This window comes from Nestor notabilis, unplaced genomic scaffold (assembly GCF_000696875.1).
Source record: "Nestor notabilis isolate BGI_N333 unplaced genomic scaffold, ASM69687v1 scaffold8673, whole genome shotgun sequence".
NCBI lineage: Eukaryota > Metazoa > Chordata > Aves > Psittaciformes > Psittacidae > Nestor > Nestor notabilis.
Window position 1 is genome coordinate 2901 of NW_009920633.1, and position 56284 is coordinate 59184.

General features: G+C 44.0%; 1 protein-coding gene across 1 annotated transcript; it reads right to left on the reverse strand.

Moving 5' to 3' along the window:
* Nucleotides 1-24402: 24402 nt before the first annotated feature.
* Nucleotides 24403-55649, reverse strand: POLR1A (polymerase (RNA) I polypeptide A, 194kDa; the record flags this gene model as incomplete). The annotated part of the gene is made up of 33 exons (XM_010010767.1): nucleotides 24403-24503; nucleotides 26936-27100; nucleotides 28413-28530; nucleotides 29275-29475; nucleotides 30038-30319; nucleotides 31161-31277; nucleotides 31910-32024; nucleotides 33009-33166; nucleotides 33800-33935; nucleotides 34840-35007; nucleotides 35652-35866; nucleotides 36961-37182; nucleotides 37960-38125; nucleotides 38753-38835; nucleotides 39028-39180; nucleotides 39987-40085; nucleotides 40417-40575; nucleotides 40688-40770; nucleotides 42138-42321; nucleotides 42758-42901; nucleotides 43578-43769; nucleotides 44118-44372; nucleotides 45490-45717; nucleotides 46542-46664; nucleotides 46884-47057; nucleotides 48228-48390; nucleotides 49070-49172; nucleotides 50078-50164; nucleotides 52536-52645; nucleotides 52754-52839; nucleotides 53722-53829; nucleotides 53920-54069; nucleotides 55431-55649. Coding segments are annotated over 33 exons (5067 nt in total), but the record flags the coding sequence as incomplete, so codon positions are not given.
* Nucleotides 55650-56284: the final 635 nt, after the last annotated feature.

Sequence of the window (56284 nt, forward strand, 5' to 3'; positions counted from 1 at the left end):
AGTGCCGGGGTGGGGCCAGCCACAGCTTCTCTGGGCACCCTGTGCCAGCACCTCAGCACCCTCACAGGGAAGAACTGCTAAAATCTATTCTATATCTAATCTTCCAGGTTAAAGCCATTCCCCCATATCCTATCACTACCTGCCTTTGTCAAAAGCCCCTCTCCAGCTTTCTGTTTGGCCCCTTTAGGCACTGGAGCTGCTCTAAGGTCTCCCCTTAAGGAGCCTTCTCTTCTCCAGGCAGAACGAGCCCAGCTCTCTCAGCCTGGCTCCGTATGAGAGGTGCTGCAGCCCTCTGATCGTTTTTGTTGCTGTCTTCTGGACTCACTCATCTATCTTTTTCATATCCAGTTCCACTTTCCTACTTGAAAGATGGCTTCTTCTGTTATTGAAAGAGTCTGTATGAAAGAAGTTTCGTGCCAGCACTAAGAAATCAAAATGCATTTTAAAAACAGTTAACGACAAAGTAATGGCGATAGGACTAGCCTGTAGAAATCCACACATCCCAGCTAAGCTAATAGAGGATCAGTAACTGGAATAATTATGCAGTGTGCACATACCCCCTTGTCATGACAGCATGTGAAACCATGACCTGCCTGTCGTCTTTCACACTGAGGCCACAACAGTATTAATCTCAGTGGGAATTTCAGGTATTGAAAGCTAATTGGAAAAGTCAGCAATCATATTTGTTCTGTATTATATTGTTAGATGTAAAATAAAAGGCAGGATGAGGCATGCCAGCGGACGTTGTATTTTAAAGAAAGCTCAGAGGATCTTCCAATTACCCCTTAAATCTGTCAGTAAATCAGATAGAGTCTCAGTCGATTGAAGTCCCAGAAATAAATAGGGAAAATGCAGTGCCACAACTGCATCACCAGGCTAAAAGGGTGGGGAGATCAGAGAGCCTGCAGGGCAGAAACACAATCATAAGGACTTCAATAATTCAAATGTGGGCTGGGTAAATGCCATGGGAGGGGGTGGTGCTGTTTGGAAACTGTTCTTGACTGCTAGTTGGGAAGGCAGAAGAGGAGAAGCAATCCCTGTTTTGGTCCTTGTCCTGGGTGAGGAGTGAGCAAGCGGCTGCATGATTCTGAGTTACCAGCTGGACTTAAACCACAACAGTCCTAAACAGTGTCATAATATTATTGGCAAAGACCCGCTCTGTGGAAGTCCAGGATTCAACACCCTTGCAGCACCAGGAGAAAGAAAATCAGCAGTATTCTGCTTTCTATCAAAAAAAGAGGAGAAATATAAACCAAGACATTACAAGGGGCCTAAAAGGAAGATCTAGAAGAGGTAAGTCTTCGGAAGTGGCATGGACAGTGTTTAAAGTTGCTGTTCTGAGAGCAGAACCAATGCAGCAGAGAAAGAGAATTTATGAAAGGAAGACTGAATAAAAAGCATGGTAAGGGTATTGACTAGGTGAAGAAGGGTTCCTTCAACAAGCAGAAGCTGTATCCAAATTAGGAAAAGAAGGGACTGTAACCGCTGATGTTTAAATACAAAGTCGTGATAAACAGCCAGAAGGAGGTTTTAGGGTCAATTTGCAAATTACAGCAAGTCTTTCCTGGAAAGATCAGGGAGCCAGCCAGAGTGTGACTGCTCTGTACAGCAAATAGATTGTTTAAGAAGCAGCAGAAACATCTGGAGAAGACACAGCCATAAAAGAAAAGCCAAATGAATTTTTGTGTTTGTGAACAGGCTGCATGAGTTTGGGTAAACTCCAGTACTGGGAAGCTTCTTTCAGGGGTGTAATTGGTAAAACATGTCTCAGATTAAAGTGTAAGTATAAAAGATGAAGCAACACGTTAACAAAATGAGCAGTAGCCAACTGCTGAGGCCAGATGGTGTTTAACCAAGAGTTTTCAAGCAGCTCAGAGATGAGGTGCCCCAATCCTGCAAGTGTATGCCCCATCCCTGGCAGTGTTCAAGGCCAGGTTGGGGACAGGGGCTTGGAGCAACCTGCTCTAGTGGAAGGTGTCCCTGCCCGTGGCAGGGGCTTGAAACTGGATGAGCTTTAATGACTCTTCTAACCCAAACCGGTCTGTGATTCTATAGTGATTCTATAAAGTAATTCAAGTACTAAGTGCTGCCTGTAACTTCTCACTTAAAACTACCTCAGCATCAGGCGGGTCTGGAAGTTGCTCGTGTGGAACCAGATTTTTGAAAGGATTTCAGAGAAAACCTTCTGGAAGCTGTAGCCCCAGAAACCTGACATTCTTACTAGAAAAATAAGTAGTGTAATTATGCTAAAGACCAGAAAAGACTTAGTGGGCACTGGAGAAGATGACACATTAGGGAAGTCATTAACGGCTTTTTTAAAGCAAATTAGTGTCTCGGAAATCTATCAGCTTTCTATGAAGAAGTCAACAAGCTCATGGACCACAGAAGATTCAATTAACCATCTATGACGATTTCCAAAAGCACTCAGTAAGATTTCTCCCCAAAGGAAGTAAAAAAATAGGTTGCTAATGGATATGAAACATGGACAAATAACTGGTAGAAATGGAGGTGAATAGTGATTTACAAAATGTGCTGATGGTACTAAGATGGTACTGTTAACCAAGAAAAACAGTAAATGATTTAATGTTACTAATAGATTTAGTGACAAAATGGCAGGTGAAATAAAAATGAGATAAATAGAATAACATATGGGGAAAAAAATCCTAATTTTACATATATATTGAAGAACTTTGAGTTGACTTTTAACACTGAGGAGAAAGGCCTCGGGGTTATGAGAGGTGACTCTGTGAAGACACCAACTCAGGGCTCAGCAGTGGCCAAAATGGAAATTGAGAACTGTTAGGATTATCATTAACATTTATTAGGAGAGAAATAGAGACCAAAAAAGAAAGAATAAACGTGCCACTCTATGGTCTGTTTACACCTGCCTCTTCAATTCCCCATGCAGTTCTGGTATCCCCATCTCAGAAATAATACAGTAGAAGTGGAGCATGGCTAACTCAATTGGGTCTCTTCAGTCTGCAGTGGAGGGAAGATAATATCACAGTCTGTGTAAAATCTTCAGTGGTCCAGATAAAGAACAGGAATTAGGATTGTTCACTAACTTATCAGACACAAGAACTGAGGTACATCAAATGGAAATAGAGGTTGGAAGGCTCATAACAAAGACAGGAGATACTGCTTTGTACACAGTCTATAGTTAAGCTAGAAGAAGTCTTTGATTCACGATTTTGTGGATACCAAAACTTTGCATGGGCTTAAAAAGCACCTGAAGAATCATCAAAGACTCTTGATCTGGCTCAGCAAGTTCCTGACTTGTAAGTTGCTGGAGCTGGAAAGGTATTTGGGGGAAATACAGAACGTGTTTGCCCTGTTCTTGCTGTCTTCCTACTCACATCTTATCAACCACTGTCAGCAACTGCTGAGCTAGATGGAGCTTTCATCTGACCCAGTATCTGGTTTTACAGACTTATGATGATTTTAATGCAGTGGGCCTGATCGTGTTACCTTCCAACCCCAGATATCCAACTGTTACAGTCTCCCCAAACTATTTCCAATCATCAAGTAACTGTGTAGAGTTTCTGCACCTCCTTTTTGTCTTTGCCTTAATTCCTTCACCATTTCAAGTACTTCAGTACTATGTTCAAGCCCACGTGCATTTTTGGCACCGCTCACTAGTTTGGAAAACCCTCACTCATTAAAAGTCTTTCATGTGTTCTTCCCAGAAGCATTCAAAACAAATTATATCTTGTAGGTGTACTGCTTTTCTCACTTCCAGGGGAAAGCAGGTTGTCAGTGCAATCCTAAATACGACTTAGATGGAGGAAGTGAAGTTGTAGGTAGTGTGCTGCTCTACAGGAAAAGAATACATTTTATTGTGGAGAAGTCAGTGGTCAAAATGGGAGGCTGCAAAGCAATTTGTTATTCTTCAAACATCTAAATTGGCTTTGTGAATGAAGGGAAAACAGGATGGAAATATAGCTCCCATATTAAATAGTGCAGACAGGCTTAGGACTATTGGGATAAAGAAGCATCAATACACATATGTAATCTATCATGAGGATAGCCCAGATACAAGTTGTGTCCTTCTGAGTTTCTTTTTCCTGGAAGAAAATATTTTCATAGCGTTTTAAGTCTATTAATAATTGTACAAAGTCTTAACAGCAGAGATTGTAATGTATATATTAATAATGCATTTGCAGAGAAAAAATATATTAATGCTTTCCTAAATGCTCAATTAAGCAATTACCTAATGCCACAAAGCATTAGTAATAGAGAGCAAGTATAACCTTAAATCGTTTTATGAGATTGTGGATGTCTGAGGGTTTTTCTAAGAAATCTAAGAGATGAGAGCACATGCAGTGAAGCATCTGAAAGGAGACAAGCATCCAGCCCGCTGCGACAAACAGCCCTGGGGTGTCACAAGCTCTTTCTTTATGGCTCCTCTGGCCAGGAGACATAGCTCAGCCACAAGGCTGCCTGTGGACTGCCATTGCCAGGAATATTAAGTATTATCACAGCAGCCTGAGCCAGAAGGAAGACTTTTCTGGCTTCTTTCTTCCCCTTCTTTCTCTCTTGCCCCAGCCCTTCCTGGAAATGTCCATGTTAAAATGGAAACTGAGTCAATCTAAAACACCAGACAAAAGGGGCAAGTTTGGATTTGCTCAGCGAGCTTGATTTGCCTTTTTTATTCTAGACCATTACTAATTCCTGTGCAGCTCATGGAGCAGTTACCTTTAAAATCCAGTAAAAATCACGGATACACTTTGTCATTTTGTCCTGAGTTTTCTTTAGGAGGTTAATAGATTTCTTCAGAGTAAAGTATAAGCACTTATCACCTGTTGGTTTAAACTCTAACAGTGTGGTGTTGATCAGCCTGTTTACTTGGCATACGTGCTGTAACCTTTGGCATATCACTGAAGCATGGACCTAATAAAGGAGTTGTTTAATGGGAAGTATGTACACACCACAGACCGCTCTTTTTGTGCCATTCTTTATCAGGTAAGCAAACTTTCAAGTCACCTTGTCTACCAGTTTTTAGATAAGCTGCTCTAGAGAGAAACTTAGATTACATACATCAGGATCATATGGCAATTCAGGTTAAAATGGACCAGGGGAGGTCTCTTCTCCAATCTCCTCCTCGAAGCAGGGTCAGCTCTGAGGTCAGACCAGGTTGCTCAAGATGTTTTCTAGTCAGGGCTTGAAAATCCCCAAGGATGGAGTTTGCACAATCTCCTTGGGCTACCTGCTCCACTGCTTGGTGTTTCCACCATGAAAAAGTTTGCCGTTATATCTAGTCAGAACCTCTTGTGTTTCAGCTGATGCCTGTTGTGTCCAGCACCCTGGACTCCAGCGAGGAGCTCCATCTTCTTGGTGACCTCCTCTTAGATACCGAGACAAAATGAATTAGAATCCTTTGTAAATAAGAAAATTCAGTTTTAAGTAACTTTAAGCTTGGTGGCTTTGTACATAACAACAAAACTTTCCAAACCTTAAAAGCCCAACCAAAAGAACATAATAAGGATCCTTGTATAAGATAAATCATTGTAGCTGACGTAGTTTTAGAACGTTATGACCTTCGTACTAAATTTATTGTAAGCAAAACAGGAGTGTAGATAGAGAGTATCTGAAACTAGCAGATGGTCAGGAGGTGCTGGAGCAAAGTTAACTGATAAGTACAAGGACGAGGAGATACCACTCACCCATGGCAGTAGTGTTACTGAACTGATTAAGCTGGTGCAAGCATTTATCTACTGCACATGCTTCCGAGACTTCCAGAACAAGAGTTTAAGGAATGGCCGCATGATGAAGATGGTGGGAAGAAGTAAAACGACCATCAAAGACCAGCACCGCGTTGTTATGTGCATGCGAAAATGGGGGTGGAATTATGCAAAACGATCCTCGGACAACTAATGCATATGTATGATGTTTATTGGGAACGTAAGGAATAGGTATGTCGAGCAGCAATGTAATCACGGTCTGTTTGATGCCTAAACGGGACACACATTAGGAGGAGATATGCCCTGTGTCTCCCAGTGCTGCAATAAAGAATACCTTCTCGTCAACTTAAACGTCGTTGGCGAGTTCTTAACACGTTCTATAAATCAATACTGAAGGGCTGCAGTCAGATCTCCCAGGAATCTCTTCTCCAGGATGGAGAAGTTTCCAGTCTGATAGGCTAGTGATGCTGTGATTGAAAGACACCTCCTGGCCCTTCCTCTCTGCAGCCCCCAGGAGCACCTCTGGTACCTGGCCTGTGTTCAAGATGAGCCAGAGCGCCCTGGCAAATACTTAGTGTGAGCAGCAGAATGGCAACTTACTATAAGTAAGGCTAAACTGCTGCAGAGAGTAAAGAGATAAAAGAGAGGGCTGCACTAAGGCTGCAGCTGCCAGGCACAAACTCTGTCAGAGAAGATGTAAAGCTTGTTGTAGAAGGGGAAAGTAGTTTTAAGATCCAGGAAACTGAGCAGACATGCAAGCTAATGACTGCTTTAGTGTATGCTTTCCCCAGTGTTTCCTCCTAATAGAACATCCTAAATTAACTCTGCCTGGGTGTAACATACGTTACTCATAACTGGGCAGCAGTGCTATGACTGCTGAGCTGCAGCCACATCTGCAGGGTAGGTCCCGGGGAGCTGCCCTGGAATCAACATCTATGGCTTTGCTTTGGGGTGGAGGAGGATTTTTGCTTATGGGAGACACTGAAGGCGGACCATTGACCTCCAACCAACCAACCATACCCAAACATTTCTGTTTCTGTTGCCATGTGTTGTATTTTCTGTGCTTCCTGTGAGCCCAAAGGAGTAATGAGGAGGAGGAAAGATGTGATTTAGCATTGCCTGGCAGACACAAGAGCAATTACCAGAACCCATCAAGGCTTTTCTCAGCTGCGGAGAGTGTGAAGAGCGTATTTTGACAATGTGCCACAGGCAGACAGGGTCCTGCTTTGTGTTAGGCTGTGAATAAATGGTGCCTGGCTGTGTCAGGAGTTTATGCAGGGCTTTCAGGGTCTGCTGAGGATCTGTCATTGAAGAGTTTCTTTTGCTTCTCTGAACTGCGTACCACATGAAATAAAGTGTGCTCTCCGCAGCACAGTTTTGTAGTGCCCCAGCAGGAAAAAAATGGAACAATTACAAAGTCCGAAAAGCAACAAGCAAGATGGAGGTCGTGTGAGGGACAGATCAGAACAGACCTGTTGTAATACCAGGGAGATGTGAGGCTGCTGCCTGGAGCCCAAAGGAGAAGGATGCAAAGCTCATAGACCATAGGTTTATCAGTGCTGCACTGAGCAGCGATGACACATCTCACATAGCGAGTGTAGAAATCCCACAACCAATCCCTCCTCTCCAGAAACAAGGCTGTTTTCTCCAAGATTTACTCCAACAAATGCCTCCATTTCTTTGCCCATGCCAAGCCCAGCAGAGCAGAGTGGTCTGAGGCCCACCACGCTTCTGTCTGCCAACATGCGGTCAGATGTGTAGTCCACACATGACCAGAGCATCTTGTGATGCTCTGATGGACCTAACCATCTCCTTCTTTCTTTGTGTCTTTCTTTTCCCCATTCTCAGGATGAGGTTTTCTTTCAAGGAGCACTCATCAAAAGCAGATCACTTCAAGTCACTGTTAAATCTGACTAGTTTGGTTCAACAGCTCAGGGAAAAAGAGCTTCCTCCCACTTTGTCTCTGAATGTGGGTAGTTGTTACAACAAGGGCCAGTGGGACCCACATCTTGCCCTAATCATACAGAGTTGTGCATTTAGAGTTGGGGGTTCAGTAGGGCTTCTAGGACCCCCTTTTGGAGGATGGACTCACCTGCCAGCGTCTCCACTGCAGTAAGACCACCAATGGTTCCTGTGTGCAGAAGCTGGCTTAGTTTGACAGCAGAAATAATGCTGCTCTTCCTAGAAATGTACTAATGTTAAGTCACGCTCACTGACTAATATTGCTGAAGTTGTGCCAGAGAACAAAAGAGACGTCTGGGCCAAGATAAATCAATGCTGAAAACAGAGAAGAGCATTACTTGCCAGCCAGGCTGCTGAGCCAGTTCAAACCCAAGTGCCCCGAGCCAACACAGGCCACCTCCACCCTTCCCACTGCTGCCAAATGTCTTGCTTAAGATGTGGCATTTCAGGTTGAGAAGCAGGAATCGTGTGGGTTTGACATTTTAACAGATTTAGACAGAATTCTTCCTGCAAAAGCATGTCACCTGAAAACCCAGTTGCAGGATTGCTTGGAGGCATCTTTGGACCTTCTCTGATACTCAGTGTCTTGTGATACGTCTTTACTTTGACTTAGATTTGCATTGTCTATTCTTTCTATTTTTGTTCCCATTTTGGTTTTATTTCTGTTGAAAAAGGTAAAGAAAAGAAAAGCATCTTTGGAATGCAGGTTGGTTTCTGAACATTCTCTTTCTGCTGAAGAATTTGTTCGTGACAGTGGCTAAAACCTGGTAGCTCCTTAGAGATCCAGAAGAACAAGTACAGCTGTGTAGCCAGGAGGAAGTACTGCCCATCTAGTCTTCACTTTTGAGAGGAGGGTTGAATGAGAAACCACCACAACGCTTTGTGGGAAGGATGCTGCATTTTAATACACAATCATAAACATAATTTGTTAGTTTTGTGATGTTTGTTATTAAAATAACTGTCATTCACCTTGCTTGGATATTATTTCTAAGCCTTGTATAGTAACACGTGTGATCTCCGTAATCGACAGCTACAGGACTCTAGTCCTACGGGAACACAGTGAATACTCAGGATGTACGGATGTACCTTGGGAGCATGTGAATGTGGCAGCAGTTCACATTGCCTTGCTTGGCTGAGAGCTTTCTGCCTTGAGGATTGAAGAGAATGTCTTGTAGTATACCACAAAGGCTGCCCATTCCTGCCCTGCATTGCAGGACTGAGCCTGAGAGAGGGACCAGGGATTTTCCTGGATTTCCCTGGCTTTCCCTTTCCCCTCAGCAGCGCTGCAGCATCATCAGCTTCATCAGCACTGCTGTTTCCCTGCCCATTTCTATCCAACCAGCAATTCCCATCCCTCTGGCTGTGCCCACAGCACTCCCTTCCTTGGCAATCTGAGCCGAGCCAAGACCTTGCCTTCTCTGGGATGAAACCCAAGGTTAACCCGAGCCTCTTTCCTTGTCAGCTGAGACTTCAACTGGGCAGGAACCCGTGCGCTGAGAACGGCAGCACAAAGAGAGGTCTTTCCAAAACCAATGGGAAGTACTAAGGATGGAAGAGACTGTTGCTATTCTGCCCCTTTACAGACTTTTCTCTCGCCTCTGATTAGAGGCCAGTGAGCCCTTTCTTAGCTCTAAAGTTAGTTTTAATTAAGAATTCCCTTTTTTAGGTCTCAGGCAGTGTTCAACACTTCAAGCAGAGCACTTCAAGCATAGCACCGCTGTGGTGGCGGTGCCGGTACCGCAGCGTCACGGGTACCAGAGCAGCTGAGTGGCACTGCGGTTCTTCCTCTGAACGCGGTTCCAATTCACTTGTCAGGAGGTTTTTGTGGCATGGCTGAAACAAAGCAACAGGCAGGAAGCTCTGTTAGTACAGCCTCGCGGGTGTCAGTCTGGCCTTTGGTGTTGTAATCCCTTAGAAAGATTACAACTGCTTTAATTAGGGGATGAACTTTTCTGTTTGCTTGGGGTTTGTTTTCACAGAAGCCTCCTGCCACAAGAAGCCACAGATATTTTAGTATAAGCATGCTCACATCATTACAGTTTATTTCCCACCCCAAATGGAAATGCACTTATATCACTATTAAATACTCACTGCTTTGAAGTTTACTAGTTTAAAAGCATTAGGGAGAAAGCAATGCATTAACAAGCGGGAGGGTGAAGTGGCTTCAGAGGAAATGCAGCATTTGTGTATTGAGCTCACTTTCTGCTCCATAATGAACAACGAGCACTGTGGACATTCACCACTGCTGTGGCCATAGGGGCCAGGCTCAGCTTTTAAGCTTGGGTACTGAAAAGATGTTAACTGCACTTGCTGTAATGAAAAGACCTTCTAAAATTCGTTGTAAATTATCCCCCCTTTATTTAAGAGGCGTTTGATGGGGTCACAGGTGATTGTAGGGCTCCTACTTACAGTATGGGGTCTCTTCACCCTGCTGCAGACCTTGCTCCGTGAAGGAGGATAAATCCTACCTCAAGCATGTCTATTTCTCTTGGCTGCTGCAAAAGCAAGCCCAGGGCCTCTGGCTCAAATACCCACATCGCTGTGGGAAGCCGGGAGGTTGGGTCAGATGAACCGCAGGGGATACCAGCATCAAATGTCAGGCAAGCAGATACCCAGACCTTGCCTTAAGCAGGGCTGAATAGTATTAAAAGACCAGAGTGGAAAAGAAAATAGAAACAAAAAGCTCATTTGATTGGGTATTACAGCCTGTGATGGGTAGGAACAGGGATCTGCAGAACTGGAGAGGAAAGAATGGGATGTTTGAGATGGCTCATGCATGAGCGTGGCTGTGAGTCACCTACCTGCAGCCTTTCTTTAGCAGCAGCAGCAAGCAGAGGATAAAAATTAACCTTAAGGAGTAGCCTGTTTGCAAACCACACAAAAAAGCCATGGAGTAAGGCTCTTTGAATCAGAGTTGTAAATTTTGGTGGTAACAATTGTATTCTCTAAGTAATTATATTCATATCTATATCCTTCTGGTCACTCACCCTGTGCTGGGGAGGGTAAGTGGTTTATTGCTTCTGGTGAAAGATACAAAGGGTAAGGTGAACTATCTCAGAAAATGAGGTCTTTGCCTTTCTTTTAAGTCAATATTGCAACTGTTTATGTCGTGGAAAGAAGACAGAGCTCAGTTTACTTGCTCCAGGGACCTTTACTTACCGCTAGCAAAAAAGTGGGCTTTTAATGGAGAGAAGAACTTCTAAACGATCTGCTGAAGACATAATCTAATCCATCATAGCCACCCTTAGTGCTTCCAAACTGTGTCTTTGGAAATGACACAGTTTGACGTTCCTTATGAGTGGAGATGAAGGTGGGATGAAGAGATTTTTGCCTAGAAGTCCCATGGGAGCTTCTGAGCATCAGCTTCATAAACCGGCTGTGTCCCCAGATACAGGCTGGGTAAAGAGGGCTGGTGTTGGTACACGTCTTGTGTTAGCACCTGAGAGCAATGACTTCATTGTCTTTATAGCCCCAAATGCCTGCAGTTTGGTTTGCTGTAAATCTGCCATAGCTTTTCATTAGACAAAGGTTATCTACAGCAAACAAGCTAACAAAGACTCACCCATTTTAAGCCCCTTTATCATCATTAATGCACTAAAAGTAGTATTTGCATGTGTCCTTTTAAGTGACATTTCTCCAGCCCTCCTGTAGCAAATGGGCATGTGAGACCCTGCATCCCTGGGGCATCGTCTGAAATACTTCGGCTCCTTTTGTCCCCCAACAGTTACTGTGGTTTCTGTGAAAATAAACCCAAAACTAATTCAAGAATTATCTTTACCACTAAGGAAAGAGTTCACTTTGTTCAGACCTGCCAGGTAGGGCACATGTAGTCCTCTATTGTTTAATCTTTGGCTTACCAACAGCTGCTTCTGAACTCTTCTGCCGGCACGAGAAGAATGCATGTGGAGATTCACCTCCCTGATGCTATTCACTTCCTCATCACAGCTTGGCAGCATCCCTCTGGTTTTGCTGCCACATTCGTGTCTCCTGCATGAATCACGCTGCTCCTCAGCGTGCGCAGTGTGACCGGCTCTGCTCTGCACAGACCACAGCACAAGCCTGGCTCCGCATCCAGTAGCTTTCTGGACGTGCCTCCTGTTGGCCTGCTGCCTGCTGTATTTGTCCTGCAGTACAACAGAAGCAGAACGTAGCTCAGGAACAAAGCGTTTACTTTCTCCTTCCATGCTTTGGCTGTAGATCAGGTGCATCGATCAACCAGTCTCACGACGACAGCCTCGCTCCTGCAGTCCCCCTTCTTAGCCTGTGTTTGTGGGGCTGTCGCAGCAGCAGAATGACTTGCTGTCATCTCCTCATCGTTTCCTTCATGAGCAAGAACAATGGTCCACCAGAATCTGTTTTCTCTGTACCAGGACCTACTGTGTAGTGACCTGGCACTGCTGCTGAGAGCAGAGTAGATTGATGCTCACCCTCCTCTCCCCAGAGGTCTGTAAAAGGGGCTGCTGACTCCTAACCTCCCTTAACACTGCCTCTCAGATCACCTCTTCCCACCCGGCTTCCATCCCATTCGTGGGATGATGTTCTGCACCCAGCCATGCTCTGCCTCACATACCACTGATGCATCACCCATGGGCATGGTCTGCTGGCTTGTGCTGGCCACACTTACCTGCCCAACTGCTTTCCTACCGAGACCAGCAGCAGATGCATGTCTGTTTGGTGTCTGTTTTGAGTGCCTCGGTGCCTGCTCCTCACTATTTTCCTTCTGTTCCTCCTGAGGCTTTACCTCCACATACTTGGTCTCCTGGCAAATCCTTGCTGGCTTTACCACTTCTCATTTGTGTTTCTCTTCCTGTTTTCTGGAAGAGAGAAATGATACTTGGCTGGTGGGAGGCTGGAAGGGACTGGAGGTAGTGCCTTTATGGACCGGTTGTAGGAGAATTAAGCCCATCAAAGCAACCAGGAGGCAAATGAGTGATGGAGTTGCCATTTTCAGAGGGGTGCAGCAAGGATTTCTGAATCCCTTCAACTTGGTCATCCAAAGCTCAGATCCATCCCTCAGAAAATGTACTCCTACTTAATGAAGTCTTAGTGGTTTGGAGAGCATTCATCCAGCCAGCCTCACTTGCTGCATGTTCGGAAAACCAGGAAAACTTCATTGATGGCTACAAGGATCCATAGCATGGTCGCATGCCCCAGATTCACAAGAGAAGACCAAGGCATTGAGACACCTTTCTGAAAACTCACTTTACCCCAGAGCTGTAGCAATTTGGGAAGGAAAACCACAGAGCAAAGTTGTGGTTCCTCTCGTTTCAAGATCAGCCACAACACCAGCCAAAGGACTGAAAATAAACAAGGAAGAAAATATAAATAACCTCTGGGCTGGTTCAGCCTGGAGAAGAGAAGGCTCTGGAGAGACTTTAGAGCAGCTCCAGTGCCTAAAGGGGCTCCAGGAAACCTGGAGAGGGGCTTTGGACAAGGGATGCAGGGACAGGACAAGGGGAATGGCTTCAACCTGCCAGAGGGGGGATTGCGATGAGCTCTTGGGCAGAAGCTCTTCCCTGTGAGGGTGCTGAGGCGCTGGCACAGGGTGCCCAGAGAAGCTGTGGCTGCCCCATCCCTGGCAGTGTTCAAGGCCAGGTTGGACACAGGGGCTTGGAACAACCTGCTCTAGTGGAAGGTGTCCCTGCCCATGGCAGGGGTTGGAACTGGGTGAGCTTTGAGGTCCCTTCCAACATAAACCACTCTGTGATATTATGTTCTGTGATTTAAAAGGGTTTGGGTTTTCACAGTGGAGCACGGGGCAGGGACTGCTTTTGGTTTGGACAGGGCACAGCAGGAGCAGCTTCCTGACACCGCCGTGGTGCTGATGACCAACGTTATAAATTGGAAGTCCTTGTTGGTGTGCACTGGGTGAGCTGGCACAGCCCTGCACCAGTTCACCATGCCACTATCAAGCAGTTGTAGAACACCACCACACAACCATGGGCTTAAACAGCCACATGCAGCAGGCTCAGACACGGGGGGTTGATCTGGGACCCCATCAAAGCACCACACTGGCTCAAGACAAAAATCTCCATAGCTCAGTACAACTCTCCAGCAGGGCCATTAAAATCCGAAGGGCAGGCAGAGGGTGATCCTTTCTCTGTTATTGCTCAGATTTTGGCAATAAGCAATGTAAAGATTTCTTGAAGCACTGTAAATAGGCCAGCGTGCCCCAGCGCTGCCGAGGACCCTCTCCTCTAGGAACTGGCCCGATCTCTTCTCACATCCCTTTAGACTTTTCATCACTAACACATCTTGTGGCAAGAACTCCCATGGTTTAATGGCTGCAGGGTTTCCTCTTTTCTGGTTAAAGCTGCTTCCTGCTAACATCCTCTGAAGGCAACACAGGGACCGCCTGGGCGAGGGCTGCGGTGCTGCTGCCGGGGTTGAGGATGTTCAAAGGGCAAGGATCGAGTCCCATGTGCTCAGTGGCTATTTAAAACCTAAATCTGGGCAGAAAAGGAATGGGAATGTGGGAATTCATTCATCCAGGCCAGAGGGTGAATGAGCAGGAGGCTGAGAGGCTGCAGGGGAAGGAAGAGGTTGCTGCTGTGGTGCACCCATCCCTCTTGGCTTGCATGTCACATCAAAGTTGGATTGAGGTGTGGGGAAACAGGATTTCCCAGGTCAAACTTCTCCATTGAAAGCAGATATGCTGGAGAAGGAATCCTTCCTGATAGTCAGTAATTAATTTGTTTAACCCAGAACTGTGGTGGGTTTGAATTCTCAGCCAAAGAAGTGTTTGGGAAAAGTACTTGTGTGTGATTTTTATCTCTCCTCACTCAGTGGCTGGATCGGCTTGTTCTCCACTCCCAGCCAAACTTCCCAGCTGCAATGTTTAAATCTCTTCATAAATCACATTTCCCACAGCTTTCCAACACCAGGATGTGGCTTTTCCAACTCAAGGCTCTGGTTTTCAATCCTTAGCAGAGCCAGAAAAGCCACAGCGTGCATTTCTCCAAGGAAAGCCCTGCTCTGCCTGTTCACCAAGCTGGATGTAAAGACAGTGGCCTTGGGGACATGGTTCTCGGGTGCTTCACCCCTGCTCATTCACCACCTTGCAAAGACACCACTAGTGTAAGTAACTGTCACATTGCACACAGTGGCAAAGCAGTTGCAGGTGTTTAGGGAAATGTCAGGGAGAGATTTGCATGAACAGTTATTCTTGCTCTGCAAAGAGATCACTGCAATTAACTTCTTCATTACTGGGTGGACTCATTTCTATATATTTATATGCATAATGGTATGCGTGCTCACAGCTTCAGGTTTGTTTAAAACTGGGTTGATGGGTCCAACAAAATCCTGATTTATTTATCAGGCATGTTATATATCGCTGTCCTTACATAGCATAGAATTATAGAATCATAGAATGGTTTGGTTTGGAAGGGACCATAAAGATCATCCAATTCCAACCCCACTAAGGCCAAATCAGCAGCGGGTGAATCAGTTGCACATCCTCAGGATTCTCAGCATGTGTTGACACACAGCACAGGACAAGGACACAGGCACCATCAGGGTGATGCCTGGGTCATGGGTAGTGTGCTGAGAGGTGGTGGGAAGGATGGGGACGTAGCCAAAAGTGTCTAAGGAAATGTCTAAATGTCAGGGCTGGGGGATACTGGGAATTCAGGACATCTCAGTCAGGGTCCTCCAGCCTCTGCTGTCCCCTCTCGGCTGTGCTATGCAGAACAAGGACAGAGCAGTGCTGCCCATCATCCCCATATGGTATTTGCAAAGTAAATTCCATGCATTGCTTTGCCCGGACAGTAACACCTCACCTCAGGGCCTGGCATTTGTTCCAGCGTTCAACTATTACCTCTTTCACCTCACACTGGGATCCAAAGGCCTGGCGAGCGCCGAGAGCTGGGTAGACCTGGTGCCCACCCAGCAGTGTAGAGTGGTGAGGGTGGTGTTGACTTCCTCCTCCACTGATGCTCGAGACCAGAGCTCAAGTCTTGGGGCCACACCAGCTTTTGCCATTCAAATCCACACGAGCAGATTGTCCAAGCAGGAATAAAGCGCCGTATCTGGGAAAGGCACCTTCCTGGCAGCTCCCACCAAGCCAGAAGCCAGAAGGGCAATGGGTAGCAAAACCTCTTGGTCTAAACTGTCGACAGGAGGTTGGTGGTGACAAAAGTGGCCCAGGACATGGTCTAACCCTGATGTACCCACAGCTACAACCCAGCTGGATGGATTGATTGGGGTTTTTTTGGAGGCCTGTGGAAATCAATTCCTGAGAATTCCATTGAAAGGAAATACACTGATTTGCTTATCAGAAACCCAGATCATTAATTCTTTCCTTCTATTCATTCATCTGTGTCTTCTTCCATCTCCAAGCTCTTTACTACTAGTTAAATGAGGTGTTTCCTTATTTTCAGTATTAATGATCCCTGGTCATTAATCAGGGATAATCAACTCATAATCTGAGGCTACCCAGTACCGTAAGATTTCTTAAAGGTTAAACCCATTTGAGTTTCTACCTTTAATGATCCGAGTTCACATGTTGATCCCATGATTCTGTGTGCAAGAATCTGAAGTCCTTAATAGTAACCATCACAGTAAGAAACTTCCTCCTTCAAAAAGAAAACTATTTACAAGGAATTAAACCTCTAAGAGAATCCAACCATCTCCACATGACATGGACCCATGACAGCTATAATCACTGAGGCTTTTTGAAGGGGGAAACTGTTGCAGCTGGAGAATCAAACACAGACTCTGCACTGGCCCTTCTTGACTTGGACATTGAGCTGGCTGTGATTTCATGGGGCCACCCCAGCTGCACAGGTCCCCTCAGTGAAGGAAACGACCTGTTTGGAGCTCATGGGCTTGTGGAATTGCTTTGCCAGTGGGTAAAGCCCCACAGGTGACATCTGTATCCACATTCTCCCTAGGATAACTGAAGAAGTGCTGGGAATACTCCCTGGTTCACACTTCAGCATAGCATATTCCCAATAGAAAACTCCCTAAATCTTGTTCCCAGATGACCTCCTGCCATCAGTCTCGACATCTGCAGCGTGCAACATCCCCAAGCCCCTCAGATGGAGGAGGCAAAGTGCTACTGGGGCTGCCTACAGCCACCCGTCTCCTTCCACACCTCTGAACAAAGAGGCTTGGGGACCTGTGCTGTGCCACACACAAGCTCTTCAGGGCCACCCTCCCACAGCACACCCAAAACCAGCACCCAGGCTGCTCCTCAGAGGGTGCTAAGAGAAACCACACACCTCCGTCCACATCAGCGCTGAAGGAACCTCTCAACGTGTGCCACCACCTCAGCAAATCACCCGCTGGAGATCCCTCCCCAAAACACCCCAGCAGAGAAGGAAACAAGGTGAGTGGGGAGGGTTTAGCACATGGAACAGTTGTCCAGCAAACATGCTTTGATCCCTGTTGCATTCCAACTGCGACTCAACACTTGCACGGCCGTATGGGAGGAAACCCCACACCACCATGCCCACTGCGTGTCTGGCTGAAAACCCTTGAAACCCAGTTTACTAAACCACAAGCAAAAGCCTCAAGATGGTTTGGGATCATGGTAGAGGTTGGTCCTATTCATAGGGAAATGCTTGGGCTTGGACAGCGCTGCTTGTCCTAATAGCAAGAGGCTTCTGAGCTGGTGTGAGAGCAGGAACAAAACCTCTGCAGAAGTCACAGGGGAGAAAAAAGTCCTAATCATCACCCACGTCCTAGGAACAACCCCAAAGTAAGTGTCCCTGCCATGGGGTTTGGTTGCTGGAGGTAGGTGCTTTTTGCTGCAGCGCTTTCCACACTACATAGGACTCATCAGCTAAAGCTGAGAAAGAAATAGAGAAGTCATCTAAGGCAGCATCTTGCAAGTTCAAGCTTTCAGTGATGGGTGTAGCTCTGGTGGGTCTCTAATCTAAGCTAGTGCCTGATGAAGCCTAAAACTATTCCCCTGGTCCTGTCCCTCAGGGGGTTTGTTGCTTCCTGGGTATTTGAAAGCTTCAGTGTGAGGAGTAATTGCCTGTAAAATACTAATGAGACCAAGTGTAATTGATGCCTGGGAATTGAGATAAAGCCCTTCAGTGCATCACTGCACCTCTGTCCCGGAAGGGGATTATCTGGCAGATGGAAACTGCCTCTGGATGCACTGCTTGCTTCCCAAACACGCTGCTTTTCTTGTCAGAGCAGAGCAGATGATTGCAGCATGCAGGACACTAACACAAGCAGTGCCAAAACCATGCCCAAGGCCTCTGCCTCGCTCCCAAGGTTTGCAGAAATAGCATCATGCTTCTCTGGAGCTTTTCCGAGCTGGCCCAAAACTGAATGGCAAATGCAAGCAGCCAAGAGGCACAAGGATCCCAAGCCCTGGGTCGTCCTTGGATCCATCCTCTTGGGGTCCAGGGGAGTTTTGATGGTTTCCTGGGATAGGAAAGACTGGGAACCCTTATGCTAAAAAGCACAGGCTGTGCTTACAGCTCGCTAAGAGCTTCTGTGCTAGGAAACGTTCTCTCTTCCTTGGACCAGCACAGAGGGGGGCTCATGCATGATGAAAACAGAAATGCTGATGGTCTCCTCTGTCTTTAACAGGACAGTATAAGCAGCACACCTTGGACAGGCTGCTTCCAACCATAAGTTCTTTTACTGCCATGCAAGAAAAGGATGTGGTTTGCAGGGTGCTAAACCAAGGACTGACTCAGCAGTGGCACCAGACTCCGCACAAGGCTTTGAGGGTGGACAAGAATAGCATCACATGTCTTTGAGGTGATCAGAATTGAAGCAGAAACGGACAGCAAATGCAGGCAGGGTTTGTGAGGCTTTGCTTATGTGGCTTCTGCTGGCAAATCTGAGAGTGCTGCAAAGTGCCTGTGTTAAAGACGCATCAACCGCGCTGCTGCTGAGGGCCCCCCACGTGTGGAGAGTGATGTGATTTGTCTGAGATCATGAGACATCTGCATTTGAGCTGGGAACAGAGCCCAGATCTTGTGAGCATTAAAAACATTTGCTTTAACCACACAGCTTTTCCCTTTCACTTAATGGAAGCTTTGAGCTGCTCCAGACTCACTGCATTAAATCAGCCTGTAACAAGACCAGGGTGGCACAGGGTGCCCAGAGAAGCTGTGGCTGCCCCATCCCTGGCAGTGTTCAAGGCCAGGTTGGACACAGGGGCTTGGAGCAACCTGCTCTAGTGGAAGGTGTCCCTGCCCGTGGCAGGGGGTTGGAACTGGATGAGCTTTAAGATCCCTTCCAACCCAAACCACCCTATGGAAGCAAAGGCTGAGGTGCTCTGCCCTGACCTGATGCTCTGGCACTGTCGAGCTGATGCCAGTTCTTCACTTACCCAGAAGCTAAATAACACAGCAAGAAAAACAGTGACATTTCTGCTACAGAGCCAGAAAAGAAGAGACCACAAACCACAGCAAAACAACACCCACAGCATTGCCACCCCCTGCGCAGACTCTGTTCACTGTGCTGTCTTTTCGGGCGGTGCACCGGGGTAATTCATTCCTAGTTGCCTGGCAGGTACCTGTATCACTGCAGAGATGCATAGTTATGAACTCATTTTCTTCCCCAGTGCACACAAGGGTCAACTGCCAATGTGTTTCTCTGACACACCGGGAAAGCTTGGCAGTGACACAGTAACCTTCACCCCATCTTAAAGATATTAAACCCAGAAGGCTTGGCTTTAATGGGAATGACAGGACTGGTCTTTTCCCCTTCCCTCATAGAATAGTTAGGGTTGGAAAGGACCTTAAGATCATGAGTTCCAACTCCCCCTGGTACTGCTCAGCTCAATGGGTTTATCCAGGATTTCTCAGCCAGTTGTCCCAAAGAGCCACTGTAAAGACACCCTTTGAGACACCCATCTGAGTTCATACCAGTGTCAATCAAACCAGGTCTGACAACTCTCTTAAGCCATGTGAGGTTTTGCTGGAAACCAGAGATGTGTCATAGAGCTGCTGCTTTGTGTCTGTCAGGTACATGTAGGATGAAGCAATGCTCCGGTGATGCTTCTGACTCTGGGATGGAAACGATGTGCCGGGAGCACTTTCCATGTCTCCATGTTCCCCCAGCCCTCGCTCATCCAAGATGGTCCCTGAGCAAACAGGAGTTCAAATGAGGCATCAGCAAGAGTGTTACATTCCACTTTCTCATCCATAAAACCTTGTTTTAAAGGATCAGTTCTTGCGGGGATGATGCAGTACTCAGGAGTCCAAGTCCTGCACAGCCCCTGCACTGCAGCGAAGAAAGCTTTGCCTCCCTGGCACAGCTCAGCATATCCAGGAGGAAAACTCAATCCCAGTTTAAACATGTCCTTTAAAACCATACCCACAAATCCCAGGAGGAGGAAGCGTTTGCCTGGCACGGCTCTGTAGGACCGTGTGGAACCAAAGTCCTAAGTTCACCGTCAGAGAGACTCTGGGAAAAACAGAGCCCTGGGCTGTAATGTCAGGATTTAGCCTCAATGGATAAATCCCAGCCTGGCTTTGTGCTCTGCAGCCTGCCCAGGTGGATGTGCCATCAGTCATACACTGCTCTCAGTGCTGGTCTCCCATCCCAGCCCCAAATGAACCTGCAGAGACTCATTACCTTAAATAACTTAAAGTGGAAGCAGTTTGGGCTGAGAGATGTTGGCAGAAAAGAGGAAAATGTTCAAAAACCCAGACCAAATTCATTTCAGTTCCTTGAATTTGAAGCAAGGGAATTTCCATGGACAGAAGGGGGAAGAAATTAGTGTCAGCTCTGGCTTTTGTAACCATCCTACAGCCAAGAAGGAGCAGGGACTTTCTGTGGTCACCAGCAACTTGGTCAAGCCAATGTTAACCACAGGGAATGCAAGTGGCCACCCCATGGTGGGCTTTTGGTGAGGATGGTCACCACCAAGCAAGGGAAGGCTCTTGGGAATGCCGGGATGGGGAACAGTTAAGGTAGACACAGCCAGGTCAGGCTTTGCTGCAAGAGCTGCTTGTGAAGCCAAGGCAATCCCTACAAACCCTCTGCAAGTGAAGGGTAAAGTCAAAAGCCTGTGAAATCACTGCCTGGGAACGGCCTCAAGGGGCTGACAGAGACTTGAAGCCATTCAATGGCAAAGATTTAAGTCAACAAGACCCCATGAGGGTAGATCACGTCCATGTCCCACCACGTGCTTTGTGTCACTGAGTCACTGCTGGTCTGTTCAGCTGGAGCGTGGCCATGGGCATCAGCTCTGTCTCGGATGAAGGAAGATCTGGCTGTACCAGAGATAACTGGTGGGTGGAAGAGGGGCTGCATCAGCACCTTAAAAGAGCTGTTTCAGCAACGTTCTCCTGCCCAGAGCCCTGGCCTGGCCCCAAAACATGAGGCAAAGCACAAGAGCTGCTGCCTTGCTGTAAAATGACATTATGTTGTCCCCAACACTTGTGCAAAGAGGGGACAAAAGGGGCGCTTCCTGCTGCTGCCCCTCACTTGGCACCAGCCTCAAACTCCTGAGGATGGAGTTTGCAGGAGCAGGGATTGACTGCACTGTCTTTCCACTCGTAAACATTCAGCTCTGGAGCTTTACCCCAGATTAAAGCAGATCCATTCCATCACAGCTGATTCCCAGGGGAGGCCGAGGGCACTGCCCTGGCTTGCAGCATCATTCACATTCACGAGGCCGTTGGGTTTTAAACTCATCTCAAGTTCTGCATCTTCCAGAAATAATCCAGGCTCACAGGCAGAGGAAATAAAGCATAACAGAAAGCAGAAGAGCCCTGCAGTGAAGCACTGAAGTGTGCTGCAGAGCACTGATTGCTTTCCAAGGTACAGCCCTGGGGTTTTTCTGCAGGGCTGTTGTACTGTCAGCACACGATTTGCTCTACTCACCCGCTCAGTTGTAATGTCCCATTAATAATGCAGCTCTGTATTTACTGCAGTTCACGTTACTGCTCCACTGTTACTCCTTGATCACTCCTTATCCTCTCTGTAGTGCCAGGCAAGGCTCCAAACCCCAAACAACAGCAGCAGTGTTACTACAGACCAAGCCAGAGCCCCACCAGGTCCGAGGCAGGGATCATTTATCTTCCCAAGGCTGGCACCCAGGAGAACAGGAACAGCTCCACATCCTCTCTGGCTTCGTGATCAGATCTAAACCTTTCCAGGCCAATGTGGACAGTCACCTCTTCTGAGGGATCTGAGCCAGAAACTGTAAAACATCATTAACTTGCTTAATCCTGGCTCTATGGCACCCACTGGAACAGGAGTGGGAATGGGCTGTTGGGCTGGCTCAGCAGCACAGGCCTCTCTGGAGGATGCTTTGCTAATGATGCCTCCCTTGATCAACCTTGTGCTCCTAAAAATCCCTGCTTGACCCTGCAGCCAGCACTGCTCCTCAGTACAGCCCCTACACCTCCAGCTCAGCACCCAGGCTTGGCCTCGCCTTGGGGTTACAGTGCTCATCCATAGCACAGGGCTGCCTAACCCTCTTTGGCCTGAGGGACATAAAATCCCCATCTTCCACATCATAGGAAAATGCCTTAAATCATAGAATGGTTTGGGTTGGAAGGGACCTTAAAGCTCATCCAGTTCCAACCCCTGCCACGGGCAGGGACACCTTCCACTAGAGCAGGTTGCTCCAAGCCCCTGTGTCCAACCTGGCCTTGAACACTCGCACGGGCTTGAACACTGCCAGGGATGGGGCAGCCACAGCTTCTCTGGGCACCCTGTGCCAGCGCCTCAGCACCCTCGCAGGGAAGAGCTTCTGCCTCAGAGCTCATCTCAATCTCCCCTCTGGCAGGTTAAAGCCATTCCCCTTGTGTTGTCCCCACAGGCCCTTGTCCAAAGCCCCTCTCCAGGTTTCCTGTAGCCCCTTTAGGCACTGGAGCTGCTCTAAGGTCTCTCTCCAGGCTGAACAATCCCAACTCTCTCAGCCCTTCACAGAAGAGAAGCAACCTGGTGTAGTGGAAGGTGTCCCTGCCTGTGGCAGAGGGTTGGAAAGAACTAGATAAGCTTTAAGGTCCTTTCAACCCAAACCATTCCTTTATTCTACTGCTCCAAATCTCTGGGGACAATTCATTACCACAACACAATCAAAGCGACCTCTTAAACTTCACAGAGAACCGATGTGAACACTTGGATGAAGGGATTAATTAGGACAGAACTAGAGAACTAACGAATGCCTCATCTCCATATGGAAAATGTGGCAAAGATGCTCCTCACTGCAGGACTGTGAACACCTCGTGGGGATCTTTCTCAGCAAATGGCCTGTAACAGTCCAGCCTGGAATTCCAAGTGTTTTTGTTTCCGTGTTTGTTCTTTCCCAACTACCCATTTGCCAGCTGCATCCAAGTGATTTCCCTGGTTGTTCACAGGATGACATGTGTTTGACAAATACCTGGCAGGTGCTACAGCTGGAGGAAGACACAAGGAAATCTTTCATGAACATTTGCACAGTGAAACCAGAGACCTACCGAGCTAATGCATTTGTTGAGCTTCAGCCCCATTTCCAGCACATTTGACACAGTTTTCAGGGGCTGGGGCAGAATGAAGCCCATTAAGATACTCCACAGAGGCTCCTTCATAATCCCAAGCCAAGTTCTCCCACTGCTTGATGTGATCCTGTTTAGCACAGCCCCACTGGAAGCAGGAGCTCCTCAGCAGGCTAAGTGAGCTCTGGCACTTCTCCACCAGCCTAGAGGTACCACTGAGAAGGAGCAGGGGTTGAAATCTGCCTACATGGTGCTGAGCAAACTCCAATGTTAACTACTCGTGTGCACTGCATTCTGATTAAAATCAAACGCATGAACAAGAAAGTCTGATGGCTGAAGAGTGGCTGACAGCTCCCAGCTACACCATTTCTAACAGCAAAAGTGATGGCTGTTGGCTGCACAAGAAAGTTCCTTCAGTAACACAGCCACATAATGGGGCGTTCACAATATTCCTTTATTAAATATCCTTTTTGATATACAGAATATCTAAGCAAAAATAGCTTTAAACCTCTGTTTTGGTAATTCTTACAGGAGTCTCTTGTGTAGCCACTGTTACAGCAGCTCACGTTGCCAGTTAAGGAATACATCTTTATCAAATGTCAGGTTTCTCCCTGTGTGGAGATCTGTTCCATACAAAGAAGTCTTAAAGCCTTGGAAAATGCTTATAGAAACCATGAAAACTCTGAATTCTGGTCTTCAGCTAATCAAGAAACTTAACAATTGTGTCACAGACACATAGAATTCTGTATAAATGAAGAGGCAGAGTAAGGAAATGCATCCTCTAAAGCTTCTAGAAGCCATGGCAGCGCATGGAAGCACAGCAAGAGAGAGGCCTCAAGCACAGATGCTTCTATAGAGTGCTGAAGCTTCAGCATAGCGCTGCCCAGCTGCACCTCTTGAGTTCTGAATGTGACCTCCCATACTGGAAATGTGTCATGTAACATCCATGTGGCAACTGGCACTGCCCCCGAGGTGGGATTCTGCCCCACAGAGGTTGGACAGCATCAATAGGTTCTGCTTTGACTTCGTTCTGCCACTGCTGTTGCACGGCCTGTTTGAGACCCAGATGGTCTCCTTCATTTTATTCTTTCCTATGCACACCAATAATCTCCTTTTTGACATTAATGAACAGTAAACAAATGTTTCTTTGGATCAAAGCTCCTCCAGGTGCAGACATTCTCACTAAACAGATTAGACTCATCATGTAGCCAGAGTAACCGGATTAGGTATCCAGATCCTGCTGGCAAAGGAAGATGACAGGGGACACAGTATGTGCCCTTGCTGCACAGCTATAGAGCAAACCTGTCTCTTATGATGAATATTCCAATCAGAATCCTTAAGTTATCACCAAATCACTATTTAAGGGGTTGCTTGAGGTCAAACAAACCAGTCCCTCCTTTAACGACTTTTCCCACCACCAGGCATGCCGAAGGGGATCGCAGCTCATCGTGGGCACCTGCAACAGAATCCAAACAGAACTCCTATCAGGATGTTTCCAACGGATTCCCAATGCTCAGTGCTGTAAAGAGCATTCTGGTTACACGGTTCAGCCCTCCCTGGTTTGAGCAAGGCACTGCCACCTACTGCTCAGATTCATTTGTATTTCTAAGAGCAAGAGCCCAAAACTCTTCCTGCCCCTCTTACAGTAACTATTATCTCATCCCAATCCTTTTGTCCAAGCAAAGAATTAAGCCACACATTACTGAACTCTCCCTATTCAGCATGAAAAGACAACACGTTCTGAATCCTAAGGGAACACAGGTCTGACCTTCCAGTGAACACATTTTGCTGATTAAATAGATCACTAAAAAAATGCATGTGAGGCAAAACCAGAAAGATTCCCTTTTCATTGCTGCTTTTTTCCTTTGTTAGAGTGAATCCTTTTGATGTGGATTTTAAATCCTTCTGGCTAGATATGAAGAGAAGGTTTCACTGCAGAGACATTCCATGAATTCCTTTGATTTTGTGGTTACTCACTGTAGCGAAATTGTGTCACAGCCATTTGGAAGCTCTCCAGATGACATGTCTGGCTAGGACTGGTTTGCTTCCACTGGTTTTTATAAGCACCCAGGCTGGTTTTCATTCATCCTAATGCTGGAATCTTGCCATTAAAGCAGTTGGAAGACTGGAAATAAAACTGTTAAACTCCTGCTGAGTTTGGGTCATCTTTATTCTACAGACCAGAACGTACTGAGCTTTCTACAGAGGATGGGAGAGAAGCTGCACCACAGCACAGTGCATAGCATGTGCTGCTCTGATCTCAGCTGAATAACTACATAGCTGCTCCTACATGTGTGCCAGCTGAAGGAAACCAAGCTCTTCTGTCAGGTCATTAAGCAAAACAGTCAGAACTGTCTTGTTTGCTCAGGTGATGTTAACAGAGAGTTCTTGTTTGAGCAAACAGCCAAAGGGATCTCACTCTGGATGCACCCCAAACGCTGGTCAGCAGTCTGATGGGTCACCCCCACACTCTAAAATGGTGCTTCTCACACTGGCTGTGCACAGTGGCCACAAACCTTCTCACTGATCACAGCGGGCACCCTTGCAGCACCTCTTTAACTGTACAGTCAAGTTATCAATTACACTGAAGCAGATCAGATCCAGACCACTGCAGTCCGTGTTGTGACTTTGATTTCCATCGTGGTGAGATCATTAACTCCCTCCACTGGTAATCAGTGCAGCTTTCCTGCCAACTCATGGTGCCCTTCTGTCAGTATGCACTTCCTGTCTTTAGTCATAACATGAGCCATAAAGATAATCACATTTCATTTGGCAAGGAACATATTTCTAAGTCAGTATGTGATAGAATGTAAATCCAGAGAGAGGGAGCAACTGTGCAAGTAACAGTTCAGTTTCACCTTGGATTTACACTGTTCCTTTCTGATTTTCAGGTGAATTAAGTCAATAGTAACCAATGCTATTAATTAAAACCCAAATTACCTTCACAGAAAAGGTATAAAACTAACAAAAAGGAATGCAGGGATAAAAGTATCTGTGGCATCTGTGCAAGGCAGTTTAAGGTACTGGCTGAAGAGATCATGTTGGGAGCTTCTCCCATGTGTAACAGGTAGCAAAGGCAGCACAGTGGCATCCAAGAAGGAAAGCCTCCAACTGGCAAGTGACAAAAACAGGACTATTTGCAAAAGGGAGACATAATTAGTATCCAAGGATGAGATCACACAAACTGTGTTTAGTGACAGACTTAAAGCATATGCTTTTTTTGAGAGAACTCTGAATGTAGGTGGCTAGTGCTGTATTTCAAATGTCCTGCATGATCCACACAGCCAATGTGACCTCTACACCTTCCAAAGCAGCAAGTGGAGAGCAGAAAGGATGCTCTTTGGCATCCACATGGCACCAGCAGCCCACCATCAGACAAATGAGCCTGATCCTTTGCCTGTGTTTGAGGAAACAAGCAAAGACAGTGATGTGCTAAAGCAGAAGAAAACCAGAATCAAACTAACGACCAGGAGGCCTGTTCTCACAGTAAGATTCTGAATAGAGAAGAGATGAGAACATGGAAATCTCAATAGAGACAGGAAAACAAAGCAGAGGTGACAATTTTAATAGCAGAGGCAGAGGAGGCAGATTTAGTAGTGTGTTACAAAGCTTTGCTCTAACAAATCTCAACAATGTTATAAAAATGCCTATCTAATTCTTAAGAGAAAGGAGTCGCAGACCCCACAAATGACATGTGGGAGCTGACAGAATTCCATTAAAAACATCTGGAACGTTTTCCTAGGCAAAGGCTTCATTAAAATTTTAGCCTCTGGCATATTTTGTTTTCCCCAGTGCAATCACGCATTACTCAAAATAGTGGAAAGTCACAATGAAAACAAAGCCTATGTGAAATGCTGCAGCCATCCGTTTCAAACTAAAACCATTTACCCATCATTGTTGCTTCCTTCAGGAATTTGTAGCTGGTTTCAAATGTCATCTGCTGCAGAGGGGAGGAGTTGGACTGAATTCCATAACGATTCAGTGGTTTATAAAATCCTTCAAAACACATGTAATCTGCCACGAGTGAAAGGTGCCGAGGGTCTACCACAATCCCTAGGAAGACAAGAAAGAGCAATCATCAGAGCACTCAAGGGCTAAGGTTTGGGGGTTTTAAAGCAAATCAGGCTTAAATTAAACCCCCCTGAATCTAATCAACATGGAGATCCTCTCTAGTAACAGTCTTCTGGCAGTTGTACCCCTTTGTGAGTAGCTGGCTTAACTGCTCCCCTCTAATACACAAGAGAGACAGACCTCACTATAGTATAAACCAATGTCTCTCCAGGGAAACTAAACCATTAAGAATGCTATAAGGCAGCTGAATTGCTCTACATAAAATCACTAAAGTCTGCTTTCTCCAGAAGGGGATCACACATCATAGAATCACAGAATGATCTGGGTTGGAAACGACCTTAAGATATCTAGTTCTGCCATGGGCAGGGACACCTCACACTAGACCATGCCGCCCAAGGCTCTGTCCAACCTGGCCTTGAACACTGTCCATCTACTTCTGATGGGACAGAGCTCCAGCCCCTCACCTTGTGGCTTGCATTAGCAAAGCAGAGCCAGAAAGGTTTCTGCTGTTTTCTGTGCCTGATATTAGGCATGCACAGAAAACCCCGCTCAGGCTAAAAAGAAACAGCACTTATGTAAAAATAACACGGAGTTGGTGTCATGGGGGATCATTAACAGCTCTGTCAACATTTACCCAGCAGTGCTTGAACTACTTGAAGGTCAGACTGCTCTGGGCTGCCAGCTGGCAAACCTGTTTCATGGCACTGGTTGCTGTATTAATCTTCCCTCTTCTCAATAGTTAAATTCACAGCAAGACTCAGCTTGCTTAAGGCAAATTCAACATGCCTAACTTCAGCAGGCTGTGAAGTCAGGCATCTTCCCCAAGCCTGGACTCTGAATAATCTATGCAGAGAGAAGAACATTCAGACAAGGAAATGCAGCTATTTTGGGAAAGGTATTAAAGCTCAATGACAAAGCGAGCCTGGACTCCCACCATCAAGGAGCTAGAGTGAGGCAAGGTTAATCCTATTCTCAGGAATTCTAGCAGTTTCCTCACACATCAGCAGTTAATTTGTCTGGACCTTCCAGCTTGTAAAGAATAAATGGACCAGAACAGAAAAGCTCTGTGAAGGGGGGATAAATTCAACCTAATGAATTTTCTCCTGATTAAATGGAACCTAACAATGAACTAACAAACTGTTCACAGAATGATTAAAATAAGGAGAAGGTGCAACTTAAAAATACACACACAAATGAGAAGACTGTGCACACAGAACTTGTAAGTGCTCTGGTTGAGTTTTCCCATCTTAAATTATAATAAACACTATCTTAAAAAAATACAAAGAAATCTTACCATATACAGCAAATACATCTTTGATTTCCTTTATAATCGCCCTCAGGGCAGACTCTATTCCATAGTTCTTAGCCATGGCATGAATATCATTGGAATAAAGCCTGTTCAGGTCCAAAATCTGAAAGCAAAGAACCCACAGACACAACTTAGGACAGTAGTTATTCTGTATTTCCAAAGAGCTTAAGCCAGGATAACTTTTTTCCTCTAGTTTTCATTAGCTTAAGCAGCACCAACAGTTACAGAACAACTAGGCAGCAGCTCAAATACAGACGAAGATAATTCTGGGGATTTGTGTTTAAACCAATGATCACAGCATTATATACAAGAATAAGAATACTGGAATCAAAACACACCACAAGTGCAAATTAGCTGAAATTAGAAGCAGCAAACTAACAAAACCATCAAGGAACATGTTAAAATCTTCCAAACACCACAATGCAATGCCCAGGCTGTCTCAGCCAGCCAAAACTTCTAGCAAAGCAGTAGAGAAGATGTAGTCTAGAACAATCCTGTATTTGTAGAGTTACAGGCTAGATGGCATAACAGAACTATTCTTCTCCAAGTACTGCAATTTGTTTAGATGGAAGAAATCTCTCAAGTAACATCTAGAGAGACAGTTGGAAGCATGGTGTGAAATTATCAGTCATTAGACACTAGGCTGCTGCACAAAACCCAATTTGCTGCCCTTGAGAAAAGGCTCTGCTGAGCTACATCTGGGGGTAGAAAAGGAGGAGGAAGAGAGTTTAAGAGCTGAAAAGGCTACACATCACCCCTGCCACATTTAAATGGCATCCATCATCCACTGTTTCTCCCTAGATGACAAAAGATCATTCCAGTTTAGGGTTATAAAGAGATTACGTACATCGGAGTATCTGAACAGCTCTGCAAGGTTAATCCCTTCAGTGTGCAGAACGAGTTCCTTCTCTCCTTCCTTGTTGGTACTTTCATTCAGCAGGCACCGTGTGATCCCCTTCACTTCATGAATAACTGTGCTCCGTGCGAGGGAGACAAGCAAGGAGGAGAGGTCGAAGTACACCTTCATCAGTGGGAGTGCCAGGGAAACCTAGGAGTCAAAACCCAACATGGTGTCCTGTGAGGCAGCTTGAAGTTGGCTCAATAACCAGCCTACTTCTTTTGAGGCCAAAAGTAGACAACTGGAATTCTCCTACTCGTGTGCTTAGGATCATAAATGTCTGACTAGAATTACAGTTGAATGGTGCTAATATGAACATGCCACTCCAGGAGCATTCATCCACATTGCTTTCTGATCTCTGGTCTTACACGGATTGGGTTGTTTGTTTCTTTGTTAAGATGTTTAGACTTTTGCAACAGTTCAGCCATCAGGAGTTCAACATTTATTCATCAAGACCTACACAGTGGTGCATCATATATTTAAAGCACAATAAACCTGTCAGAAGCCTGTTTTTATAAAAAGAGGTTTCATCAGGTGTCCTGAACGTTGTAAGTTACTAAAAATTACATCAAGAAGTACATTTGTTCTGCCACTTTTCTGTATTGATAAAGGATTGCTGAGACAAAACAGCAGCACTGTACTGAAAAGACCCATTTGTTATGAGAGCTATGTGCAACCACTGCACAACCACACAGAGATGTTTCCATCTTACCTCACACCAAAGTTCATGCTCGGTGTCAAATGAGTAATCCTGTATGGATGGGTGGCTGCCCACAACAGCATTTACTCGCAGCTCTACTGACTGAAGTAGTCTGTCTTTCTCTCTTTTGGTCTGAGACACAAAGGACAGATGTTGAGACTCGACACCATCTGTTCCATTCTGATTTTCTTCAGCACCAGGAGTCCTTTCTTCTCTGTCTGATTCAGCCTCTTCATCTTCCAGATTCTCATCATCGTTTTCTTCCCCATTCTCTTCTTCACTCTCATAATCAACCTGCAAAGAAATCATGTTCTATTTATCTGAGCCAGAACACGTACTGAAACAAAGTGCTCCATGAACAGTTTCAGTCATGAATATTCTTCACAGCTGAGTTGCAAGGATCTTACCTATGACATGATGAAAATGCAATTCTGTTGTAAAGGAAGTAATACAACAGGTTCAGCTTGGTCCCTATTTCTTCATAATCTTGCCATTATTCCTCAATACAGTTCAATTTTCTCCTCTCGAAAAACTGCCTTCCCATAATCCAGCTCTGATTATGGGATTCCATTTGCATTTTCAACTACTCTATCCTCTTGCTGAATTACAGCAACCCATCCTGAAAGCAGCAATTATTAAGTAGTGAACATGGAGAAACATACAGAGCCAGGGAGAAGATTTAATAAGAACCACAGTAGAGTTTTAATAACTATTAATGGCATGCAATTAGCAGGTGGTAAAGTTAAGGTGAACAACAGCACAGCCTGGCTGCCACACACATCTGCCCAGTGCCTAAAGAACAAGGCTTTGGAGAAACACAGATCTCTTCCACCTCTAACTTGCATGGTTCTGTGTTACTCTTAAAGCACAGCAGTGACCAGGCTCAACTATGATGACCAAGGTCTAAGTCTCAGCTAAGTCCATGCTAAGTCTCAGCCCACATCTTCTGCTATAGTATTCCCTCCATCCAAATCAAAACTGCACAGCACAAAGCAGACACTTTCCTATCTCCTTTCAAGTGGGGTTTGGATTTTGCCAGCATTCTGTTTCAGTGGAAGCCTTCCTTCCCAACTCAAACCAAGGCAGAGGAAATTGGGAACTGAAGTGCAGTGCTGAGCACCTCTCAGATCATTACCTCCTCTTCCTGGTTCTTCCTCCGTTTTGCTTCTGTAGCATCACCATCCCCTTCATCAGCTTCTGCATCAACAATGTTCTCTTCTTCCTCTGCTGCAGCATCCTGATTATGCTGTGTCTAGAAATCCATGACAGAACAGATAATCAGGCTGACTGTGAGGAAGCATCAACACCATCAAAAAGCTTTAGTCAAACATCTGGAATTTAACAATCCCTTGTTACATGTTCTACTTTTAAGGACAAATTAATTTCTATAAGCCCACTACTATAAAGAAATAATGAACTTACACTCAGTTAACTTTAACATTAAACAAGATGGATGTCTGCAAGATAGGCAAGCTATCAGCCTGCTGATATGACAGTCTTTGATGGGAGAGGAGTGGCAGAAGGAACATGCAAAAGCCTTTCAATGAGAAAGAGAATCTTCCTCAAAGTGTTGACAACCACTGCTACAACAGGACATTGATCTGGGAGCAGAGAGTAATATGCTTGTATCTCAATGAAGCTGAAATAAACAGGCATTTCCAGAGTACAGTCTTAAGCCAATTAGGATTTAATAGAGAGCATCTTTAATTTCCCTGTTAATTTTATGAGAGTGCAAAGATAGTTTAGGCATAAAGAAATACTGAAGAAGTAATTTCGTATTCACACACTTTGTGTTCACATGGAACGTGCTGTTCTCTTCCCAATGCTGGTTCTCAAAAGCAGCTAAAGGAAGTGAGGCATTTTTCAGGTAATGTTTTTCTGTACCTTGTCTTCATCACCATCTAAATCTTTCCGAGTTGTCTTCCGGGTGCTGACTTCAGCAAAAGATGCCATCTTTGCACTCTTCTTTTTAATTGCTTCCAGGCAGATTTTGAAGAACCTGAAAGAAGCAGCACCCCAGAATGGCAAAGCTCAGCAGAACCAGTCAGTTTCTGTGGTCAAGAGTCATTTATTTGGTTTGAGAAGTCTGTCAGCTCATGACAGGACATATTCTCTGGTGGACACAAAAGTACTTCTAGGATAAAGCAAAGACTTTTTCTTCTCCTTTCTCACTCCTTTAGGAATCAAAAGGTTGGTACCATCTCTCTTACAATCACAGGTGTAGCCATGTGTCCAAATCTTACATTATAATCTCATCTGGACATAAACTCTGCACACCAAATTGATTTTCCAAAGGGATGCTTTACTACTGGACTTTTTTCTTTCTCAAACCAACAAGCACATATTGTTGAATAAAGTGACCCAGCTTGAACTCATGTGGCCTGAAGGAGGAGAAAATCAATGAAGCCTTTTTACAAAGCAAAAATAGCTCTCAATAGACCCTTGTCAGTAAATGTTCTACTTTTAACTACACAAATTTGGTCAGATATGGGGAAGGAAGCAGGGGAAAAAAAGAGAAAGAGGGTAAAAAAATCACAGCCTTTTCTGATTTATCTTTTAAAACTAATTTTATAAAGTAATGTTTAGTTTCATTCAATGAGAGCACCAGATACTTAAAGTATTCAGACATTTTTTGCTGGCAATAAATATTTAAGCATTCAAAGAAAGGGAACAAGATGGGGGTTGGAACTATATGATCTTAAGGTCCTTTCCAACCCAAATTATTCTATGATCTATGTTGCTTATATGGCTCTTAGACACGTGAAAGATCTGCCTTGATACAATTCTGTAGTGTCACCACCCCACAGATCCAGTTTTATTCAAGACATAAAAAGCAGCTGTGTAGTTGTTTCTATAAGCACATCTGCAGGAAGCTGTTCCTCTGAAAGCCACAGCAGTAGCAATAAACAACACACAGCGACCCTTAGAGCCCATGGGAAGGCAAAAGAAGAGCAAATACTGAAGTACCTAAAAGCAAACTCACTTTGTTTCCATGAAGTGCAAGATCTCCCTGGGCTTCACACACTTCTCCTCTCGGTAATATTCATGGGGCAAGAAATGGAACTTGATTTTGTAGAGGCGATGTTTGTCCTGCTTGCACTTCACACGCAGGGATTCCTCAATCTCAACTTTCTGCAAGACCTACAGGAGTCCCAAGCACTTCAATGAAGATACTTCATTTACTTCCTTCAATTCCAATGCTTTCCCCACAGGAGAGCAGAATTACACAAGGCTACCTGGCAAACTTCTCTGGAGGCTTTGTGGCAGCTCCTGGGCAAAAGGACTCTACCCTCTTGGACTCTTTTTGGCTTAAACTCCTCCCAGCAAACAGAAAGGTCTCTGCTATGCCAGTCACAGCCAGATTAGCTTGTGTCAAAGACAAAACCCCTCCAATTCTAGAGACTGACAAAAATGAGCTTGAGAAAAAGCCAAACAAGGCTATGGCAGCAAACATAAACCATCCCTGCTATCACGCTACTGCCATGTGTGAACAATTACCCTTTCTTTACACATAGAGTTTGTAGCCTATGACAATGCTCTACAGGTTAAATTAAGTCTCATACAGCCACAGGAACTACATTTCTTTTCAGTAGTCCAATTCCTAGCAGGTATTACAGGTTCAGTATGCAGGAGGTGAAAAGCAAGGTCTCATTCTGCACCCACAGATAAGCCTTCATAAAATGGAAACTGCTACAAAGCCAGAGTAACTGATGAGCTTGAACAGGACATTTTGTTTTGCTGACTCTCAAAGGACACACTGAATAGGAAGCTCACCTCAGCTAAGCACACTCTTGTGAGCTTTTTCTTCAGCTGTTTCACTTTCTTGAGAGCTTTCTTGGTACTGAACACAGGAACACTCATGGTTGGGGTTTTAATATTTGCACTGGCCACCATCAGTATTTCCCGCAACCTTTAAAGAAAGAATGATCTTTCAAGTTAAATGATAAGAGCCCTGTGCAATCACATAAATACCTGGTTCATTTAATTAGGCAGCATGCAGCAACTGCCAGTTCTACCAAAGCCATATGCACCAAGAGCTGTGGTCATCATTGCACTGCTCCTTTTCGCCTTCCTGGTTCCTCCTCAGGCACAGCACAACAGCAGCTCTGCTGCCTCGATCACATTATCATTCAGTTCCAGGAAGAGCACAGAAATGATACTAAATTGTTCCCAGAATAGAGGATCTAATGAAGTCTGTTTCCTACAGATGCATAATAAATGCTTCCTCATGCTTTCTCTTCTTCCCTTGCTTCTCTGAAGTAAGACAACTATCTCTCACCTAAGGCATCGCACACCTAAGCACAAGGCTGGGGTCAGCACCCATGTTATGCAGAACAAGCAGGTGACTGGCGGGTAAACACGTGTGTGCTGCTAAAGACCAAACAGAAGAGCCAGGGGAAACCTGGCTGCTATAAAAACAGGTCTCTTTCTACACAGGTGATCATAATACTAAGCACACCATATTCCACAGTTGCAGTGAAATGTGGTGTGTGAAAGAAGTAGGTTTAATTGGAAGAGGTCAGCAGAGGGCAAAACCCACAGACCACAGTTTCTTTAGGTTTATACCATACTGACTAAAATACAGAAATGAATAAGCCATTTGCTCTACAACAGATAAGAGTCAGGGGCCTTCACAGATATTTTCTAACTGTAAAATAGCAAAACTTTAAAGTAGTTGTGAGGAGGCACAATTTACAGTTCAACTGAAGGACCATCTGCCCTCAGGATCACATAGATACCTGCCAGTGAGATTAAGCATTATCACCAAAGTGCCAAAAATGGCAAAGGACCCACTGAGAACACAGTTTTCTCACCTTGGAATACCCAATGTGACATTCATTTCACCTCTGCCAGCAAAGTGGAAGGTGTTCAGTGTCATCTGTGTGGAAGGTTCCCCAATACTCTGAGCTGCAAGGAGACCCACAGCTTCTCCCGGGTCACAGAGAGACCGTTGCCACTTTAAATACAACAAATCCTTCAATCTGAAGACAGGAAATGAGAGGTTTAGCTCGATGTACAGCTCAGTTTAGCTCAATGTACAAAATAAAGACCTTGGAAGAGACTGAAACATTGCTCAGTTCAATAAAGTTACCTCCTTCAGGCAATTTCTCCTGGAAGTGCATGGATAAACATACTCAAGAAACTGTAAAACTGTCTATCCCAATCTGATCTGACAAACACAGCCTATTAACACAGAACTGGGGCCTTGCCTTCTGATTCAGATTCCCAGAATGTCAAAAGATGCCATGTCCTCCCACTTGCTCACCTTAACTACCCTGCTAACTCCAAGGGTGGCAAAAGCATGGATTTTAAGTGTTACTATCAAGTATTAGTTTTTATGTAGAAGGACAGCAATACATTGCTGTTATTCCATAAAGCCTTTGCCCAAGCCCTTTAGCAGCATGGAAAACTCAGGTTTGGAAGAAACAGATGACCAGGACCTCTCCACCTCACACTGAGCACACTCGGCTTTCAGGAACCATTCTGAAACCCACTACTTTGTTTCACAAGGTCACAATAAAAACAAGAGTTGAGAAAGACTTTTCATCTTTAGCAAATTTAGTCCTAAAACAGGTATTGTGGTTCTTGGCTCAGTGCAAAGAAGTAAAGACACTAAAGTTATCACCTGTCAGAAGAAAGTACTGGGTGCACATAACTTTGTCTGTTCTCAGATTCCCATTTGTTGATATAATCTTCAACTCCATGTTCAAATGCTTCTGAAACAGATGCAAAATAAGTATCTGGACGCCAAACACCAAGGCTTGGGTCAGGGCACTTATTTGTCTTCTTCATATACTTTCTTCGTTTCTTCTCATCTAGGTCATACCACATCTTCAATAACTGAAAAGAAGAGGAGACTTTTAAGCAGACTGGTTTATCCACAATAAGATCAAACCCAAGTAACACAGCTTCCAGCAGCAATCAAGCAATAGCAAGGGAGAGGATTACCTGTCTGAAACTTAAGGGTGTAGGTAATGCAGCAAACAACTCAGCTACAAATATGGTTTTCTCTATTTTCTGATACTTAACACTTTTGATCCCAAACGATTTCAAGATTCTTTACAAAAAGTCTAACCATAATCAGTGAAATACAGCCCTCTAAGAATGATGATTTTAACTTGGGAGTGAACCCCCTCAATATACTTAAATCTTTACTTCTAACTGTCTAAAGCTGACAAAGGAGCTCTTCTGATTTTCAGTTCATAGAATCATGTAATGGTTTGGGTTGGAAAAGACCTTAAAGCTCATCCAGTTCCAATCCCCTGCCATGGGCAGGGACAGCTTCCACTAGAGCAGGTTGCTCCAAGCTCCATCCAACCCCAAGAGTCCAGCAAAGACCTTTAACATAGCTGCATCTTATGCATGCTGAGAAGTTTTATTGCTGTTCTACAGTCTTTCAAGTAACATTTCAAATGCTGCATTTAATAAATGAAAAAGTTAATACCTACCTAAAAAACACCAATACAGAAAATAAGCTAAACCTATCTTTATATGCCTTGCTTCTTAACAATGGAAGAATTGGCTTGTGACATGGAAGTCTGTCCACTGAGCTTTATAATATACTGAGGCTTAAGGAAGAGTACTTTTTTGAAACCTCAGGCAGGGCTGGCTCTGATCTTTGTATTTAAACAGGCTCTCATCCACCTAGCAGGTATCTGTGTACATGAGAAACACCCAAACAACCCGCCACCAAACAACCAAAACCAGTCACCCAAACCCACCCACAAACATGGGCTGGGTTTTAAAACCAGTTTTAACTCACTTTTTGGCCTCTGCCCTTGCACTAGTGCCTGCAGACTTTAATAATGACTCCCAGTTTCATCACCCATACAGCTGCCACAAGACTCCTTCAAAAGGTAACTTGTATAGTTAGACCATGAAACACTCTGCAACTTTTTTAAAGGGCTTGGTGAATTCAACTGTTTCTGTGTTACCTGTAAAGTAGCAGCATCTCTTCCATTTTTGATCTCACCCCCTGGAATCTGTGCTTTTACACTTGCCATTTTCTTTTGGGAAAACATCAGAAAACCTCCTTCTCTCTGCACTGAGTTTTGATGCCTGGCTCGCCACTTTTTGATGGCTTTAAATTGCTGGCTGGCTTGGTGAGACTCCATCCTTGCTAAAGCTTCATCCAGATGCTTTGTCTTCTGGATTACCTGTAAGAAAGTTATCTGTATGATTATCTGAAAGAGAAACAGCTTGCAGAGTAAATACTACAGAGAATACCTTTGTATCATCATTATTCTTCTATGTTCACTGTAGGGGAAAAGGCAAAGCAAACTGAAAAGGTCATCTGCTGCCACTCGGAATGTTCAGCTGCTGTAAAACAATTTTCAACACTAGTTTTCAAACAGAGACAAAAGTATGTGATAACTGCTAGTCTTTAGCAAGCAGTGATGCTACTGGTAAAAGGAAGTTACTCAAACCTGACAGACTGAAGAGTAAAGTTGTAGCATCATAGAATTACAGAATGGTTTGGGTTGGAAAGGACCTTAAGATCACCTGGTTCCAACCCCCTGCCATGGGCAGGGACACCTCACACTAGACCACGTCACCCAAGGCTCTGTCCAGCCTGGCCTTGAACACTGCCAGGGATGGAGCATTTACCACTTCCTTGGGCAACCTGTTCCAGTGCCTCAGCACCCTCATAGTGAAGAACTTCTTCCTTAGATATGTCATGTGTGTTTAATCCAAGTGCAGAGTTAGAACAGGGAAAGGGCTTGGTCCTCTGTTGAAACTGGATTGCTTAAATCATGCCACAGACTTAAGATTCACTTGTGCATTTTGGATACAATGGCAAATAAAAATGTAGGTTAATATGAGATTGACTGAGAGAAACAACTATGCCACTGGATCCCTAACAGAGATGCCAGATGTTAACTGTGCATTTCAGTCTCGCCCTTCATCCCATAAACATACGTCAGGTGTTCTACCTCATAGTTTTCTGCAATGAAAGGAAACTGCTTGGGTTGTAAGAATTGAGTTTTAGGAATATCAAGCCCATCTTCTCCATACAGAAACTGCACCACGCTGCCATCGCTATCTCGTACAGTCAGGTCATACTGAACAACCAGTCCTTCCAAATGCTTTATGATACACCTAGTCCAGAGGAAAACAAAACAGAACATGAAAAATTATAACCCTGTTAAAAGGATACAAAGCAACACGGATGATATAACTCTAACATGAAAAATACTGTTTTCCTTAAGATATTAAATGCACTGATAAGGAATTATGGAAGCCAAAAATCATACAGACACAACTCAGGTGAGATGTGTAATGATATTGCAAAGCTTTCTGCATGTTGCTCCCTGCAGTTTCCTTGGACTGAAGTGACTTAAAATGCAATGGCAAATTACTCTCCATCTCTGCTGTCACTCTTGAACAGTTGTCTGAAAGAAGGGAGCATCCCTCCTTTAGAACCCCTCACTACCCTCTGAAACAAGTAAAACTTCCCCTCTTCTTCTTGTGGCAAAGATAAACCAGTGTTGCCTGGATTCTGTATATTTTTACTTGTATCAGGAAAAAGATTTCTCCATAAGGAAAAGTTGTCACTGCTATGTCCCAGAGAGAAGTTACAGATGATAAAGTTCCCCTTGATCTAGTCCTCTAGTAAGTCAGCCTGTTCTGGGTTCAGCATTAAACCACTTCCTAAGTTCAACAAAATCCCTATTAACCAACCAACAGGACCTTTTAAAGGCTCAAATCCTAAAGCAAAGCTCTTACCTTTGCAGGTACCCAGAGCGGCTGGTTTTGACAGCTGTATCCACGAGCCCTTCCCTGCCAGCCATGCAGTGAAAGAAGAATTCCTAAACAAAAACACAATCCCATCAGCATCCTGCTGAGAGGCACACCAAGACTGGCAATTTATGCTCTTTCTCATAAGCTGTATGTGAAAGTAGGGTGAACAAGCATGATTTATCTAGAATTGCAGACACTCTGTATTAAAATAACAAGATTTAAATAACCTTCAGTATAAGCAGCAGCAGTATTAAACTTACAGAAGGTTTGATGCCAGTGAGAAACCTGCCAGTCACAAACCCTCCCGAGCTAGGGGAAAAATCATAAGGCTGGAAACACGGCAGGGATTTGCCAGATGCCATCAGTGGGGGTCTTCGACCTTCCAACTCAATCTGGCCCAGCAAACACGAAATCTGAATGTGGGGAGACAAAAAGGAAACATCACTCTTCCATCCAGCTTTTTTCTCACTGAAGTTCAACAACTGCTCTTGGAAGACACAGTAAAACACATTAAAATGTTCCCCAAATGTTCTTTAACTAAATGCTGATATGTTCATTAAATGTTCTTGCTACTGCTGGGCAGAAAAGATGTGTAGATCTCATCTGGTGGTTTTAAGTTATTTCAGCTCCTTGACTCATCCTCAGTATTTCCATTCCCATTCTGCATGTTCATTTTAATACAAAGAGATGTGAAACTGAAAATAACAGGTATTTTTTAGGTCCCTACATTCCCCTCACCACCTCTCAGCAGCGCATTAGATGGCCTTTTTATGGAGTGTTTCTTGCTTGGGGTCTGTGTTGCAGAAAGCAAAGTGAAAAAGCATCCTTGCCATTTCTAACAAAATCAAAGCAAAACTTAGTTCCTTTTCAGTAGTGGAAGAAGGAAACAGAAGAGTCAGTTTCCAACAGAGGTCAATAAAAGGTCTTTCTCCTCTAGTAGGTTTGTACTACCTACAGCATTTCTTCTAAGAAGGTGTGCTGTTGCTATAAATCCCAATGTACTGAGAAGTAACTCGAAAACAGAAGGTTATAATAAACACTGACTCTCCTCCATCACCCACTGAAGTCTTTATTACATTCTTGTAATGTTTTTCCATGCCAAAAGCCTCTCTTCCCAAAGCCCAGAATAAAAAATTTGCTTTGGTATGAAGATATCAACACAACAGCTTATATTCTAGGACAAAACACATGCAGTGCTAAGTGTTCTTGCTGTCATTACCTGCATTGTATTTACAGTGGATCCTTTGGCTCCTGACTGTACCATCAACTGCAAATTATTCTCTGGAAAGCTCCTGTGGAGACCAAGGGGCATACAAACCTAAAGAGATGTGGTGGGACAAAGGGAACAAAACCAAGCCATTACTAATAAAATAAGAGATCAAAGCAACTGCTGTTGAAGGCTTTGAAAAAGTGAAACAACGAATAATCACAACCATTCTTATTGATAAGTTTAAAAGTGTCTTGAATATTAAACCATCTTCTCATTCAGGGAGGAAAAGGTAGAGGTGGTGAGGCAGTATGTGAAGGCTTGTGCTGGGGACAGATGGAAAGCTTCAGCCTCCACAACAGTCAGGCACCCCTCATGGACATTATATTAACTTAGTAAGTCTCGAAATAAGATTAATATCCACAGAAGCCTCGATGCCAACCTTGTTAACTTCATTGTTGTAATTGTTTACTTCCTCCTTGAATTTCAGATCAACCATGTTAAAATCCCTCTGGTCTTTGCAGAGATGGGCATCCTGCCACTTCCCTTGGACCTCCTCACTTGAGGCTGTTTCTGGCAAATTAAGAGCAGCTCGAACAGCCTGAAAGTAAAAAATGGAGGGGTTTTTAGGTGCTAAGCAGGAGTGATTAAACAGGGCAGGATTTCAAACAGTTTTCATTATAGGGGGAAATACAATAGTGCAAGACACTTACTTCAATGCCATGCCGGCTTGACTTCTCAATGATCTTGTGTCTTCTGTGGTCTGCTTCAGGTTTAACCAAAATATCTTCAATCCCTGTTAAGAAAGAGAGAAAGAGGACACAATGATCTCAGCTGGAAAAGAATTGAGGGAGGAATGACACTTGGTGGATCTGGAGAGCAGAGCTGGAAAAGAAAGTCACTATTAAAGACACAGTAATTGTTAAACTCAGGCTAACTGAGAAGGAAAACTGAGTGGCTTTTTGAGGGAGAAGGCACAGGCTATCAAAACCCCATGCAATATGCACTAAGCCTAGCATTAAGGGTGCAAAATCAACTCCCTAATTTAGGAAGTCTTAACTTTAACAGCATCTGTAAAATCTTAATCAGCGCACTTGCACAAACAAATGAGCTTCAGGCTAACCACATCAAAATGGTTTTCCTCTTCCATCCACTTCAAACATCCTATTAGCTGAACTCTGCAGAATCTGACATTTCCTAGCTTTACTAAAAAGGTAAACTAAAAATACAGACCCTTGTGATGACAGGACCAGGAGCCAACCAGGAAAGGTTGGAAGCTTAATTCCTGTAAGCTATTTGTAAGGAGTCCTGCAAAAGTCACTAAAATGGTCACTAAAATGGCTGGAGCATGTGATGGATGGGGCTGAAAGATGTGTTTGTCCTTCAAAGGTATGAGGAAACAAAATTTTCTTCAAGAGAAAAAGAAATGTTGACAATGTATATGACCAAATGCTGGCACAGGGACACAGGGGGTTGTGCAGTCACTATCCCTGGAGATATTCACCACTTGACTGGACGCAGCCCTGCACAAGCTCCTCTGGCAGCACGTGCTTTGCACAGGGAGCTGTGTTAGATCACCTCCAGAGGTTCCTCCCAGCTTAAGTGTACAGCAGTTGTAGGGGGACAAGTGGGACACTTTACTAGTGAGCTGCACACACATTTACAAGGTAAAGGAGTATCTGGCCTTGTCACATGTCCTTCTATTTTCACTCCTTCTGTCCAGCCCTGCTCTCCTTTTCACTTTACAACCTTGTCTCTCCTACTTTATCTCCTTCTCCTGAACCTTATTCATCGCATCCCAAAGTCTTATTTTGCTCAGTCCCGAATCATCTCTTTTTCACCAAATCCCACACTCCTGCTCCAGTCCCACTTCTCTCTCTCTCATGTTTTAACTACCTAAGTGATCCCAGGCTCACTCCTAAGTAGTTTTTGCACCCTGGCTCTCTCTTATGTGCCTTACAGTCTATTAATCACCTTCCTCACTTCAGATGATCTCCTCCCTTTTCCTTGGCCCACAGCAGAGAGACGGTAGGTTCCTCACCACTGCTGTCTACCAGCTGACTGTGTTTGAGTGATCATACTGTGCCTTCAGATAAAAGCTAGTTTTATATGTCAGGAGGTGCTGCATTACAGCACTGGTGAGTTAGTCCTTGTATTACTCACCCATTGTAAATCCCCTGTACAGCTGCAAATAAGCAGTAAAGAGGCGTCCTAGACAGGTTAGCACTTTCCCACTGGTTTCACCCCCATAGATTTCATAGCAACAGTGGACCAGGCCATAGGCAGAGCTGCCAAAGTGAGCTTTGTCCAAGACTCCACAGAGTAATTCCCCTTTTCTGATAATAACCTGAAAAATAAAACACAGCTATTCAGGAAAACAGGAATTTTGATCTTATTATGGTCTCGGCACGTTTTTCTGTGTAATCTGCATTAAGATAGGTTTAAGTTGAAAAACCCCACATATTCTGAACAATTAAATATGGTCAGATTATCTATACTTCCAGAATTGATAGCAGAAATAAGACTTCTAACACTATCTGTATTTTTCTACCTATAAAAGTCAAACAATGAAGACACATGGTCTAACAAACCCAGATGGAATCTGTATCATCAGGATCAGAACAGTTTGTCCTGACTCCCCACATCTATCCTCTAATCACCACCTTCTGGCAGAAACTGTTGCTGAACATCTGCTTTTAACCTTCCTCCCTTCCCACTCCTCCTTTGTACATACAATTTTATCACAGTACAGCCCAAGCTCCAGAGTTGCTGCCCCAGCATACCTGAGACTCACACATTGAACCAAGATTCAGACATGGGTTTGCAGGCCCCTTTACCCAGGCTCTTCCACCAATCTTGGCTTTCCCAGTCAAATTCAGTGGGACGTGGTTTTCTGGGATGATGTTTATTAACAATGTAGAAACAACCTATAAGGAAGCAGGAAGAGTGGCAGGAACTATTTATTTACCATATTTCCTTCTCCATGTAAGGAATTCGACATAGAGGAGAAAAGCAACATCCTATATATGTATCTCTCCACTGACAGCAAAGCTTTGAAAGCTTGGAAATCTGAATTTATAGGGCAGGAATGTCCTCTTCCTACTCTAATGTTTGAAAGATCAATGAGCTGAGACATAATTATTCAGAAATATAATACTTGGATCGAATGTTAAACTCTCTTTAATAGTAGAAAATGGAGCACTTACTTCCCAGATATTACATCAACATAATGATGATCTCAACCAAAAAGTCAAATGCCAGAATATTTACCTACAGCCTCTAAGTTCAGGGATTTAAATGCATTGATTGGTGTAACGTACTTTACTCTGACCAACAAATTCCTTCTCTGCTTCCATGCCTGTAAACTGCAGCATTATGCTTCTATCTGCAACACTGTGCAGAGCAGCAAGTAAAAGAACTATTCCAATTCATCTTTTAACTGGGAGATGACTCTCATAGCTCAATAACACACTTCAAGATCTATGTGGTGTTGATTAGATGAGGGGTTCTGACTTTTCACAATCAGCAGCACTGGTTTTAACATCAGCATTCTGCTTACTTTGGAATCAGCAGCATTCTTTAACCCAATATGTGATGAACTACCTGCTTTCCTGTCCATAATCGCTGTGGTTTCATAATGGCAGGGGGAAACACTTTAATTCTTCCTTTCTTGTCTGTTAGTCCTCGGTAAACAAGCTCCATATATTGCTCTCTGGTGAAGAAGCAGCCACGGATTGTCATGCTGACTCCAGAAATCATGTGGTCCTGGATCAAGCCAGGAAGTGGCTTCCCATCCTAAAGAGGTCACAAGAAGAAAGGGTTGGAGGGGATAAGTCATGTGCTAACAGGTCCCAAAATGATCCCAGCACTGGATAAAAGCACTGAAGTTATTTGTAAAGAGCTCGTCATCACAGCACAACTCTCTACTAAATCTCTTCTGGACACTGTTGTAAAAGGAATGATGTTGTTTGGATGTGCTGGGTCTGCTTTAGACAAAGAGAACCACAAGTGGAGACAGAACAGAAACCAGGAATAAATTACAAACCCAGAAATCTCATTATCATTAGACAAAGCAAAACAAGCAAACAAACAAAATGCAAGTGATTCCAGGTAGGAATAGATTTATCTGCCAGTTTTCCTTACCTTTGGAACCAGATACTGCTCGTCAGTAAAGGCTAAGGTGTAAGCTTCTGCTCTACCCAGCTCACTCTGTGGGAAATGGGCATTCATTTCATCCCCATCAAAATCAGCATTGTAAGCCTTGCAGTTGGCATAGTGAAGCCTCAGCACTTTCTCTCCAGGCAGGATTCGGGCCCGGTGAGCCTGGATGGAAGGTCTGTGGAGAGTGGGCTGGCGGTTCAGTAAAAGGACATCTCCGTTTTTAATATGTCGACATACCTGTAAGAGAATTTTGGTTGCTGCCTACAAGGCACTTCCATGCATGCCTCTGGGAAGACAGCACCTTAAAATACACACACACACTAACCATTGTTTTCTACTATTGACATTCTGCTTTGTAAGAGAATCAAGAGTTCTTGTCCCTGAACACCCTCTGGCCTCCACCAAACCGCTCTCTAAGGCTGCACATCCTCCACTGACCACAGGGATCAAACCAAGTCAAGAGCATGCAACACCACACTCTACCAATCTCTCCTCTCCCTTGGCATTATAGGGATCAAAGATTGAAAAGGAAAGAAAATTATGCCATTTGTAAATGAGAAAATAAGGTATTTAGCCAAAGCACACTGGGATGAACTGGTAGTATATGTCACCATACACCCAGCACCGGACAGCCTTGAGTAAGATAATACTATGACACAATAGCTGAAGCAGAGGCCAGGGATCTCCAAGTTGTAATTTCAGCTCTGACTACAACACAATATATTCTTATCTAGAACAGAGACTCTCAAAACAGTCTCATTTCAATTTCTCTGTCAGTAACAGCCATACATCCATTTAAGTGATTATAAATAGGAGTATGACACACTTTGTACAGTCTAAATACTGTTCGGTTTAGCTCTGTGACAGGTTCCAAGAGAACTGACACCACAGAAATAGTCCTATTAAATCTCTACCACATCTTTATAAGAGACAGGGGTATACATAAAAAAACACTGTAAAGACTATTCCAATATCTATTCCTTCCAGTACTTAAAGGGGTCCTACAAGAGAACTGGAGAGGTACATTTTACAACAGCATATACTGATAGAACATGGGGAAATGGCTTGAAACTGAAAAAGGGGAAATACAGATTAGATATCAGGAAGAAAATTTTTACTGTGAGGGTGGTGAGGCCCTGGCACAGGTTGCCCAGAGAAGCTGTGGCTGCGCCATCACCACGCTCACAGTAAAGAACTTATATCCTTATATCTAACCTGAACTTCCCCTGTCTAAGTTTGAACCCATCACCCCTTGTCCTCTCACTACAGTCCCTGATGAAGAGTCCCTCTGATTAGCAAGGACAAAAGCTACCACAGATGTAGGGGTCTCTGACAAGCCCTTTGTCATACTCACAATCTTCAGCCCTGACTGTGGAGCACCTGAAGAAGGAGTGAGGAGCTGCTTAGCTATGGCTTCCCTCTGGGTCAGGCTGCTCGCGCTCAACACTGTCCGAGATCCATCTTCATTAATGACCATGGAAGCCCCAGGGTGCACCTTTGGGCCATTTATGACAGCCTGCCTCAGCTCTTTGACATTCCAGGGAGTGACTGGCTGGGGGTAAGTCAATTTGGTAGCAAATACCTACAGAGGAAGAAAAAGAGGTGAGAAATAACAAGTTGTGCAACTTTGGCTTAAAACAGTACTAAGTCACTGAGAAAATCATGTCAAATGTTACCTCGTACAATATAAACATAAACTACTTTAAGCTCTTGGATGCATCTCCTCAATCTACTGTCATGCCAAATAAATACATTTCTGTTTTAAAATCCTCTACCTTAAGAACGGGAACTATGTCCTTTTTATGATTTTCTACTGCAGCAGAAAAGGAAAACTCAATTAGCAAGTAAATAAATGAAAGAACAATTTAAGATTCTGCAATAAATTGATACAGGGAAAAAGGTGTATTATCACCAGGCCCACTATTTGCAGAGAGGCAAGCAGAAAAGACGATGTAATGCAAAACTTGATTTCAGGCTTGCTGTCACCTCTGTGTGGTTAAAAATCATTAAGGATGAATGAAGTTGGTGATCTTATTATGGCTTTTTCTTAAGGCTGCGACAGCTGTCACAAGATACACTGTACAGAGACCACAGGAGGAACAGGATCTACTTATAAAGTCTGCACTAATTCATAATCCTAAGAAGCAAGTATAGCTTTTCTTTTCTTAATCCTCTTTCCCAGATGTTGTGTCAGTGCAATGGTAAGAATTTCCTGCTCTTCAATGTTCCTTCTTTATCAACACACAGTAGTAACGCAGAGCTATGACACACTGTGTGGGAAGGAAAGAGTCCAGAGGAATTAGAAAATCTCTGTATTTTCAAGTACTTGCTATGTAGTTGAGAGTGTTACAGTGTAGTTCAGTCCCCAGCTGCACCAAAAAGAAACACTCCTTTATTTTTTCTTACCATAGGAATGCCAATCTCATTGGTACCAATGTACATATCAGGGCAAATGACTGATCGAGCAGCAAAATCCACACGCTTTCCCATCATGTGCTTGCGGAACAGCCCTTCCTTTTTCTCCAAGAGCTTTGAAAACAGAAGTTCATGATTAAAACATGAAAGCACACAACATCTGTCACATCACTGCAACATCTGTTATGTGTCTGTAATGATGATAAGTATCATGAAAATGCCTATGTACTAGCCACAAATATTCCACTTATTTCATATTCCATCAACTTGTCTTGTTTTAACTGTCTGTGACACACAAAGTCTGAAGTCTCTAAGATTCTGTCTGCCACCCACCTGACGAATACCAGGGTATTTTTCTGTCATTAGTTTGTCCATATCACTATCAAATACAATGTTGACATGGCTCTGAAGACGAATCCAAGCGTTGTACAGCTTATCTGCAATGCTCTGGCCTGGAATCATTGTCAGGACAGAATGGTCCAGAGGTTCATTATCCTCTCCCGTTTCCTATAGGAACAGAAATCAGAAACTTAAGATTTAACAAAAATAGCTTCTTTTTACTAGGCTGAAATGGTATTAATTATAGATTTTACTAGGCTGAAATTATATGTATTAAATAGCACATGAAACATTGAACACTATTTTGCACCTCATTCGAGACACTAAATAAATAAAGAAAGCATTAACAATGTAAACTTAACTTTCAGATGAATATAACCAAGTGCCCCAGGCAGGTCTGCTGTCAAGCTTTAAAAACTGGATGGGAGATCTCCAAAGACCACAGCTACATATACCCGTGGGATTTCAAAAAATGATTGCTAATCCATCATTTCCTGGTAAGTGACAGCCTTCTTTCCAATTAGATGTTACTGGTTAGTCAGTGCATGCTACGAATCACTTTGCTACCAGAAAGTTCTATTCTTAGATGACAATAATGTAAATCCAAGAGCTGTTATCACCTACATCACTTCGTTTTCACAGTTGATGTATCAGTCGCATCTGAATCTCATTAAACTGTCACGTTTTAGAACATGCCTCCACCTAGTGGCTAAATTCTGAGTAACTAACAACTGGTTTATGTTCAAGATGTAAATCAAGCTCAGCAGAAACTAAATCTAGTATAAAACAACCTTCAATAGAACAATTGATGAACAAATAGGAAAAGAGGCATGGTGACATACATTATTATTTACCACTGTATGACCATGTCGACTGGTTGGTAGCAAACAGGCTTTGTTACTGATTAATGTTACTTGTGAATTTCTTGGTTCTATTTAGGCATCAATAGTCAAAAATAACCATGATCACAACTGGCTCTACTAGGCATAGAAGACAAAGTGGTTTCCCCCTTCCATCATTTTTCAGTTTATGAGATGCTGGAAAGGTTTTATTGTGATCTGTTTGTACTGTATGTATCTTATTCTCTTGTAACAGGAGCCTGTTTTGTCTCATATACAGTAATCTAATATAAAATCCCTGACTAAAGGAGTCTGCATAAAATGTTTTTCCCTTTGCACCAGGTGGGTGAGCAGAAAGAGACATGGGAGGGCTGAACCTATGTAGAACATCTCCAGCGTTACACACTCCAACTGTTATTGGAACAGTTTAAATAGGAGCCTACCTGAGTTCAACCCACACATCCAAAGAGCAAAGACTAAGATAACCAGCAACTCTTACTGTTTGGATTTGTTCTTCTGTAAATTTTATTGGCTGACATTGTTCCTTTGCCATGAAAACCAAGAGCTTCCGTATCATTCTGGCGTCTTTCATGACAGCCTGCAGGTTCACGGTCTGACCATTTGTGAACAGTCGGTCTCCAACGCGATTTACAGGACGATACCTACAGCAGATCAAAATCATCTTAGAAGATTAAAGCCACTGAGAAGTAGCATGGTAAACCTCAAACATTCATAGAATGGTTTGGGTTGGAAAGGACCTTAAGATCATCCAGTTCCAACCCCTCTGCCGTGGGCAGGGACACCTCACACTAGACCATGTCACCCAAAGCTCTGTCCAACCTGGCCTTGAACATTGCCAGGGATGGAGCTTTCACCACTTCTCTGGGCAGCCTGTTCAGTGCCTCAGCACCCTCACAGTAATGAACTTCTTCCTTATATCCAACCTGTACTTCCCCTGTTCAAGCTAAGTCTTCAATTCATGAAAAACAACCCCTCTAAACGAACAGTGAGCATTTAAAAATGCATATATTACACTGGGACAGTCATAAAAGCGGAATGATTCCTTAATAAGAAATTCCACCAGTATTATACATTTACAGTATTCAATAATAACTTAAAATACTAATACTAAAATACAAGTTTTTCACAATTAGTATTTTAGTCTTTTAACAAACTCATTTGAAGTTATAATAAAACTTATCATCATGCTGTGTTTGTTTAGTATTTAAACACTACACTAACACTTTAGTCTGTACTGCAGGTGTTTGTATCTCTGATTCCCGCAAAAAGTATCTGCTAAACCCTGTGGCTTCTACACAGGCACTTTTGGGGAAATTTTACCTTGAAGGAGGTACCACAAGTAGATCCAGAAAAAACATGTCTGGGCTGAACTCTGAATTCTCATGGGGATCCATCCCAGGGAATAGATAATGCAAAAAGAAGCCTAAAAAGATTCAATATAAAAGATTAACTCATTTTCAGTTATTTGTTTGGGAGTCCAAACCCCCAGACTGGTACATGACACTGCTTTGGTTTTTCCTGGAAACTGCAGTCAGATTCAGAGCACAGGGAACTCAGAAGAAGAGACCACTAAATACATTCTCAGTCTTTAACCAGTGGAGAATCACCGAGTGGTTTGGGTTGGAAGGGACCTTAAAGCTCATCCAGTCCCAATCCCCTGCCATGGGCAGGGACACCTTCCACTAGAGCAGGTTGCTCCAAGCCCCTGTGTCCAACCTGGCCTTGAACACTGCCAGGGATGGGGCAGCCACAGCTTCTCTGGGCACCCTGTGCCAGCGCCTCAGCACCCTCACAGGGAAGAGCTTCTGCCCAAGAGCTCATCTCAATCTCCCCTCTGGCAGGTTAAAGCCATTCCCCTTGTCCTGTCCCTACAGGCCCTTGTCCAAAGCCCCTCTCCAGGTTTCCTGGAGCCCCTTTAGGCACTGGAGCTGCTCTAAGGTCTCCCCTTCAGGAGCCTTCTCTTCTCCAGCTGCCCCAGCCCAGCTCTCTCAGCCTGGCTCCAGAGCAGAGCTGCTCCAGCCCTCGCAGCATCCTTATGGCACTCCATATTATATCAGGTGCAGCACCATGTGAGCATCGAATTCTCTGTCAACAACAATCATGATTTGTGGGGAGCCACAACCTGAGAATAGCTGATCAAACTTTTGACGAAATCCAGCTCTCTACTTTCACTAGCCACCATCCTCCTGCCACACAACCTATCCTGCAGCCAGGAGCACTTAAGGCAAAAGGTAAAGATTTGATAAGGAGTTCACAAGGGAATATTTGCAGACTTTGCCCACTAAATGATATAGAAACCAAAGTAATATTGTTCTTAACAACCATTACCTTCATTCTTCCACAGAGCCACAATGTATTCCTTGGCAGTCATGGGTGTCAGGTATCCTCTCTTTCCCAACTGGCTTTCATCAATAACTGAAAAATAATAATAAAAAAATCTCTGTGGGAATACGAAATGAACTAAAGAGCCTTTCCAGCATGGAAAAAATAAGCCACTTCTGTGACTAATGGATATCAGTGTAAGTAACTGAAACAAAGCTCAGCTTTAACATCTAAAGTACATGCGTTATCTGATTAATGGTGAGCTGGACCCCTTCTTCAAGTGATCTCATCCACTGACCAACGCAGAAATCAAGAGTCCCCCTGCAGCTGGGGAACACAGAAGTGGGATTCAAGTACCACCAGTGAGATCAAGGTTCCCATGAAATACCCAACTGGATGAGACAATAGCACCAGCAGCAATCCATCTATATTATAAGTTAAAGTAAGGGCAAGCTATATGTCAGTGAGGAAGGAAAAACATGTGGGTTTGCTACCAAAAAGCAGAAAGATAATTTTCATTAAAAAAGCCAGAAACACCAAGTCTCAATTTCCACTTCTCCTGCAGCCCTTTGTGTCCCAGCGAAGCCAGAGTGCACAACCTGACAAAGCGCAATTCTCCCATGACCTCGGATGAAGTTTTCTACTCTTGTTTTGGCTAAGGTCCAGAAATACAGAATTTTCCAACCCTGAAACTTCAATTCCCCATTCCTTCCCACAGAAAACCTTTCCATCCCTTAAACACAAAAGCATCAATGCCAAGGTTAAAAGTACTCCCTCCAAGATTCAATCCAATGAGTTTCCATGACACAAGCTATGCAGAATGTACATAACAGCCCATCCCATTTCAGAAGATGTAATGAAAGTAATTGAGTGGTGTCACAGTGTTGGTCTGAACACTGACAAGAGGAAGATACTTCTTACCTGTACTTCAGCTCTGAATGTTAACAGAGACTGAGAATATGGCTAGCCTTGAAGCTTTCTGTGGTAAGGCAAGGTATTTAATCTGGCAACTCTCCAGACCTTCCAGAACAACCATTTTCTTCACTAGTACAATAAAACACACACTCAGACTTCAGACAGTCCTAAAGGGGCTCAAATAAAAAGCCCCATGTAATACTCTACAATATAACTGAGTGAAATCAGAGCTGTCACTCAAGAGTAGTAACACTGGGATATGCAAACTTTCCTGACTTTGTTGAATGCGTTATGGACAGGATGTTAAATGTGTTACAGACAGGATGTTAGAAGTGGAAAGGTCAGATCTTGGCTTAAAAACTATCATGGACATTGTGCTTCTTCAGCCACAAATTGAGAGATTTCACCTAGTATTTAAACCACTAGCAAATGGAACAAGCCCTTTACATAAATCTTTTCTAAGGGTTAAATAACTCACACACAAATCTGCTTTGATTCTACCTGGCTGTGTAAAGGATCAAGGATACAAGAAGAGGAAAAAAGTAAGTTTAAAGTGATTCAAACACTAGGTTAATTAAGCCTGGAATGTTTCATCTACTTCTGTAAGAATCTGGATTACTTGATTTTCTTTCTGAAATAAGGTTGGTCATCTTCCTCCTAGTTAATTTTTAATCTGATTTCTCTGTTTTAAAAATCTAGCAGAAAATCATCTACCTGCCAAAAATGAAGTGCCCTAAAGCCATGGTAGAGTTGATACAGATTATGGTTTTGTACTTCTTTTCCTGACATACAGACACTTGAAGCTGCAAAAGCACAGAAGTCTGGCAAATAAAGAAATTCATTGCATTCAGGTTGTCCTGGTTTCAGCTGAGATAAAGGTACTTTTATTCCTAGTAGTTGGTGCAGAGCTGTGATTTGGCTTTGGTCTGACAATAATGCTGGTAACACACCCATGTTTTAGTTGTTGCTCTTACCTGACTAATGACTTCTCAGTCTAAAGCCCTGCCAGTGAGAACGGGCACAAGAAGCCAGAGAGAGGACACCTGACCCAAACCAGCCGAAGAGGTATTCCATACCACAGCACGTCATGCCCAGTATATAAATTGGGGGGAGTCACCTGAAAGGGACGGATCGCTGCTTAGGTTGGGCTGGGCATCGGCTGGCGGGTGGTGAGCAGTTGTATTGTGCACCACTGCTGTTTGTTGGGGTTTTATTGTTTTATATCTCTTTTTGTTATTTCCCTTTCCATTCTTACTAGTAGTAGTGTTAGTATTATACTGTACTTTAATTACTAAGCTGTTCTTATCCCAGCCCATGGGTTTTGCCTTTCTTCTGATTCTCCTCTGCATCCCACTTGGCGGGGAGTGAGCAAGCAGCTGTGTGGTACTGACTTGCCAGCTGGGGTTAAACCATGACAGGGGTACTCCTCTACTGCTGAGCTTCCTGGTTTATTCCCATTTTTGATAAAGCAGTCACAAGTGCATAGGTAGGAATCTTAAATACAGGAAAAGAAGTGCAAATATGTTTGAGTAGGAAACAAACATCTTACCTGCTGGCTCATCTGTACGGCTTTCCTCTCCCGACTTATGGTACACTGTAGAAGGATAGACTACTGTCAGCTTGCTGTTGTGCTCTTTCCGCACTAGTGATCTCCTAGATCTTCAAGGAAAAACAAGAAAACCAGGAAAGGTGGACAGAAGTTAATACAAAGGTTCACAACATTTAACTTCACACCAGCTATTTACTTCTTCATGCAGTTAAACTTACTTGCAGTTTGGGCATTTCTTTGAACCCATGTGTGCTTTCCAGAACTGTGCTATTAGTTTATTTCTACAATCACAAACATTTTTGACCTGATAAAGAAAAGGAGAAAAACCCAACTTTAAATAATGAAATAACAAAAATAAATAAGAACATTTGATATGAAGAATCCATTAAACATTACACAATTCATGTTAACTATCCACACAAACATGATATTGTATCAATGCACACAAGTCCTTGTATTGATTTAATTCATGCTTTGATCCCTACTCTTCTACCATCACCTTCCCATATTTGCTGGAAACATACAACCTGCAGTGCTCACCACCCTCCTTTTTCAATTTATTTCAGAAATAATGCCAAATTTTACAGCTTTTCTCTAATGTGATTTAAGAACGTAAAAGATGGAGAAAAATTACTTCTGTATAATTTACAAAGTGCTTCAGGTTAGTTTTGAAGCCAGTGACTAAGGAATTAAACTTGGCTTATGAACAAATCTGCTCTAAGATGTCAGACCTTCAACCATCTTCTTCATTAACGTTTTCCTTTAACAACATACATTAAGCTGCATTTAATTGGAAATACAAATTCAATTACAAAACTCTCTTGAAAAATCTCACTGTAATTGTGCAGATTTGGTGGATGCATAAGTGCTCCCACCAGCTGGAGCAACACACAGAGAAGCACCAACATCTGTAGGTAAGGTACTGACAGCAGTTTCACATTATTTTTATATGAAATTTACACCATCAAAACAGTTCCCTACACAGAAACCTAACAGTTCAACTAATAGGAAATAAAATCTCTTTAAGCTTAACCTCAGACATTTCACTCCAAAAGTCCTCCAACTATAACACAGCTTATAACTCCAGGACAGTATCTACAGTCTACACAAAGACAGACTTTCTTGCACATCACTGTTTTAGGACAACAAAACCCAAGATCTCAGGAGAAGCACTGACTGTACTCACATTTGAACACTGATCTTTTACTTGGTAACTCTGTAGTATTTCCTGAACATGGCGATTTAGCTCTTCTTCAATTTCTGAACCTGTTGCATCTGCACATTGCTCTAAAAACTAAAAGAAAGAGAATATAAGAAATGGGGATAGCTCTAAACTCACAGGACTATCAAGACAAAAAGGACTGGGGAATTACACAGTACTTGCCCTGTTCAGAACGACTTCAAGATCATGGACAGCATGAAGCAGCCCTTTCTCCAGAACCTTCAGCTGACTCAGCAGTAAGTGAACCACACCTCGAGTACATGTCAGCATGTGACAATTTAAACAAGAACCTCGAATGAGGAGGTATAATTTCTGGAAAGAAAGGGGGGAAAAAAAGTTACCCTGGTGTATTTCCTAGCTTGAACAGTATGCAAGTAGATTTCTTTGAATTTAGAGAAGGTGCTGCTATAGTTGAGAAACCAGACTGAATCATAAAGAACTGGACTGGGGAAAAAAGACTTTCAACCACACAAATTCCTATGCAAAACATGATCTGTAGACAAACTATCTGCAGGCTGTCTAAATAACAGACACAGTAAAACCCATGTACTTCTACAGCAACTCTGGGACCAAAGCTGCTCTTACACAGCACTGTGATTACAGCTTCTAATGGCTTATGCTTGTTTTATGACAAAAGGACAATGTGGTACCCAAAAGTCCATACTAGTAAAATTAAAGGTTCTGGTAACAAGTACTATCAGTGTCCCTCAGGATGACTCATGCAACCACATTCTCCTCCAGCTCTGGGAGGATATCAGTGGTTTTTATTATTCAGCATAGCTCTGCACACAACTGAAGGCTGGAATTACTGCTGCATGATTTTATTCCTTGGTCAAATACAAGTATTTTACTTCAAACGTGGGACAAGACTAGAAGTGGGATGGAACTCATACTAACTTCAGCCATCTGAAAGTGAGGGGTTTAGTCTCAATTGGCATCCTGTGCAGGAGCCAGCTACTGCAAATAAGGAGATCAGCCCCTCAGGAGGGAAATTCATCACAACCCAGGTTCCTGTTACAGGCCAGATGAACCTTCTTCTGCAAGTACTGCAAACAGCCTCACTCCCCAGACTGCAGAAAGAGCTAAAAACTACAATCAGATTAGATCACAGAATCCCAGACTGGTTTGTCTTGGAAAGGACCTTAAAGCTCATCCAGTTCCAACCCCCTGCCACAGGCAGGGACACCTTCCACTAGAGCAGGTTGCTCCAAGCCCCTGTGTCCAACCTGGCCTTGAACGCTGCCAGGGATGGGGCAGCCACAGCTTCTCTGGGCACCCTGGGCCAGCGCCTCAGCACCCTCACAGGGAAGAGCTTCTGCCCAAGAGCTCATCTCAATCTCCCCTCTGGCAGGTTAAAGCCATTCCCCCTTGTCCTGTCCCTACAGGCCCTTGTCCAAAGCCCCTCTCCAGGTTTCCTGAAGCCCCGTTAGGCACTGGAGCTGCTCTAAGGTCTCCCCTTAAGGAACCTTCTCTTCTGCAGGCTGAACCAGCCCAGCTCTCTCAACCTGTCTCCATAGGAGAGATCCTCCAGCCCTGAGCAATCTTCACGGCCCTCCAAAATAAGGCAAATCCTACTCTTACAGCCAGGAATTCTCTTATATTTAAAAGATGACCCTTTGAAAAAACACCCACATGAAGCACATGTGCAGACTGAGCATCACCAGCATACATACATCAAAAAACAGAGGGTTGTAGACAGTCAGGGGCAGCTCTATATGGCCAAAATGACCAGGGCAGTTGCTGAAGTTCTGCATGCAAGTTGCACACACTTCTCTGGAGTCTGGAGGTCCCAAAGCCAAGTCGTAGAGTCCATTAGTGGCTGGATTCCCCACATTGTCCAAGTACTGAGGATTTGTTATAGGTTTTACACTCAGTTTCCTGAAGTTGGAAGAAAAGCACAAAAATCAGTGGCAGAAAACAGCCATGGGATACACATTTGAATGATACAATCAGCACTGTCATTCAGTATCTATACAATTCTTTATTGATGAAAACATCTTTCTGAGGGCATTTTACACATGCAGTGGGAATTTCTGTACCGTTGATTTTATTATCTGAGTACAATCATTCACATCACAGCAAATACTTCTCTTCTACCTTTAGCCATGCTATTAAGAAGACAAGTGATTTTGTCTGCATGTCCTCTCAAGAAGTGGGAGAGGTATAAACCCAAGAGCAGCGCAGCCTTTGTCCTCATGAAGTGAGTTTATGCTGCATCCTGCAGTCTCTGCCCTGGCAGCACATGGAATTGCTTCTGCTTCTCCTTCCAGAAGATTTGGGAAGTGATCATCCCCCCTGTGCCGGGCACTGGTGAGGCTGCACCTCAGATCCTGTGTCAGTTCTGGGCCCCCCACTGCAAGAGAGACATTGAGGTGCTGGAGGGAGCCAGAGAAGGGCACCGGAGCTGGTGCAGGGTCTGGAGCACAAGTGTGATGAGGAAGGGCTGAGGGACCTGGGGGTTTAGTGTGGAGAAGAGAAGGCTCAGGGGGGACCTTATCGCTCTCTGCAACTGCCTGACAGGAGGATG